The sequence below is a fragment of the Tenrec ecaudatus genome, chromosome 15 (genome assembly GCF_050624435.1).
Source record: "Tenrec ecaudatus isolate mTenEca1 chromosome 15, mTenEca1.hap1, whole genome shotgun sequence".
In the NCBI taxonomy this organism is placed as follows: Eukaryota; Metazoa; Chordata; class Mammalia; order Afrosoricida; family Tenrecidae; genus Tenrec; species Tenrec ecaudatus.
Window position 1 is genome coordinate 54995457 of NC_134544.1, and position 72089 is coordinate 55067545.

The following is a 72089-nucleotide window of genomic DNA, read 5'->3' on the forward strand; positions in this document are numbered from 1 at the left end:
TGGTCTGTACCCTAGTCTGGTGACTAGTATCTGGGGTCTCAAAAAAAAACCTTCAAGCAACCATCTAAGAATGAACCCTTGGTCCTTCCCTACCTGGAGCAAAAGAGACCGAAGAAAACAGACTATTCAAGGAAGCAATTAGTCCCAAAACTGACAGACTACAGGAACCACCGCCTACTCTAACCTGAGAACAGAAGGATTAGATGATGTCCAGCTGCCGCTCCTAACCGCTCTAGTCAGGACCTCAGTACATCTGTTAGAGTGGGTCATAAGGTAGAACGAGCACCCCCCAATCTCTTTAATGGGGTGGGGGAGTACCATCAGACCCACTGGTCTGATCTTGAGGAACTAAAGAACCCCCTGAGACTACCACCATAAAACAACCTCCTAACTTCAACTACCGACACCCCCAGGCAAGTAGTTGCTGGGACAATAAAAGAAACAATTACACCGTGGGGGAAAAATGGACTCCTTACAACAGTCAATCACAAGGGAAACATTTGCCCCAAACCAAAGATAAGAAGGCTGGAAAGGACATGGAGACCAGAGGAATGGAAACGGGGACCCCCCCCCCCCGCAGGGAAAGGGAAGAGTGTGGACGACACAGTGCAGGGTTGCAGTTAATGTCACAGATCAATCTGGGAGTGCATTATCGATTATAAAACTATTTGCTATGTAAGATTTCAGTGAAAACTCAATCAGAAATTTTGTTTTAAAGATATGACTATTTTAGGGAAAGTAAGTTGGACAGCTACAGTAAATGCTTAACATAAATAATCCCGCAGCAGCAGTAATAACAAACAATAATTTGAGAGAAAATAGATAAATAAATGTACTGATTATATGTAGCGTTGCAAAAATTATTTCTTAAGGCAGCAAACTGTAAAGAATGTGTATGGCCAACAAGGGTTAAATATGAATCATCCATACAGTGTAACCCACACATCGCACGATGATGTTTCTATTAAACAGATGCCTTTGAAGAATATTTACTAAGTGGGAAAATCCTCATCTCTATGGCTGACCATCTCTGGCTGGTACAATATTGTGAGCTTGATTTTTGCAAGTTGTCGCTGACCTTCCCTATTTTACATTTCTATCACGAGCATGCATTGTTATTGAAATTAAAAATTTCCCCCAGGATTTCAGGAAGGCCTAGACTAGCCCTTGCCCTGGGTGTGCAGCCGGCTGGCTGCTGAAGGGTCAGTGGGTCAATCAGGAAATATTTATCCAGGCCTATCATGTGCCAGGCATGAGGAGAAACAACAGGAACACAAACGACTGTAAAATAAGGCAAAACAATGACACCCAGGAGTGGTTTCTGCATGGATGCATTCAGAGTTAATGAGTTTTTAAATCTACCTTTTGGGGGGACTTTCTTTTCATTGAATTATATATATTTAAAATTTCATTAAAATGATCACAATTATTTTCCATTTTAGTTATTATAAGTGCAATCCATTGGCATTAGTTACGTTCCCCACACGGTAGAACCCTAGCTCTTTCCAAAATATTTATACGTCCACCAGAATCTGAGTCTCCCTGAGCAGAAACTTCCACTCCTCTTCCCTCTCCTTGCCCCAGGTAAGAATGACTAATTATCCTAATTATCGTCTGCCGCTATGACTTTGTGTCTTCTGCATCAGGGTCGGCAAACTGCGGCTCGAGAACCATATGTGCCTTTTCCCATGCATGCATGTGGCTCTGCTGTAAGATTTTCAGTGGTTCTGAGAAATGTTAAAGGATATTATTCAGGTAATGGTGATTTCACTTGTTTGTAAATATAAATATTTATGGCTCTCGAATAATTTTTAAATGGTTGTGAGGGACAGAATTGACTCTTCCACCTCAAAAGTTTGCCGGCTGATCCCTGTTCTAGATAGTTCATATAAGTAAGCTCATACAACATTTGGTCTTTTGAGCCCAGATTTTTTTTCACATAGCAATGTTTTCAAGGTTCATCCACGTCATGGCATCTATCGGGGCTTCACTTCTCCTTTGTTGTTCTTGTTAGGTGCCCTCCAGTTGGTTCTCATTTATAGTGACCCTCTGCACGACACAGCCTAACACTGCCCGGCTGGCGTTCTTCTCACAATTGTTCTCATGTTTGAGTCCATTGTCGCCGCCATGGTGTTAATCCATCTCATTGAGGTTCTTCCCCTGTTTCTCTGCCCCTCTACTTTACTAAGGATAATGGCCTCGTGATAGTTACGTAATCTGGTGTCAATTTGAGGATTGAGAGTGTAGGGGTGGAGTCTAGGCTGTCAATCAGGTCATAGCCAATGAGGCCTCTGTGTGAGTATGGCCTTCTCCTGGGGATTCTAGGAATTCCTGTACTCTTCCTTGGAGGTGAGAGATGCTCTTTCTTGACTTGCTCCATGAGAGACTCTCTACTGACAAGACATATGGTGCTTCGCTGATAGAACCCTTGCCCTACGAGCTAGAGAAGCCACATGGAGACCCCTGCCAGCGCTACGATGCTTACACCACTGGATCTACAAGACTTCCCACCCACTGGTCTGTGATCTGCCTGTATTCGGTATCATTATATGTGTTTCATGAGCCAGAAGAGGACTTTATGGATTGATATCAGCCATATGGGCTAATATCAGACTTATGGACTTGATTTGGACTGGGCTGGGATGTTTTCTCAATTTTCAACTGCTCTTGTATATAAAGGTTTTTCTTGTACACATATGGGTGTCCATGAATTTGCTTCTCTAGTCTACCCAGACTAACACAGTCCTTTTCAAGGGACTGGTCTCTCTTGATAACACGTTCAAATTTGGTGAGATGAAGTTTCACCATCCTTGCCTTTAAGGAGCACTGTGGCTGTACTTCTAAGACAGATCTGTTTGGTTCGTTGGGAAGTCCACAGTACTTTTCTTCTTCTTTTTTTACAGTACTTCCAGTATTCCTCACCAATTCCTTACAATGTCCACCTTTTGCATGCATATGAGGCCATTGAAAATACTGTGGCTTGGGTCAGGCACACCATGGTTCTCATAGTAATAACCTTGGTTTTCAACACTTTAAAGAGGTCTTATTCAACAGATACACCCAATGCAACGCTTTTTAATCTCTTGACTCTTGCTTCCATGATCATTGTGGATCCAAGCAAGACAAGCTTCTTGATGATTTCACTATTTTCTTCGTTAATCATGGTGTTACCTATTGGTCCATTTGTGAAGATTTGGGTTGGTTTTTTTACATTGAGTTGTCATCCATACTGAAGACTGCAATCCTTGACCTTCATCAGCAAGTGCTTCAAGTCCTCCTCACTTTCATCAAGCAAGGTTGCATCATATGCATATTGCAGGCTGGTCAGAAGTTTTCTCCAGTCCTGATATCACATTCTTCTTCATATAATTCAGCTTCTCTGATTCTCTCCTCGGGGTACAGATTGGATAAATTTGGTGAATGGATGCATGAGGCACACCTTTCCAGATTTTAGACCATTCAATATGCCCTTCTTCTGTTCGCACAAGTGCCTCTTGATCCGTATGGTTCAGTATGAGCACAATGTAGTGTTCCTGGATTCCTATTCTCTCAAGACAAACTGTAGTTTGTTATGGTCCACAAATTGAATGCCTTAGCATGGTCAATAAAATACAAGTAAACATCTTTCTGGTATTCTCTGCTTTCAGCCAAGATCCATCTGACATTAGCAATGATACCCCTTAATCCACGTCCTCTTCTGAATCCAACCTGAACCTCTGGCAGCTCCCTGTCAATATGCTGCTGCAACCACTGTTGAATGATCTTCGGGAAAATTTTACTTGCATGTGACATCAATGATATTGTTCTATAATTTCCACATTCTTGATTACATGCTACCTCTCGAAATGGTTAAATATTGACTAGCTCTGTACATTTTCCCCCATATCCCTTTGATACTTTGAGCAGGCAGCTCTTCCTCAGCCGTTTGCTGAGTGCTTTGGCACCATCACTGGCAATGTTCTGTTGCTTCTCTTCATGAGGGTCCAGTAACTGACAAGGTTTCCATGCCACCCATCGGTTTCAGTGACCAATGCCTCTGAAGAGGACAGCCTGTTCCTTCTTTGTAGTCGGATCTGTTCTGCTGAAACTGTTCACTTCGGGTGACCCTGCCGGCATTTGACACACCAGCGACACAACTTTCAGCATCACAGCAACACACAAGCCACCACAGTACAACAAACTGGTGGGCAGACAAATGGTGGAACATCCTCCGTACAACAGAACGTTTCTCTTTGTGGTTGAATATTATCCCACAGAATCACATATTTTGGGGGGGAGGGGGTTATTCATTCATTGGTAGATGGATGCTTTGGGTTGTTTCCACCTTTGGGTTATTGTCAATATTGGTGCAGTGTCCTCTGCTGCATGCCCACTTGTGTTCGTCCATGATTTCAAGTCTGAGTGTGTATCGATGTGTGGTTTCTTTCCATCCTCATTAGTAGATTCTAATTACTGCTATCCTAGGGGGGAAAAGCTGTTTTAACAACAGATATATTAATAACGTTTCAAAATACAAAGGTAACACTCACCAGAAACTTCAAAGCATCTAAAAAAAATGTCATGCATACTATTTGTAAGGGGGTGAATAAAAGCAAACTGGATAAATGGAAGATACTATATTTAGAATTTAAGAGTAATAGGAATAACAATGCAAGAAGAATCAGTGAGCAGAGGAACCAGGTGATCCACATGAGAAAAGAGTGGGAAGAAAGCCAGGAACAATATTTAGGACCTTGGGTGTCCACGTACAAACACATAGGGCATGTGTAACATAAAGGTAAAGTTGGGATCATACACCAGATGGTGAACATGACTGCATTGAAACTTTGTTGGATGGGACGGAAGACTGGCGTCCTTAATGAGCTGGAATCTATCAACCCAGAAGCAAAGACAGGGAAGCAGATTGGTCAGTGTGGCAGAGCCAACTGAAGAGTGTAAAGATTAACAATCAGAGCATGAAAGCAATTACTACCCTTTGGCTAAAAGCAATAGGGAGAAATATGAAAAACTGAGTTTATCTAAAACACCCAAATAAAATCCTTTGAGAAATTTGAATGAGAAACATGAACTTGAATTCACAAATATAATTCATGAATATTGTTACATTTGTTTTTATGTTTGAAATTGACTACATGAGATTCCAGACCAAGTCTTTTAAGGATATTGTCTTAAAATTACCATTCATCGCCATCAATAAAAAATATCTTGGTCTAAATGAGTGATTTTTAAAAATTAGAAGTTTTTTATAACTATCAAAATATGAATAGTTGAGACTGCATTTGAAGTACCAAATGCTTCTTTTTCTTTCATTGACAAATGTTATCTTGAGACTCGTGTGATAGGCCTTCACACTATTACCAATGTTACTGCCCATTACTTCATAGAATGGTCTATAGCTCTCATTACTTCACCCCAAAATGTAACACCTTTGATACTATGGCCCCATCCTTCTCTGTGCTAATCGCGGGCAAAGCAAGCAACTTGTAATTTCCTGAAGATATTTTCCAAGGCCATGTCTTGGTTCTTCATTGTCTAGCTATTATCCCATTTTTCAAAACATCTTCAATGTTGCTTTCTCTGACTCTCCTCCTCCCGCATACCTTGTCAAAGTTAACCGCTCTCTCCACTGTTCACCCAGGATATAGTTCTTTGAGCTCTCTCACTATATTTTTGTTGCCTGCTACACAAAGGCTATTCCATATTCTCTTCTCTCACTTCTTCAGTACTTGACTCATAATACACTGTTAAAGTTTCAAGAATTTGTCAACTAGTTGCCCTTACACTCATTGCTTAAAATCGGTCAGAGTAGGACTAGTTACACCATGGAGGTATACAAATGCTGTAATTTGCTGCTTTGGGGTGGGGGTGGGGGGATGGAGGGTCCATTTGCTGTACAATAATGCATCACCACCACCAGAACCATCTGTCCTTCCTAACAGCCCCACTCCCAATCCCAGCCTCCTCTCCAGAACTGGCCTGTTTGGTGTGTATCTGCTTCCAGATACATTTTCAAACATTGTATGTATCTCAATATTTGCTGGATTCAATGCCTTCTAGTTCCTTGTTTCTCCCCCATGAAGGCTTCAGAGGCTTGCTCTGCTACCCTGCTTACAACTTTCCTCTGACTTGCTTCAGCATCAGCTATATAAACTATTTGTGTCTTGGCTTGAGAATATTTTAAGTTTTTTGGAGAAAAGTATCATTCATAACTTAACTGCTTGTATCACTTCTTGATCTATGGCTAAGATCAAGTGTAGTAACTTAACTATTTTTATTCCCAATGAATAGACTCTGGAACATTCGGATTTCTTAATGATTTTATCCAAGCATCTCTAGGAACCACCCATCCCATCTGAATATACAATTAGATACAAAAACAAGAAACCAAACTCTCTGTAATTGAGTTGATCTTGACTCAGAGAGGCCCCCAAAGGGCAGGGTAGGACTGCCCCTGTGTGTTTCTGAGATTATAACTCTTCACGAGAGTAGGCCAAGCAGCAGTTGGTGGTTTCTGACTGCTGACCACCTTAAGTTAGCAGCGCAATGTGTACCCACTGCCTCACCAGGGCTTCTAGTAGATCCAAGGGCACACAAATCATAGGCCACATTTTTTCTTTTTGGTATATAGGAAAACTTTTATTTTCTCAAGGTATTACTGTATCACGAATAAAAGACAAGGGAGCAAGCCTATATTTAACAATGTGTACATATATCATGGGGTTGGAATTAGTATAATTCAGACTGTAGGAACTCTTTTAGGCCTAGCAACATGATCAACAGTGAATCAAGGGAAGAAAGGTAGTAACTAAACACTTTTTAAAACATTGAAGAAAAAAATAGAAACGTTGAAGAACTAACAAAATGAGAGACTTGAGGAAAACTAAAAAAGAGACAATCGCAATGTATGGATTTTAGATCTTTATGTAAAGAGCAAACAGTAATAGGTATCTATGCATATGCATGTATATAAGACAAGTGGGGAAATGTGAATGCCAGCTGGGTATTTAGTGAAATCAAGTATCTTTAGATATGATCATAATATTACAGTCACAGTTTTTAAAAAGTTATTGCATTTCAGACATACACATTGAAACACTGACAATTCTGGTCTATGTACAACTAGAATGAAAGGGTTTGAGATGACTCTTCCAATGTTGACTCAACTTAGCATTTTTATTATTTTTTTAAATAAATCATTTTATTGGGGTTCATACAACTCTTATCACAATCCATACATACATCAATTGAGTAAAGCACCCTGATACATTCGTTTCCCTCATCATTCTCAAAATTCACCTTCCACTTGGGTTCCTGGAATCAGTTCATTTGCCTTGTTTCCCTCCCCCTCCCTCCCGCTCCCTCTCCCTCATGAACCCTTAATAGTTTATAAATTATTATTTTAACTTATCTTACACTGCCCGGCGTCTCCCTTCACCCACTTTCCTGTTGCCCATACCCCAGAGAGGAGGTTACATGTAGATCCCCGAGATCAGTTCCCCCTTTCTACACCCCCTTCCCTCCCGGTGTCGCCACTCTCACCGCTAATCCTGAGGGGTTCATCTGTCCTAGAATTCCTGTGTTTCCAGATCCCGACTGCACCACTGTGCATCCTCTGGTCTAACCAGGTCGGCAAGGTAGAATTGGGGTCATGATAATTGGGGGGGAGGAAGCGTTCAAGAACTAGAGGAAGGTTTTGAGTTTCATTGTTGCTACCCTGAACCCTGAGTGACTCATCTATTTGGGTAAAAAGGAATTCTTGTGAGGTTAGTCAGCTTGTTCTATATTATATATATGCAAGGGGGCTACATTCAGCATCTGCGGTGCTTGGGAGCGAGTGTTGTGCTGCATAATGAGGCACTCTTTTCCACCAACAAAACTCACCAAGTTCAAAGAAACAGGATGAACAGTGCAGTGAGCTGTCAGTGAACTAGACAAGCCGACATCGCAGGTCGGAGTAGACGTGGGAACAGAAGAAGCGGATGATGTGTATAAAGAGGAGGGGCGGGAGAAGAGGAAGGCCCTCAACGAGGTGGACTGGCACAGTGGCTGCAACAGTGGGCTCAGGCGCAGGAACAGTTGCGAGGCTGGCGCACGTTGGCAGTGTCTCCTTCTGTTGAGCATGGGGCCGCTTTGGGGCGGAAAGCAACTCCACGGCACCTGACAACAACAACATCAAGCAGCTTAGAAGTGTTTATCCATCAAGATGTTCATTATGGCCTTTCCATATTTTGATTACCCAGGACAGAGGGAGGAGGATTAAAAATGATGATCCTACATTGGATCAGAAATCATGTTTATGGAGGATTTTTAATAGTGTAAGAGGTGCTTTTTATTATAGGCAAATTGAGGTGGATGTGTCTTTTTACAATGCGTACAATGGCGGTTTTTAGAGTACAATACTCAATCTTTTCTTTCACATACTATGTAAAATATGTGCAGAATCATGTATTGTTTTCGATATGTGTGATGATTTAGAAGTGCAATTGTTCTCTCTCACTCACTTATGCAACAAGAACTTAAAGTCTTTACAAGCATCTTACCAAAATGACATTTCCAAAAGTAGACTTTTATTTGCATTTAACCTATGAAAGAATAAAATCGTGGGTGCGTCATTCAATAAAATATCACCAAGTGAACATTTATGCCCGACCCAAAACAAGGAATCAAGCCCCCTTACGCACCTTTTCACCACTCTCCACAAAAGCAAACATTATTCTAACTTTCATCACCAAAATAACTACTGCCTAATTTGGAAATATAAAACTGCCACACGATCGTATACACTCCTCTGTGTCAAGTGTCTTTTGCTTACTGTTGTGTTTGTGAGATCCGTCCACAGTATTGCACTTAGCAGCAGTTCTTTCTAATTGCTGTAGAACATTCCATTGTGTGACCATGCCACACTTACCCATCCTAGCATGGAAGGACATTTTGCTTTTTCTGTTTTTTTCAATAGGTATATAGGCGGTTCTGTTGGGTATATATCCAGAAGAATTGGTGGTGGTAGGATATATGTGTGTTCATTTTCAGTAAAACTTATTCAAAGTTTTCCCGAGTTGTACCAACTTGTCTCATGCGCAGGATGAATCCATAGGGGGGTTCCAGCGGCCCTACATCTATGTCAAACGTGGTCTTGTCTGTCACTTGAACTGTCGCCAGTCTGGGCGGTAGGTAATGGACTGGCATTGTGGCTTTAATTTCCATGTCCCTGATACTTAATGAGACTGAGGAATGTTCATGCTTGTCGGTCATTTGAATAGGTTTTAAGTGATGTGTCATTTAAACCTTCATCACATGTTCTTGTCCTTCTTCTCGAGTTGCAGGAGGCTATGATTCCCTTGGCCAATGCTGTTATGGTGAATATCTTTTCCCAAGAATGCTTGCGCTTTGACATGTTTCTCTGTATGTTAGGTCGACATGGTTTGTTTTGTTGTTGTTGTTAAAAGCATTATATGGAATACATCACCTCGAGGGATGATTTTTCAGGCTCACACGGGTAAAAAGACGCGCGCCGTCTCCTTTTCCTTTTCTCATGTGTCCTAAAAATAGCTCATTATCTAAGAATGACATTCATAGTTGAAGTAATTATAGTCCACCTTAATGATTACATTATTCGTGTGAATGATGATAAATTGGAAGAAAAACCATTGCGTCATTTGAAAAGGCATTTTTTCATTCTTGTTATTAGCATGGTAGTAGGGCAGGAGGAAAGTCAAGGGAGATGGAGGAAAGAGCTAGGAGTCAAAGGGCATTTATGGAGGTCTAGACAAAGACATGTACATGCAAATATATATAGGAGGATGGGGAAATAGATCTATATGTCTATATTTATAGGTTAAGTATTAAGGTGGCGGAAGGACCTTGGGCCTCTACTCAAACACTCCCTCAATGCATGAATACTTTCTTTTATTAAATTGGAACTCTATGATGCTCACTCTCCCGACACAACTGCTGGAGCCAAAGTGGGTGAACAAGTAAATGTGGTGAAGAAAGCTGATGGTGCCTGGCTATCAAAAGAGATAGTGACTGGGGTCTTAAAGGCTTGAAGATAAACAAGCAGCCATCTAGCGGAGAAGCAACAAAGTCCACATGGAAGAACACACCAGCCTGTGTGATCAGGAGGTGCCGAAGGGATCAGGTATCAGGCATCAAATAACAAAAAAATCATATCATTGTGTGCTCACCTCCCTGCTATGATGGCTGAAGACAAATGGGTGTATAAGCAAATATGGTGAAGAAAGCTGATGGTGCCCGGCTATCAAAAGAGATAGTGTCTGGGGTCTTAAAGGCTTGAAGGTGAACAAGCGGCCATCTAGCTCAGAAGCAAATAAGCCCACATGGAAGAAGCACACCGGCCAGTGCGATCACGAGGTGCCAAAGGGACCAGGTATAAAGGCATCATGCAAAAAAAAAAAAAAAAAAGATATATGTGTGTATATGTATATATATATATGTGCGTGTGTGTATATATGTATGTGTGTGTATATATGTATGTGTATATATATATATATATACCATATTGAATGAAGGGGGAAGTGCAGAGTGGAGACCCAAGGCCCAAGTGTCGGCCAATGGAGATCCCCTCACAGAGGAGTTCAGGAGAGGAGATGGGTCAATGAGGGTGCGAGGTAGTACCGACGAAGAACACAGCTTTCCCCCAGATCCTGGATGCTTCCTCCCCCCAACTACCATGATCCGAATTCTACCTTGCTGGGCTGGATAGGGCAGAGGTTGTACACTGGTACATATGGGGGCTGGAGGCACAGGGAATCCAGGGTGGATGATACCTTCAGGACCAAGGGTGTGAGGGGCGATGCTGGGAGGGTGGAGGGCGAGTGGGTTGGAAAGGGGGAACTGATTACAAGGGTCCACATGTGACCTCCTCACTGGGAGAGGGACGGCAGAGAAGGGGGGAGGGGAGGGAGACTCCGGATAGGGCAAGATATGACAAAATAACGATGTATAAATTACCAAGGGCACATTAGGGAGGGGGGAGCGGGGAGGGAGAGGGATAAAAAAGAGGACCTTATGCAAAGGGCTTAAGTGGAGAGCAAATGCTTTGAGAATGATTGGGGCAGGGAATGTATGGATGTGATTTATACAATTGATGTATGTATATGTATATGTATGGATTGTGATAAGAGTTGTATGAGTCCCTAATAAAATGTAAAAAAAGAAAAGAGGAGAAAAAAAGAAAATGATTAGGGCAAAGAATGTACAGATGTGCTTTATACAATTGATGTATGTATATGTATGGACAGTGATAAGAGCTGTATGAGCCCCTAATAAATTGTTTAGATAAATAAATAAAATTAATAGATTTTTCCTAACATTTCACTAGGAAGCCTTCAGGAAGTAACACTGGGGCCTAGAACAGGAAGTAGCCAAGGCAAAGTGATGCGTGTCAAGCAGATGGTGCGTGCCGGTTTCCCCATGTTCCTATGAGGAGGGCCACACGCTGCCTGGTCACTCATCTGGCAGCACGTCTGTGACTTTCCACTCCCTACCTGGGACAAAAGGACCTAACTCCAGTGGCAGAGAACAGGGCGAGCACCCCGTGAAGGCCACGCAGCAAGCTCTGGCTTGTCTTCAGCAGCCTCCCAAAGCTCTGAATGGAGCATTGGGGGTCGGAGTTGTAAAGAATTTAGATGAATGTCTACTTTCCATTTTCTCTCCCAAAGTGAGTCAAAAGGTCTGTTCGTGGGGAGGAAACCCGTGGAAATGGAAACTATTTGAATGTGTGGTGCCCTGTTCCTTTCATCCAGGGGGATTTTTAATAATGCCAATCCCCACCTTTTGTGCTTGGACAGAAGTCACAGCTTCCTTCCCTTACCAGGCTGAAAGGGGATTGCCATGTCTTCTCTTACGGGAGCCTTATCTTTTCTAAATTACTCTGTATTCCTGGGGGTACATCCTTGCCCTGGAAACATTAAATAATAATAATACTGGATACAAGATGTTAATAGAAAAATCAATGTGTAGGAGGGAGGGGGGCCTATTTTCATCTCTGTACTTCTCATAATTTTTCTGTAAAATTAAAAGTGCTCTAAAAATTAAGGTCTATCTGTATTTTGGTTTTTGTTTTTCATATGACTTTCGGGTATTTTGGAAGCTATGGTACTGACTACTAGAGAAATATAGTATTTCTGTTTTGTTCCTTTCCCCACCTTCAGCACACAGTGAGACTCACAGGTGTTTTTATTTAATATTCCTGGGCAGCTGAATGTACAGAGCTTCCAGCTGCGGCGCAGGGAGCAAGAGGAAACTGTGGACAATGCCTGGATTTTAAAGCTGACTTCCATCTGCATCCATGATCACGGGATTGCATGACCTATAGGTTCCCTGTTTAAAGGACTAAAACTAGGTTTAATTGTGTTCCCCACGTGTATAAACCCACCTTCTGTTAAAGCACGACTTGTCGAAGTTGGATGGTGAGAAAGACCCAGGTGTGTGACCAGCTTGAAAGAACCCAGTCTCACCCAGCTCCTGGCACACTGTACAAACCCCCCTGACAGCTTGCTAGCAGGACAAACACCCCATGGAGGCGTGCCATCCGGGGCTTTCAGGGACATAAGACTGGCACTTGCTCCTGGGTTTGGTCTCTGCTGGCCTCCGATCTCCAACCTCCACCCCCACTCCCACGCCCCATGCCCCACTGGTCTCAGAGGTGCTAGCCACACCCCCTCTCATGGTCCTCGGGCTCCCTGGAGAAGAAGCACCCTCCCCTCCGCTTTTCGTGTATTCCCCCCTCCCGCCTGGCCAAACCCTTCCTTCCTACCTAAACCATCACAAAGCCCCAGCACAGACTTTGGAAGCAGGCAAGTCACGTGACCCGGGGGGACTTAGCAGCCCTTTCCTATCCCTTACAGAGGCCACCCTGGGGTGGTTGTGTTTTTGTTCCTTGTGTGCCTTCGTTTAGCTGTGTGCTTGTTTTGTTTTGTTTTGCACGGTGTCTCGGTAAGTGGCTGGACTTTTTGCTGGGTCAAATCCAGTTGAGTCAGCAGGGGAGTTCAGTGCGTGAGACTGTCCCCTTGGTGATTCAAACCAAGATTTACCAAATGTCCCGCCTGTCAAAGCAATGGGGATGGTAGCAGCCATCAAGCCAAGGAGTCTGCTCCTCCAGGGTTTTCTGTTACAACGTGACCACGGAAACATGTCAGACCACAGTTACTAAGAAGGGTAACAAGATGTTGGAAGTGAAAACCCAAGCCAAATAGTGTATCTGGACCCTGCTTTTCCAGAGCCCTTTCAAATGAAGCTCCTCTGAAAGCCAGAGGCATAAAGCTTTAAACTCTGCTGTCTTTTGTGAACCAACGGTCAAAGAAACAAGCCTGCAATATCAACAATGAAAAAGCAATTGCTTGAGTCTCATGTTCTCTCAAAAAAAAGTCTCTGCCTTTTTCTTACCTCTTACTCCACAAAAACTCAAGCCAAACACATTTCAAAATTAATCCTCAAGAAGATGTAAGTCCCCGGCTCTCTATATTTCTAATTCTCCAGCCATCTATCCCTAGAGAGTCCTTCTCTGCTAGGCTACTGGAATCCTCAGCGCTGAGAGAAGTTTCTGGAACAATCCTGGTCTGGAAGATGGTGTTCTTGGTTTCCCACTACAGAATGGCATGTTGGCAGGCCCACTTCAGCCACAAAGGTGAACTGTACAAGAGCAAAGGACTATTTTTCAACTCTGACCTTCCCTACCATTGACGTGGCAGGGAGCAGAGATGTCAATTATGGGTTAGAGAGCTAGGACTGGGGACCCAGTACTGCTCTTGACTTCTCAGAGCACTTCCAGTTGACTTGGGTGTCACCAGGCAGGTGGGATGGTAAGTCCTACTTTATGACTCTTTCATCTCCCTTGCTAAGCAGATAATAGAATGGGGAGCTGGGTGAGATGCGATGCGTTTTTATTTGGATCAACCCAACCCCATTAACTAAAGGCAAACCATTGTGTTTATCAGCCAGACTTTTAAAGCTACAGTAACATCTGTGAAAGCCAGACCTGTGAGTGGGAACTCTGACAGATATGGAAAACTTTCTCATAATATATATTATATATAACATAATATATAACATAGTATTTAACATATATTTTATTCTACCTGTAATGTACATATACATTTTCCCCTCACTTAGGAGGGGTAGAAAGTAGGAAGACTGTACTATCAAAGGTAGAAAACTCGTGGGATGAGACAAATCAGGTGAGTTTGGCAGTACTTGATGAAAGAACAGTAAAGAGATCCATATGGTTTCATTGCAGCCAAGGAGGTGCTGTCGGACATTTGAGGACTCTGGGGTCAGCGTGCTGACCAAGCCGCTGTCTGTGGTGAGGTTCCAGCACCCATCTCCCTCCTCATACACGCAGGCTCTGGCTAAAGTGAACCTTGGGGCCAAGAGGCGGGAAGCGTTATGAGGAAAACCCCACAAAGAAGGGGGCACGTGAGGGAATGCAGGACGCTCTCCTCTCATCCACGGACCCCTGGGCCTGGTGGCCGTCGCTTCCTGTGGGTACAGGTTGCAGCCTTTGGACAGAGAGCCGATTCGTTGAGCCACATACTTTTCCTTTCTGGGCTGCTGATTGGGTGGGAAGTCAGATGATAGAGAACCTTAGGATGTTGCTGCTGCCTTCTTTGGTATCCCAAGTGCCTTTTCCCCTCCTCCTAAACCGAATGACAAATATCCAGCTAACGCTTAGATCTTCTTCGACCCCACAGAAAGCCAGGTACCACGGGCTTCTGTAGTGAGAGTGAGCCCGTGGGCACAACACCCGCAGCCACGTGCCCTCTCAGAGCCTCCCCCAGGGTGGAGGTCTACTCCCCGTGGGCCTGCGGCAGCCCATGAAGGGCGCTCTGACCCAGGAGCCAGGGAGCAGGGCAGGCCAGCACACGTCCCAGCGCGGTCTCAGGGGAGCAGTCTGCCTCCCCAGCTCCTCGCTCTCCTATCACACCTGCTATCTTTTTATTGTTTAGATATATTAATAGTTTTCTTTCATTCACTCACATAAATCAAGGAGGCCAGATAACACTAGATAAAATACGTGTGGCCGCCATTCATAAAAAAGGCTAGGAAAGTCTTCAGACAGGGCGGCCATGTGGCTCAGACTCAAGGGGAAAGTCCCAGGTGTAAAGCTGCGCACGCACGTAACGTTAAACAGCAGGTTTAGCATCAGCCTCACACACTAACTCACTGCCAAGGCCAACTCAGCAAACCTACGGGACGGGGCACAACAGTGGCTGTGGGTTCCAAGGTTAACTCTTTTTTTTCTTAACCATTTTATTGGGGGCTGGTACAATTCTTATCACAATCCATACATCCATCCATTGTGTCAAGACCATATGTACATTTGTTGCCATCCTCATTCTCAAAACATTTGCCTTCTACTTGAGCCCTTAATATCTGCTGCTCATTTTCCCCCTCCCCACTCCCCTCTACCTCCTGAACCCTTCATCATTCATATATTATTATTTTGTCATATGTTACACTGTCCGATGTCTCCCCCAGCCTTCTTCTCTGCTGTCCCTCCCACCGGGGGGGGGGGTTATACCTAGATTCTTGTAATCAGTTCCCCCTTCCTACCCCACATTCTCTCCACTCTCCAGGCATCGCCACTCTCACCACTGGTCCTGAAGGAGTCATCTGTCCTGGATTCCCTGTGTTTCCAGTTGCTATCTGTGCCTATGTACATCCTCTGATCTAGTCAGATTTGTAAGGTAGAATTGGGATCATGATAGTGAGGGGGGGGAGGAAGTATTTAAGAACTAGAGGGAAGTTATATGTTTCATCGTTGCTACCTTGCACCCTTCCTGGTTCATATCCCCAAGATTAACTCTTGATGGAAGTAGAAAGCCCCATTATCCCAGTCTAGAGATCTTTGAAGGTGCCACTGGAAATTTAAGGGAAGTAGAAACAGTTTTAAGTGTACTCATATGGAGAAATCCATTTGATCTATAATGTCAGTCCCAGATATGAATTCAAAAGTATATCAACCATATCCCTTTTGGGGTTTTGTTTTTATTTATTTATTTGCTTATTTTTTCAACCATATCCTTTTATAGAAAAATATGCCAAATATCTGCTCTAGTTTGAGATGACTAAGTATGAATCAAAACTGACAACCAAATACACCTGACAACAAAATAAATCTAAATAAAAGGGGGGGAAAGTCTGACAACTAATTTATGGCTAAGAGCCATAAGAATGGGTATTTTAATAACCAGTCATTGTAGTCACAGTATCATATTTTTCTTACTCCATCTGAGGCGTCCTAGTGACACAGTGGCTAAGCACTCAGCTGCTGCCCACAAGGTCCACAGTTCAAACCCACCAGAGGCTCTGAGGGAGGATAGGACAGTCCACTTCTGTAAAGATTTACAGCCTTGGAAAGTCTCTGAGCTGTTCTACTTTGTGCTACAGAATTTCTATGAGTCAAAAATGACTCAAGACACTGGCTTGTGTTTGGTGGCTCACTCTGCCTGGGCCACGCCTATCACAGCTAATGGCTATTGCATAGTTTTGGAAGCATACAATGTGGGTCAGTCAATATTTATTGAGGGCCTACATAGGCAACACTCTTCCGTCTTAAGAACAGTGTAAGGAATGAACAATAAAATAAATCAATCCGATACCTTTTGAGAACATTGAGGGCCAGAGAAATGCCTATGTCCCCACATAACGCCTTACCTGGCCTGTGCCTCTGGTCTGAGTTCTACCTGCTTATCACTCTAGGCATTAGAATTCAAATCCTGTTCTGCAACTCACCCTCTTTGTGCAAAACCCTCTGGGCCTTGGGCTCCTCTGCAAAGTGAAGATGAGAAACCCTACTTTCAGAGCTGTTATGAAGCTTCAATAAGACCTTACAGTGCTTGACACACAAAACCCAGTTGCTGTTGTGTGAAACTCATCCCAACACTGTGTGCTTCCAGAGTCCAGCTGCGCCCCCTGCTAGGATTTTCAATGACTGAATTCTCAACAGTGAAACCTCACCCCTTTCTTCTGAGGCATGTCTGCTTGGACACGAACCCCCTAACTTTTGGTTGCACCCCTACAAGTCACACCCCCCGGGACTTCCCCTTGACACCGTCTGCGCTGGTCATACCTGCTCAAGAACTAGGAGTGCCTTGCTCTCCTCCTCTAGTGTATTCTTGTCTTCTCATTGGCCTTTGGCTTTCTTTACTGCTTTGTTTGTTTGTTTTTGCTTTTTACCACCTGGTACAAAGCTTTTGGATACACTCAGAGTGTCTACTGAGAAGATCTCCATTTCCCTGGAACAACAGGGAAAGGAGCGTCAAGAACAGGAGGGGAAGGAGAGTGTGACAAAGTGCCTCCCAGAACAACTGCTTTCTGTGTCTTGGGATCAGAAGAACTGGGCGGGGCCTGGCTACCACTGCAGAACAGTTTGAACAAAGACACTGTAGAAGAATTGTGTTCAAAGGGGGGAAAATGCAGAAACTAAATTTTCACAGGATCTAGCTTTTCTGGAACCATGGAGACGGGGTGAATCCTTGAAACAACTGCTCTGAAATAAACTTTCATGGTGACCTGAGACAACCATATCTTTACTATTTTAAAGATCTCTGTGTTCTTGTTACATGTGTTAGTCTGATAGCCATGGTTCTGCCTTTGTGGATGAGTGTTATTGAAAGTTTTGCCCTATCACCAATCCTCATTGTTCATGTAAATAGTGTCCAGTCACTTAAGAATTTAATCTATACAAGTCAACAATTCATGTATTGCCATCTGAAGTCAGGCTATACTGTTTAATTGTTTGTGTTCAACAATGTTTTATATTCTATACCATTGACTAAATTAATGGCACTATCAATCAAAATATCTTATGCCCCAGGAGAGATGATTTATAATATTCTCTATCATAAAATGATAAAGATGCATCTAAAGTAGATAAGAGACGACATATGTAAGCCAGATATATAAATGGATTTGGGGCTCACTTAATTCTAGCCCCAATCTAAGAACAAATAGTTCTTATGACATGGCCCTATTTGATACTTGTCTTCATGAAAAGGTCACTGAAGAGATGGGTGCTATAGCAAAGTGTGGTGAAGAAAGAAGATGGTGCCCAGCTATCAGAAATAATAGCATCTGGGACCTTAAAGGCTTGTCTTCAAACAAGCAGTCAACTAAGTCCACATGGAAGAAGCATACCAGTCTGTATTATTCAAGGACTACAAATGATAAAATCCAAATCTTTTTGTTAAAAAGATCATTTTATTGGGGGCTCTTCGAGCACATTTGTACACATGTTGCCATCATCATTTTCTAAACATTTACGGTATTTTCTCTATTGTCCCTCCCTCCCACCCTTGTGTCCCCTTGATAAATTACAAATTATTATTATTTTCATATCTTACACCGACCACTGTTTCCCTTCATCAATATTTCTTTTTTTGTGTTTTTGCTTATTTTCTTAACATTTTATTAGGAGCTCATACAACTCTTATCACAATCCATACATATACATACATCAATTGTATAAAGCACATCTGTACATTCGCTGCCCTAATCATTTTCAAAGCATTTGCTCTCCACTTAAGCCCCTTGCATCAGGTCCTCTTTATTCCCCTCCCTCCCCGCTCCCCATTCCCCATTCCCTCATGAGCCCTTGATAATTTATAAATTATTATTTTGTCATATCTTGTCCTATCCAGCATCTCCCTTCACGCCCTTCTCTGTTGTTGATCTCCCAGGGAGGAGGTTACATGTAGATCCTTGTAATCAGTTCCCCCTTTCCAACCCACTCACCCTCTACCCTCCCAGTATCGCCCCTCACACGCCTGGTCCTGAAGGTATCATCCACCCTAGATTCCCTGTGCCTCCAGCTCCTATATGCACCAGTGTACAACCTCTGCTTTATCCAGACTTGCAAGGTAGAATTCGGATCATGGTAGTGGAGGTGGGGTGGGGAGGAAGCATTTAGGAACTGGGGGAAAGCTGTATTCTTCATCGGTGCTACGTCGCACCCTGACTGACTCATCTCCTCCTCTAGACCCCTCTGCAAGGGGATCTCCAGTGGCCGACAAATGGGCTTTGGGTCTCCACTCTGCACTTCCCCTTCATTCACTGTGATCAGATTTTTTTGATGATGCCTTATCGTCCACCCTATGCATCGATCATTGTGTTCCATTCCCCCTTCTTCCCATCCTTCGCCCACCTTCCCCCTACCCTCCTGGTTTCGCTACAACTTGAGGGCTACCCATTAGTCTCTTATGTTTTCTTGTAGAGTTTAGATTTGGGCTGTCCTGGAAGGTTACCAATATGATGAAGAAAATGGCAGAGACCGACAGATCTCTCACACACATGATTCCAGGATAGTGTTGGGCCTTGTCTGTGGGGCTGGCCTGTGCCACGGTCTCAGGTGCAGGGCAGGATCCGCAGGTCCTGTTTCCTCTCCCAGGCTCCCCTCCCCACTACCCCAGGGCAGGAGTTTCCAGCAGGCAGGACCAGGTGCACGATTGTATCAGGTCCTGACACAACAATGGAGCAGTGCTGCCCTGTGCTGCCCCATGGAGGGCTTCTGATCAGTGTTGGGATCCATGGGCTTCTCACTGGTTGTCAGCAGTAGATGGTTGGACCCTCCTTCTTGGTTTGATTTGGTCTAGAAGCTCTGCTGAAACCTGCTCAGCACTGATAGCAGCCTGTGCTTGAAAGGCAAAGGTCAGCATATGCCTGATGGAGACATGGTCTCAAGGCCCGCTCGTCGATTCAGACTCCTAGCAATGCTGTATAGGGTTTCTGAGGTGGTACTTATATACTGGAGTAGACAGCCTCCTCTGTTGCCCCGGCTTCTGCTGCTGAGTTTGAACTGATGACTTTGTGATTAGCAGCTCAAAGCCTAAGCCACTATGCCCCTCCCCTCGAGCCCCTTTGAAAAAAGCCAAATGTAATGGAAGGAATGATATCAGAGCTTAAATTGTAAACACAGGTTTGCAGATGACAGTGGAAGGTCATGGATGACAGTGGAAGGTCATGGATGACAGTGGAAGGTCGTGGATGACAGTGGAAGGTCATGGATGACAGTGGAAGGTCATGGATGACAGTGGAAGGTCATGGATGACAGTGGAAGGTCATGGATGACAGTGGAAGCCCAACATCCATTTGCAGGGTCCCCATGTGGATTGTCTCAAGTGAGTCCCCTCTGAACATAGTCCAGGCATGTGAACAGCCTTGTTCTCAGACAAGAGCATGGTAAAGTGGATTATGGTAGATGTGGTTAAATTAAAAATGTAATGCCTTATCATTTGATCTCCTTTTGAGCCATTTTAAAGTTGTTTCAGTTTTTAATATTTTCTGCTTTCTTTTTAATTGAGGTTTTTCTATTTTGTTTTGTCATTGTTGGGTTTTTTGTTTGCTTGCTTCTTGTTTGTATTTCTATGATTTTCTATATATGAAATTATGAAATTCACAATAAGTAAATCTATAGCGACAGTAACTGGATTAATGATTACCTAGGGCAGCGGTTCTCAACCTGTGGGTCACGACCCCTTTGGGGGTCGAACGACCCTTTCACAGGGGTCACCTAAGACCATCGGAGAACACATATTTCCTGATGGTCTTAGGAACTGAGACACGCCCCTTCTATCCATCTCCTGGCGGGTTCGTCCACATGCAGATACACCCACATACGAGTACCCGGTGTCAAGACTGTGACCTATGCTACACCATGCTTCCAGACAAAATTTCATTTATTTGTCATTAGAAATAAATATTTCACACTACATAATTACATATTGTTTTGTGAGTCATCACTATAATTATGTTCAAGTTGTAACAATGAAAATACATCCTGCAGATCAGATATTTACATTCTGGTTCATAACAGTAGCAAAATTATAGTTCTGAAGTAGCAACGAAAATAATTTTATGGCTGAGGGTCACCACAGCATAAGGAACTGTAATAAAGGGTCATGGCATTAGGAAAGCTGAGAACCACTGACCTAGGGGCAGCACAGAAAAAATAAATTGTATGATAGGTAATGTATATGCCAATAACCCTTTCTAAAAAGAAAAAGTGACATGGAATTGGGAGGTCTCAGGTATCTATTCTTTCCCCAAACAATGACCACTCTTCCATGAAGAGGTGTGCTGGCTCCAAGTTCAAGGCCAAGGGAATTGACTCTTTCTTACAGGGGGTTTCCCCTTGCACTGGCTTGCCTGTCTTCTCTTCCTGTGGTTTCCTCCTGTCCCTGATTTCGAAGAGGCTCACTTGAGATGCGAGAGGAGGAGATCCATATGCCCTAGGCTCAGCAGACCAGAGGGAAGCGCTGATGCAGGATGGATGGCTCCAAATGTCATCTCTCCAGGCCCGCTCACCTAGGGTCGCCCTAAGGAATTTCAGATTATAACCTCCGATGGCACTTTTCAACAAAAAAAGTAGGAATGGTGAGCTTCCCATGTTTTAGGTGGGAAGGGACAGGGAACAGCAGGGCCAGGGGTGTGGTTACTCTCACCCAGTCCTTTCCTGTGTGGCAAGGGGACTTTGCCCTTGAAGGGAGTAGCCGTGTTTTCCTCTGAATGGGAGCTCAGCTCTTCAGCTTCTGAGACTACCTTACTCTAAAGAGGAACTTCTGATGGGCTGTTGGCAACTGCTGGGCATGAGGTGGCTGCATGAACATGACCCTCCTGGCCTCCTCCCACACTGGATCCACGTTTCAGAGGAGAGGGCTCTTCAAAAAGTTCGTGGAAGATGTGTATGATGAAAAAACAAAACTGTACATTGATTTAAAGAAAGAAGTGGCTTTTGCTCTTTGTTTGGCACCTAAATACTTTATAAATAAAAAAAGTTATAGGTCTATTTTTAAATTCCTTTTCTTTTTTTTGTTATTTAAAAAAAACCCGTTCTATTAGGGGCTCATACAACTCTTATCACAATCCATACATATACATACATCAATTGTGTAAAGCACATCTGTACATTCATTGCCCTCATCATTTCCAAAGCATTTGCTCTCCACTTAAACCCTTGGCATCAGGTCCTCTTTTTTTCCCCTCCCTCCCCATTCCCCCTCCCTCAGGAGCACTTCATAATTTCTACATTATTATTTTGTCACATCCTACCCTGTCCGACGTCTCCCTTCACCCCCTTTTCTGTTGTCTGTCCTAAAAATTCCTTTTCTATGAACTTTTTAAAGCCCCTTATCACAGCACCTGAAGAAAGATGAGGGGTTTTGCTCCTTCAAAGAGTCAGTCTCGAGACCCACACCATCAATTCTACTCTGCTCCATAAGGCTGCTATGAGTCACAGCAATTCAATGGCGGTAGGGTTTGGTTTTGGTTTTTTTTTGGGGGGGGTTGTTTTGTTTTGTTTTGTGTAACACAAAAATAATATGAAAATGGCACAAAGAATGAAATGTGAAAACTGAAACTATAAAATTGTTAGAGCAAAACGCAGAAAGTTAATGGGCCTTGCTCTCAACAGGTGGCAGAAGACTAGAGAAATAATGAGATTTCATAGAAATTTAAAATTTCGAAGTAATGAATTCTGGAGAGGATGTGCAAAGGTTGGCCGACTCATACCTTGCTAGTGTGCTGTAGACTTGTAGAACCACGATGGAAATCGCCGTGGCCCTTCCCTAAACAAATGCAAATACAATGACCTTGTCACCACTCACACAGTGCTGACATCCCAACCAAACAGAACAGGCTAGAACTGCCCCTGTGGGTGTCCAAGACTGTAACTGCTTCGGGAGTAGAAAGCCTCGTCTTTCTCCTGACAATTACCTTCTGATCCTACAAGCCCTCTACTAGGTATATACCCTAAAGAAAGAGAAATCACCACACAAACATAGGCATACCTACACTTACTGTAGCAATTTCCGCAAAGCAAAGAGGTGGAAACCCTCAAATGGATAGAAGAATGGACAAACAACGGTGGCACAGCCACACAGTGGGGTATTACATATCAATAGAAATGATGAGGACTCTCTTAAACACCTGAAGACCTGGACAAAACAGGAGAACATGACTCTCAGCAATGTTAGGTCCTCTTCTCGAGATAAACATTACACAATACCATCATTATAAGGAAAAACAAAGAAAAAGAAAAGTGTGTTTCACACAAAGCCTAAAACTATGAAGACCAAGAGGAGGCCAGGGGTTGGGAGCAGGGAGGTGGGAAGGACAGGAAATTAGGAGGGGCGGGGGAAGGGCTGGAGGGAGGACAGGGCTGGGCTGGGCAACTACACAGAGGAGCTTTTCTTTAAAGACCTAAATCAATTAATCAAGTTAACGTGGCAAAGGGAGAGCGAAGGCTCACTGCCTCAAAACCCATCCAGATAAAAAGGTTTAAAAAAAGACAAAACACCATCCAGTTCTGTCTGAGTGACTTTAAAAGGAGGAACAGTAAAACGGAAGTGGACTTAGATCCTTTAGTGACATATGGGTTCATTTCAAACAACAACAATTTCAATTCTGTTCATCAAGGGACTTTACCATGTACATGGAAGAAGCACGCAACATCGGTGATCCAAGGATTGGAAATTATATCATCCAAATCCGAAGAGGGAATCATTTCAAAGCTTAAATGATGAGACTCTGGTGTGCCAAAGCCAGTGGATGCCTGGAAGCACGAACTCATGATCCAAGAATGACCCTCCTGTGATTTCCTCTGGCCATAGTTGAGAGCTAGGAATAACCTGGTGGTCAGAGTGTAGAATCTGGAAAGAAGAAAAAAAACACTTTGTCCAAAGTGTGAAAGGACAAACTACCGACTAGGAGAACTTCCTTGAAAACCATGCATCCCAGGCTGGCCTCCTGTCTGCCACCACGAACAACTGCCTCTTTCCATGAGCTCAGAACAACGGAATGGTGCTCAGCTACCCTGACTGAACATTTGGATCAAAGCTGCTACAGAAGAATCCTGATGAGAATGGGAGAAAACAAAAGTTCAAATTCTCATGGAGTCCAGATTTTGGGGACCTGGATGAACTCCTCAAATTATCACTCTGAAATAACCTTTAACCCTAAAGCGCCAATATCCCCCTGAAGTCTTAAAACCAAACACTAGTTTAGCTTAACTAGTAAAGACGTCTGTCTTGAGCAAATGCTCTTCCTGGAGCTATCTATACAGGATCAAAGGGACAGCAACTCCAAAGATTAGATAGGAGCCTCAGGAGGCAGGGAGTGGATGTTACTTGAGGAAGAACAAGGACGAGAATTGTTGCATCAACTCTAAGAAAGTAATCGGGGTCAGTGCATTGTGCGGGTAGGACAATAACAACATATTATTAAACAAACAGATGCTGAAGGATGGAGAAGAGTGAATAGAGACTCTCATTCCTCTGAAGGTTAGCCTCGAGAGAATGAAGAGCAGCTAGGCTGCATTTCCCCAAAGAGACGACAGAAGACTTGCTCCGAAGCAGAGATGCTTGGTGGGGGCATCAGAAAGCTCTGACCATGGACAGACGGCTGTCCGGTTACTTCAGCTGTTGGCTCACTAGCCCTTCTGCCTTCCTGGAGGTCTTTGGAATGGACCAAACAGGCGTGGTCTCTCCTGTTGCCTTGAGTGGTGTCCTAAATGCAAACTCCCCAAGTGACCTTGAAGCCCTTTCCGCCTCCACAGGGAGTAAAGCGGGAGGAGCTCTCCCAGCAGACTCCTGCTCCCCAGACATGAGCCAGGCCTGCAGAGGCTCTGGCTACTGACCAAAGGACCGCAGATGGAAGGAATGTACCTGGTCCTTTATATGCATCTTTGCATTTAATCACTACTATCCACCGCCGAAGAAAATATTCTCATTTCACAGTCAACACATCAGAAGCTCAGAAAGCTCCAATGAGCTGGGGAGCCTCAGGGATCATTAGGAGAAAACCCAGGATTTCAACTTCTGTCGGCCTGTGAAATGAGAATATTTCTCTCCTTGCTGCGTTTTCAATGATCGCGTCGTTTATTGCGGTGGCCCCCAAAGCCCAGTGAGTTCATTCTTATCCTTGTCCTGTTCTCTCCCCCTGGGTAATTCTTGATGGCAAGGGTGCTTGATGAGGGGGGAGAGAGCTTAAAAGCACGGGGCAGAACCAAGAAGTGGCCCCAACCTCACTGTCCTGAGTGTGTTAGGAGGTCTCCACAAATAAACGGGCGGATGAGCAGGTCCACAGGGACGTCATTTGCCATATCCGGGTGTGTGCGCCTCCCTCAACTCCTAAACCACTGCCGGGCAACATCTGGCCCAGTGGTCAGTCACCCCCAAAGCCTCCCTCGCAGTGTGCTCACATGAAACCAGCTGACCACCCCACCCCCACCCCCCAAGGGGGCACGTCACAAGCTAGCATTCCTTGACATCAAGTCACAGGGCCCTGGAAGTTGCACAGACTCCGAGCCAAGGTCTGCTGCCCTCAGAAAAACCTCTAGGTCTATTCAGGATCACACGTGGGGTGAGTGGGCTTGGAGGTGTGAGCCACAGAGGATCAGCAAGCTCTCAATGTGACCTTGGGAAACCGCACTCCCAGAAGGCTCCTGCCCTGTGACATACAGGTGCCCTCTTGGTGAGGGGGCTGCAGATGTGACGGGCAAGCATTTGGCCATGGAGGGACTAAAGGAAGAAGGTTTTGTACCTGGCGTGTGCGGGTCTGAGGAGATGGCCTCCAGTCTCCGGGAGAGGAGCCTATCAGGAGGGGCTCCAGTAGCACCCTCTGTTGGTGAGCTCACTTCCCAGAGAGCATTTCGCCCGGAGGGAGTCAGGTGGGGCCTGTTCCTGGGGGAGGAACAAAACAAAACATCATGTGTGGGAAAGGTCAAGGGCAAGAAGAGGAAGACCTCCCACAAGGTGGAGTGACCCAGTGGTTAAACAATGGGCTCAAACATACCAAGGACTGGGCGGAGGGCAGAGGACCAGCCACCTTGTTTCTTTCTTTCTTTTTTAAATCATTTTATTGAGGGCTGGTACAGTTCTTATCACTGTCTATACATACATCTATTGAGTCAAGTGCATATGTACATTTGTTGCCCTCATCAGTCTCAAAACATTTGCCTTCCACTTGAGCCCTTAATATCAGCTGCTCGTTTCCCTTCCTCCCTCCCCACTCCCCACATCATGAACCCTTCATAATTCATAAATTGGTATTATTTTGTCATATGTTACACTGTCTGATGTCTCCCCCTGCCCTCTTCTCTACTGTCCATCCCCCAGGGAGGAGGCCACACCTAGATTCTTGTAATCAGTTCTCCCTTTCTATCCCACGTTCCCTCCACCCTTCAGGCATAGCCACTCTCACCACTGGTCCTGGAGGAGTCATCTGTCCTAGATTCCCGGTGTTTCCAGTTGCTATTTGTACCAGTGTGCATCCTCCGGTCTAGCCAGATTTTTAAGGTAGAATTGGGATCACGATAGTGGGGAGGAGCATTTAAGAACTAGAGGAAAGTTATGTTTCATTGTTGCTACCCTGCACCCTGACTGGCTCATCTCCTCCCCACAACCCTTCAGGAAGGGAGTGTCTGGTTGGCTGCCAATGGACTTTGAGTCTCCACTCTGCACTCACCCATTTACAATGATATGATTTTTTTGTTCCTTGATGCTTGATACCTGGTCCCTTCGACAGCTCGTGGTCACACAGGCTGGTGTGTTTCTTCCATGTGGGCTTTGTTGCTTCTGAACTAGATGGCCACTTGTTTATCTTCAAGCCTCCAAGACCCCAGACACTATATCTTTTGCTAGCCAGGAACCGTCAGCTTTCTTCACCACATTTGCTTATGCACACGTGTTGCCGCAAGTTTGAACCCTCTCAACGGCACAGCAACTACAAGAACAACTGGAGACAGAAAGGGACAGCGAGGAAGCTACTGAAGGACATCTCCACGCAGGACTCGCAGGATGAGGTTGCTCAGGAAGCCCAGGGGGTGGGACCCTGCGAGCTCAGAGTTGAGAAAGACCCAGGAGCTCCTGCACCGAGGGCTTACTTTGATGGGAATTAGGCTGGAAGCACAAGGGAAACCATTCCTTTGATGTGTTGGGCACAAAGTCCCTGAATTATCTCCTGCATCCCCATCCCATTTAACACATTTCCTCCCCCCACCCCGTTTAAAATGCATACAAAAGCGTATGCACAGAGGACTCTTCGTTTGCAGTATGTATTGAATTTGTTTTGGGTGGGAGGAGCTGGACTCCAGCTGGAGGTGACCAGATGCCGAGGCAGTGGGAGACTTGTCCCCAGTGGGAGACTTGTCCCGCAGACACTGGAACCCCCCACAGCTGTAGCTTCACTAACGAGAGAAACACAGTGATTCAAAAGATCAACCATTCCCATAATGGGTCCAAATAATCCACAAAGCAAATGGCTCCAAGAGTCTTGGCAGTGTTTTAGATAAACAGCCTTGAAAAGGACTATGTTTAATTTCATAAAGTCTGGTGATCGCACTAACTCACACCTACTTTCATTAGAAAAAGATTTGACAGGAGGTAAATTTACAGCTAACATGCTCGGAGCATTATTACTGCCTGGGTCCCCACCTCTCTTTCCACTCCAGGGCCACCAAAGGGATCAACTGCGACACCGGAGGAATTCATTTCTATGTAAAGCTTCGCGGCTCCCCACTGCCCACAGGAAAAGGGCAGACTTGTCTACATGGGCCTACAGCTCTACCCCACCCTAAGCTTTGTCTCCGCTTTCCACCACAACATGCCTAGGCCTTGTTCTTCCTCTGGAACCTGGAACACCTTCCTCCCTGTTCCGAGAAATGTCACTTCTCTTTGTCCTCACAACTTTTGTCTGAGGACAGCATTCTGTTCAGTTTATTACCTCTTTTTCTGATACTTTCTCATTCTCAGCATTGATACTGGTTCTCCCCTCTGTGTCCCACTTTACAACTTAGTATATTCACGTAAGTATCTAATGGCCCATTTACCAACGTGTCTCTGCGGTGCAGTGAAATTTCGTCATGTGGTTCTTCTACCCAAGTCTCTGTAACCCCTACCAAATTAGTGGGCGGTCTATGTAAACAGCGCATTTAACACTAATAGAGGGGACTCGTGGGTTTCTGTTACCACGCTCCCCCTCGCCCCAGCTATAGACATGAGCCCTCTTGGAAGAAGCAAGAGTGAAGCAAGAAAGCCAGAGGCCCTCAGACGAGCATGTTCAAGAGCTCAGCGTTCACGGAGACCACCGAGACCAATCCATTGGAAACCTGGGCATGGAGCCTGAGGCGCGCAGCACTGAGGCTGGAGAGTACCTGCTCATCTCGCCTGAGACTACTGAATTGTGGGGCAGAGCTGAGCTGCCTTCCTAGCCCAGGGGGGCAGAGGCCAAGAGACCAGGTAGCTGAGAAGCTGAGAGCCAGAGAGACTTAGCTGCTAGCTTAAGAGGCCAATAATGCTACCCTTACTGCTAAGCTGCCTAATTTGTAGTAACCTACTGACTTCCCTAATAAAGCCCCCTAATTATGAGCATTGTCTCGGAGCTCTGTGTGGCCATAGCAACAAATTAACAAACCCAACATACATGCAGAGCCGCATAGGAGAAATAGTGTCAGAACAGGTAACAAGAGATCAAGCATAGACGCCTGTCTGATTCTTGTAGCAACAGAAGAGTCAAAGGAAGTCAAACCTGTCCGCCTCCTTTGCCGTTTATTCGTCTCTACTACTACATTGCAATCTTAGCAGGCGGGAGCTTGGTGTCGACAAATGGATACGTCTAGAACCTAGTGTAGGATCTCAAAAATACAGTTTAAGCTTCCTTTTGCTGTGAAACAGACAAAGATACTAGGAGCTTTCAGGAGATTTATAAGATCAAATAAGATAATATGAGGAAAGGATAGGCCCCCTAGTACACTGCCTAGAATACAGGCTCGATCCATTAATACTCAAGCCATCTAAGCCCACAGCCATCGAGCCGGTTCTGACTTACAGTGAGACTGTAAACCTTTATGGGTACAGACAGCCTCATCTTTCCCCAACGAAGCCTCTGGTGGGTTTGAACCACTACTGTGATACACTGCCACCAGAACTGCTTTTCCATTAATAAGGTTAATGTGTTTCATGTTCGCCAGATGAATGCTTGAATCTCATCACGTTATACTGCCATGGTCCTGCAGTAGGGTCGCTCAAGTAAATGTGTGCAAAGCTGAGGTAAGAGCAGGCAGCTTGGAAACATATTTAAGGAGTGAGTTCAGCAATGCCCAGGCCTCATTTCTGACTCATGAAGTCACTCAGTGGGTGAGAACTGCACGCTCTACACATCAGCCGGTGAGTATCCATGCTTACTAATCACTAGCCCAGTTCACAGGGTAATCACACCTAGCATTACCAGTTGACAGACCTCACTCTGAGCCAAGAGGGATGGTGGGCACAAAAATGAATCAGGCATTTTCCTGGTTCATGCAGCTCAGAATTTCATAGGGGCAGTAGAGACATGCCCAAGGGACTGTGATACAAGTTTGAAGCTTATGGATGCTCTAAGGGAGGGAGAAGCAAATTATAGTTGCAAAGGAGAGAAGTAAAAGGAGAGAAAGTACAAAGGAGAGAAGTAAAATGTATCTCTGGGGATGCGATTAGGCTCAATGGTATTATTAGTCTATATGGGGGCATGTATGATGGGGCTACAAAAATTCATGGGAAAATTCCAATATCTTTTCTCTCTCTCTTTCCCCCCCCCCTTCCATTATATTTTCATTACATTTCTCCAAGAGCTTTTTGAAGCCCCTTGGTACATGTTGCCAATGCTATCCCATTTACTTCGCATGAAGTTAAGAAGTACAGGGTTTTAGCCCATCTTAGAGATGAACACTTGAAGGCTCCGGCTAAGTCACTTGCCTAAGATCACACTGATACTCTGTGTCCCCCAAAATAAGACAGTGTTTTATATATTAATTTTTGCTCCCAAGGATGCACTAGGTCTTATTTTCAGGGTATATCTTAATTTTCCATGAAGAAGAATATGGCACACATTTATTGTTTATTATTTTATTAAAAGAGACCTCGCATTTCCTGTCTGCTCTGGCTGCGCTGTGGCCAACAGTGAGATGTACGCAGGGCGGTGCATGCTGCTATGGTCCAGAGTCCAGAGTTACGGGAGCTTCGGGGGGGCTTATTTTTGGGGAGGTCTTATTTTCGGGGGATGCCTTATATTTCAGCGAGAGGCAAAGTGTTAAGTAGGTCTTATTTTCAGGGGATGTCTTACTTTTGGGGAAACATGGTATTATACTAGGAGGGAATGCACATCTATGTTATCAGCCCGATTCCCAAGGGGTGCCCATCAGCCTCATAAAAGGAGAAGGATCCTACAGAGTAGGTAAGACTGAGTATCTCAAGCAGAAGAACCCACTGGGGTAAAGAGCCAGAGGGCAAAGGACATAAGAAGAGAGTGTGTGGCTTTGGGGGAAGGATGGAGCTGTGGGAGAAGGGAAACCGTGGTTAGAAATATGGCTAGTAGACCAGGGCCAAATCAGGGGTACAGTGTTTATTTAAGCAATGATAATTGTTGACTCCGACATGTCATGACCCTCCGTATAACAGACTCAATCCCTGTCCAGATGTGCGCCCCCCCCCCACTGAGTAGAATCTCAGATGTTGAGATAATGTTGGAGCTAGGGGATTATCCCTCTCCCCAAGTCTCCTCTTTTCCACTGACTCGCTGGATACTGTGTCCAAAGGAAATAAGACACAATCTCACCAGCCTTGCTTCTAAAGAGCATTCTGGCTGCACAAGGGATGCTTTGGAAAAGTTCAATGATCTCTTAATTCATTCCATTCTTCCGAAACATTGCGTAAAGCCCCTTTCTACGTTCTCGAAGGCAGATTTGTTCCACAGGATACTCTAGCAATATTATTGCTTTGTACAGTGATTTTTTAATAGCCAAGTTAAGGACCATTTATATTTGTAATGTCAGATTCCTACAGCCACAATAGGATATCATGCACCAAAAAGAGAAATGAGGAGGGGAGGGGGGAATTGGGGAGCCCTCAGAGGATGCGGGAGGTGGGAGGGAGATTAGAACTGATTGTGATGATGCGTATACAACTCTTTTTAGAAATGGTGCAACTACGGAAGGAAGTATATGACATCTGAATATTATATTAAGAAAACTACTAAAAGGAAAAGAAGTAACCAAACCTGACCATGGATGAAGGAGGAAGCGTTTTGCGCAGGGGCACTGAGTTCCTTTTGGTGGTGGTGGAACAATTTGGAGAGAGGGATCAGTAATGGTTGGAGAGGGGTAGCAATCATGGTTGTACCAAAAAAAATGGCACTGAATTATGCATGTAGAAGTTGCTGAATTGGGGGATGTTTTGCTGTGTATATTTTTGCAAAAATTGAAAAAAAAATTACATTAATAACGAGTGTGGGGAAATGTTCTAAAATTGATAGTAGTAAAGATAGTACAATTCTTCTTGATAGGGTTGAGCTATTGAATTGTATGATAAGTGGATGAAGTGTCAATAAAACTAAACCAAAAAACAAAATGAGGGGGAGCGAGGAGGGAGGGGAAAATAAAAAGAGGACCTGATGCAAAGGGCTTAAGTGGAGAGCAAATGCTTTGAGAATGATTGGGGCAGGGAATGTGCAGATGTGCTTTATTCAGTTGATGTGTGTATAAGTATGGATTGTGATAAGAGTTGTATGAGCCCCTAATAAAATGTAAAAAAAAGAATAAAAACAAAATGAAGTGCTAGTACATGTTCCATGACACGGATGAATTTCGAAAACATTAGGCTGAGTGAAATATGTCAGACACAAAAGAAGAAATATCCGATCTGACTTAGATGAAATATCTAGAACAGTTAAATGCATACAAACAAAAGTTTAGTGGTCAACGGGATAGGAGGAGGGGAGATGGGAAGTTATTGTTTAAGAATACTGAATTCCTATTTAAGGTGATAGGACATGCTTGTCACTGAATTGTACATTTACACATGGGTAATATGGCAAATTATATATGTGTGTGTATATGTCTCATATTTTTCAATGTGAAAAAACATTCTGCTGACATTTAGGCGCATTTACCCCATTTTATGGACAGGAAAACAAGGGAGCATTTTGGTAACATATGCAAAGTCCTGAAAGAGACAGACAAGATTCTTTATCACTTAGTTAACCTCCAGTATCTCAATGGATGTAAATGCAAGCCCCCAGCCTCAGTTTCCTGGTCTGTAAAATGGAGATACTAACTTCTACAGGTTTTCTTGAATAGCTGTACAAGATAATATAAAGTAGGGTTGTAAGACTGATAGGGAGATAAGCAAATATTTCTGATAACCCAGGAAATGTCATTCAGTCCGGTCCTTTGGAAGAGGGTTCTAAAATTCACAGAGACTTTATCTGAAGGAAGAAATCTGCATCTCAAAGAGGACCCTGGTGATGTGGAAGCCACCACCTTTGCCCATGGGAATTGCCAACAATTGCTTTTGATGTTGACCGTGCTACTTTGCTTCTTCTAGTAAAGTCTTGTCAAACAGGAAACAGGTTTTTGAAGCAACGAGGTCCCAGTGAGCTCAAACTTCTGCTTTCAAATGTTCTTCCAAGATGCACAATTGGCACAGACTTACAGGAAATATTTAATTGGAATCGGAAGGAGCTGGCTCCGTGGGCCTCAGTTTAGATGGTCTGCAGACCCCTGCTGCAATGATTTTGGTGTGTCAGCACCGGGCACTCATTCGATGCCCTTTGCCAATGGGCAATGAACCCCGAACACAGTCAGAGCGTACTTCTGGGGCACAAATACAGTCTCCGTGGGGTTAGGGGGAGGAAGGGGAGAGACAATGTCACACCAGAAAGATTCATCTGAAGGAGAGGGCTGAGCCTGAATTTGGAGTGACATATTTATGAGCTCAGTATCAGTTGCTTGTGCTGATAAGGGCTGGTCATTAGAGGAAGGAAAAGTCACCTTTGTGTATATAAAATATACAAGATTCATAGTCTGAAAAGACTGAACAGGAAAGCATTAGGTAAATAGAGGATATCCCTTAACCTATAATGTGAAAATTAAAAGCCTTTGAAGAGGATGAAGGTAGGTGTTTCTCTGAGTCAAATGTGGAGAAAACCAACAACTCTTTTAAAATCTGAAACCAAGGTAATTGGCTCACAGCCCTGTGTGACATAACGTTTGAGAACACAAAGCAAAGAATTTATTTCCCCCAAGGAAATCCCTTCGGTTCCCTGTTTTTGTTTGTCCCCGTGACCCACAGAATGGGCGAAAGAAGAGATTTCATAGCTGCTTAGAGAACCGAGAGGCACTGGGTCTGAAGTGATTTAATGGCAGTGGGTTTGGTTTTTTGAGTTTAGGGGACCAAGTTTGGGGTCTCAGGCTTGTAGGAAGAGTGTGTGTGTGTGTGTGTGTGTGTGTGTGTGTGTGTGTGTGTGTGTGTGATGACGAGGCTATCTATTCCCATAAAGAGTTAGTCTTGGACACCCACAGGGTCAGTTCTCTTCTGTCCTTTAGGGGCTTTGTGATCTAATTGTTAAGTCTACATTTCTTTTTTTGAAAAATATGGGTAAGAATAGTGCTTGGGTCCTAAGCTTGTATGATGATTTCATGAGAAAATGTGCTTTAGTTGCCTGGAAGAAAATTCGGCATCTAGTAAGCATGCCATAAAGGTAAACTTTGAGTTATCACTGTACCACTGACTACTGGTCTTCCCCCATGAGTTTTCCAGCCTTGAGACTCCTCTGCAGTTTGTCTTTATCCCAAGAAATTCTTGCATGACCATGAAAGAAGTAAGTTTATGAATGTGATTACACAACTCATTTTAAAAAAATCATTTTATCGGGGGCTCTTACTACTCTTATCACAATCCATCTATCCATCCATTGTGTCAAGCACATTTGTACATTTGTTGCCATCATTCTCAAAACATTTGCTCTCCATGTAAGCCCCTGGCATCAGCTCTTCGTTTTCCCCTCCCTCCCTGCTCCCCCCTCCCCCATGAACCCTTGATAATTTATAAATTATTATTATTTTGTCATATCTTACACTGTTCAACGTCTCCCTTCACCCACTTTTCTGCTGTCCATCCCCTGGGGAGAAGGTTATATGTAGATCCTTGTAGTCAGTTCCCTCTTTCCACCCCCCTCTCCCTCCACCCTCCCGGGCACAACTCGTATTTAAAGACAATTTAATCCGGGGAGGGAAAAAGAAGCTGTCCTATAATTGATTGTGATAATGGTTGTGCAACTCTTGATATGCTTGAACGACTGAGTTATATGATATGTGAATGATGTACCAAGAAAACTGTCTAAAAATTAAAAATTAGTTCAAATAAAAAATTTTAAAAAGAATTAAGTTTACGGTAATTTTACAATCAATATTGCATTCTAGAGACTTTGGGACAAAAAAGGAGAGGAGTGGAGAGAGAAGGAACTTGCCCAGACACTGAGGGAATTGTCAAGGTGTCCCACTCCTTCCCAACCCCAGGCCTTGATTTTCAGCTTCTTTCTATTTGCTCTCACCAAGGGCCTCTGAACTCAGCCTTGTTCCGTAGGCAAAAGCCCTCTGCTTTGGCTCCACTCCAGCTCTCTGCCCCACCCGCCCTTACTCCCTGTTTCCTCCTGGAACTGGGGAGAGTCTAGTCTGATAAGCATATCTCTGCTAACATCAAGCTTTGCATATCTCAGGATCCACCCTCATCCTCAGAATATTCACATCCATAATCCACTAACTGATCTGTCCCCATTCAGCCACAACTGGAGATTCCTGTGTCATAGAGGCTTGTGACAAATGTTCTCTCCTCAAGCCGGCTTACACAAACTTTGTTTCAGAAGTTTAAAACAACCGAGTGAAAGTCATTATCTTGGTAGCATTTTACCTGCTGTCAGTTTGCGTTTACCACGTGCACTCTTAGAAGCTCTGGCTCAGTCTCCAATGGGAGAAGGTGCCCACAGAAGGCGGGCTTTTCTAAAAAACTACACCCACCTCTAGGGCAGGGGTCGCGATCTACTAGTCCATCGCTAATGTAATGTGAGTAGATCACATGGCAATAAAAAAAATAGAAGTAAGGCTATCAGCAATCCTGTCACTTAATTGCTACATGGCAGGGCCAGTCAGATGCAATTAGGTGTCAGACACATGAGCAAACAACTGTGCTAAGTGCAGTAAAACTGCTAAATTATCGCCAATTTTTAGACCTTGGTTTTTCTTCCCTCTTAAACATAGGAAAGGGTATTAAAATGAGTGGGGGAGCTGGACCAAGTAAGAAGACACAAACGTATCACTTTCATACGGAATGGGGATTTTGACCCTACAAGCCGGCATTCAGCTGAAGTCCAGAGCGCAGGAACAGTTCTGGAACTTACTCGCAGAGGGAAAGCACCCAAACCTGAGAAAATACACTACCTCCTTGACTGCATGACTCGGCTCTACTTATTGATGTGAGTCGGCCTTTCCCACATAAAGATCATGAAGTCTAAGCATCATTCCACCATGACCGATGATCATTTGGAAGTATGCTTGAGGCTGGCTGTCAGCAGCTACTGTCCGGACTGTGCATCCCTGGCTCATTCCATTCAGTGCAAGTCATCAGAGTAAATTCAGGTCATGACAAAGACTCTACACCGTTAATGGTGTTGTGTTGTGCAATATGGACTCATGCGGTTATACAAGGTACATAAACATACATGGTATATATAAAGAATTCTCAATGCATTGATGAATAAATGTAATAAATAAGTAAAAATTCATATGTTTGCATTTTTGTAGTGGGTGGATCATGTCAACTTGATTATTTAATAAGTAGCTCGCATGCTGAAAAAGTGTGAGCACTCCTGTTCTAGGGTTTCTGAAAGGAGCCCTGGGTGTAGTGGTTACGAGTTAGGCTGCAATCTGCATGGTGGGCAGTTCAAAACCACCAGCAGCACCTCAGGAGAAAGACTGGGCTCTCCACTCTAGAAAATCGTTACAGACTCAGATACCCACGGAGGAGTCTCCATGACTCAGCCTTGTCTTGCTCCAGTAGAGGACCTGGTGGGTTTGAATTTGGACGTTGTGGGTTCGCCACCTATGTCCACCCAGGGCAGCACATGCTTCCAGCTTCAAAACCCATCCACGCCTCAGTAGCCATCACTGCAATCCTGGTCCCTCCGCTTCACCCCATCTCCTACAATAGGCCGCTAGCAACTCTCCCTGCTTCTGCCCTGTCCCTCTCCATCTTTGCAACACAGCATCCAGAGGGCACCTTTTGAAACTTGAATCAGTCCGTGTCACTTGGCTCTCGTCATATTCCAAGTGGCTCTCCACCTCATTCTGAGCCAAAGATGAAGTCCTTATGTGAAGGGGTTTAAAAAGTTCATGGATAAATGACATTAAAAGACAACGACATCTTCCCAAGAACCGTATGAAGCACCCTCGTATGTTCCACAAGGCTCTACACCATGTTCGTCACCAACCTTATCTACGATCCCCCCTGCTCAGAACTTCTGTAGAAACACGAGCATCCTTACCATCCTCTATTATGTCAAGCACAGAGCTACTCCATGGCCTTTGCCTCGACTGCCCCTTCTTGCCTGGATGGCATTTTCCTCAAATAGTCACGTGGCTCACCTCTTCACCTCCTTTAGTTCTTTATTGGAATCTCACCTTCACTAACCGCATTATTTAAAAATTAAAATCCTAGGTCTCATATTCTTTATGTGAATCTCCTGCTGGATTTTCCTCCATATCATATGTTACCATTTAATCATCGATCTTGTTAATGTTATATCTCATCTCATCAGAATGAAAGCTCCCCATGGACGGGGATGTTTGTCTGTTTGGGTCCTGCGACTCAGAACCTAAAATGATGCTATTCATATTTGAGCTCAATAAGTGAACAAGATGAGCATCTTCCATTCAGTGACACAGTCTTGTGCAGGGTGGACATATTCATTTAAGTGAAAGTAAAAGACATACTCATTTAAGAAGTCAGACAGAGTCTCCTCAAAGCCCATCAGCAGTCAACCGGACACTCCTTACTGAAGGGTTGTGGGGAGGAGATGAGCCAGTCAGGGTGCAGGGTAGCAACGAACAAACATATAACTTTCCTCTAGTTCTTAAATACTTCCTCCCCGCCACTATCATGATCCCAATTCTACCTCACAAATCTGGCTAGACTAGAGGATGTACACTGGTACAGATAGGAACTGGAAACACAGGGAATCCATGACGGATGATCCCTTCAGGACCAGTGGTGAAAGTGGCTATACCAAGAGGGTGGAAGAAAGGTGGTGTAGAGAGGGGGAACCGATTACAAAGATCTACATATAACCTCCTCCCTGGGGGATGGACAACAGAAAAGTGGGTGAAGGGAGACATCAGGTAGTATAAGATATGATAAAATAATTGATAAATTATCAAGGGTTCATAAGGGAGTGAGGAATGGGGAGGGAGGGGAAAATGAGGAGCTGATGCCAGGGGCTTAAGTGGAGAGCAAATGTTTTGAGAATGATGAAGGTAATGAATGTACAAATGTGCTTGACACAATTGTTGTATTATGGATTGTGATAAGAGTTGTGTGAGCCCCTAATAAAAAATTTTTTTTTAAAGAAGTCAGGCAGAACTCATCTAGGATTCCATCTTCATTATTAACTCAGCTCCTGGCCTTAGGTCAATGATCATGGAAGCAACAGTCAAGAAATCAAATGACTTATTACACTGGCCAAATTAGCTCCACAAGACCTCTTCAACGTGTAAAAAAAGCAAAGTTGTCATTCTGAAGGTGAAGATGGTCTAGCCCAAGCCAGGGTATTTTCAATCTCCGTGTATTCATGTAAAGGCAGACAATGGATCAGGAAGACTGTAGAAAAATTGATGCATTTGAATTATGCATCTTTATATATGATTCCATATGAATTATGATGCTGGTATAGAATATTGAATATACCATGGACTAGCAGAAGAGTAAACAAATTTGTCTTAGAATGCAGTCATCCTGCTCTTTAGAGGCAAGGGTAGTGAGACTTTGTCTCCCTTACTTTGGACATATTATGAAGAAAGGCTGGTCCCTGAAAAAGGACATCATGTTTGAGCCAACAAAGGGTCAATGAAAAAGACCTTCAGCAAAGTGTATTGGCAAAGTGGCTGCACAAGGGCTTAAAATTAAACCAGTGGTTCTCAACCTTCCTCATGCCACGCCCCTTTAATACAGTTCCTCATGTGTGGTGACCCCACAACCTTAAAATTATTTTCGTTGCTACTTCATCTCTGTCATTTTGCTACTGTTATGAATCGGGTGACCCCTGTGAAAGGGTCATTTGACCCCCAAAGGGATTGCCACCCACAGGTTGAGAACCCCTGGTGAGGTAGATAGTTTATTGTGCCAACCTGGCTAATAAACACATGTGGGGTTAATTGAAGGGCGGAGGGATAAATGGCTCATTGAGCTTCGCCTTTCTAGTTCTCAGGTCTCTTGCTTTTTGATGGTTAGACCAGGGTGAGCTGCCTTAGCCAATTCCCTGCTTTAGCTGGCAAGGCTCACTTACTGTAAGACAGCCCTGAGGAGAAGCCACATGGACCTACCCTGATGCTTTACACAATTGATGTATGTGTGGATTGTGACAAGAGTCGTATGAGCTCCCAATAAAATGTTTAAATAAATAAATTTTTAAAATTGTAAAATGCTGATCTCTCACCTCCAGAAATGCTTTCTATCCCCAACCAGTGTTGTGTTGGGGTGTTGAAACCGTCTTTCCTAATTGTTTAAGGCAACCTAAAATTCAGTAACTTTTAGCAAATGGGAGTTGTCGATCAGCCTGGAGAAGCTATCAACTCTGGTTAGGCTATTCAGTGCTTTTCTTAGACCTCTGATGAATAGTAACAGTATTATTCAAAGTTCAGAGCAGTTGAGGACTGTTCCTACTGTCTGTACCAGGAGTGGCTAATAACCCCTAAGAGCTCTTTCTTCCTACCACCCCACCCCTATATCAGTTGGCTGTAATGCCGTGGCTTGCTAAAAACCCTTCCACTAAGCTTTCAAATACCAGCAGGGTCACCAGGGGTGGGTTCAGTGGGACTTCCAGACCGAGGCAGACTACAAAGGACTTTAGAAATTTCAACTCAACTCACTGCCACTGAGTCGATGCTGTCTCCAAGCAGACTATTTTCCAATACAGCAGAGGATGAGTGCCATGGTGTGGAAGGCACGCAAAATACACAGCGGTTGCAACTATGGGCTCAAGCCTACCAACCACAGTGAAGATGGTCCCGGACCTGCACCATCCTGTTCTGTTGCATGTAGACTGGCCGCGAGGGGAGCCACCTGAAAACACCCACCGGGATCTCCCTCTAGCCATAATAGAGGGAGGGGAGGGAAGTGGTTACTCAGCACAGTGCATTGGAGGGATGAGTATAGAAGATCAAAGGGATAAATCTGACTTGAACAGTTAAAACTTTGTCTGTTGATCCCCCTCTGATGCACGCTGGACCTGATCTGGTTTTCGACATTTTCTGTATTTTTTGTTTTGTTTGTTTGTTCATATTAGGGTTTAACTCAGAGATGTTACATCATTGGGGGTCACCCTCTTGAAGTTGAGTTACATGCTTTTCTGGGTTTTGGTATATGAAACGCTGGATTGATGATCTATAGGCACAACAAGTAGACTAAGGGTTTCCGGGGGTGGGGTATAGTGGTCATGGGAGTGGGGTGGGTACAAGGGGGAAGAAAAGAATATTTGGAAACTGATTGTGATAGCAATTCTACAATGCTGCTTGGCGTGATTGAACTATGGAATAATATGATATATGTATTAACTCCCAATTAACAATACATTTCTTTTTAAACCCACCAAACAATCCCCGCTCCAGCTGTTCTGAAAGAAATGAATGAGTGCAAGAGGAGGTCATGGCTTGGCCAAGGGAAAGACATGCGTCTCATTTGTCATTCAATCGACCCAACCTCAGGATTCTCATCTGTAACATGGGGAGGTTACATTCTATGAGCTTTAAAATTCCTTCTAATTTCGAGGTTTTGTGATTTTTGTGGAAGCAACATGCTTCCCCTATTAGACTTCCTGTTATCGATTGAGGTCATCAGAGTAGTAACTGGTTACCTCTAAACATTAAAAACTCTTCTCCAGAGTTGTAAGTCCACCCACAGCCCGCGTGGGTGTCAGGCAAGAGTCCGCTCGCGCTGAATCAGGGCCCACCCAGGAATTCCCCATAAAAGGTGAGTGTGCGGGGGGGGGGGGGGGGAGTGTGTGAGGGGTGGACGGGGGGGGGGGGGGGGAGCTCTCAGGGAAGAAGAGTCCAGAATAAGGCCACCGTATTATTAGTTCCGGCTTATTGGTCCCTTTCCCTCACCCCCCTCATTTGTCATTTCATCACACTCTTTTTTTTTAACTACCACATTCTCCCCGCCCCCGCCCCCCACCTGAAATTACACATAGGGAGTAGTTGTGGGTCAGAGGCACAAGAACAAAGGACACTCTCCCCCAAAGAGGAAATACAGAAAGGATTATCCTTTTTCAAAGGTAGAAGAAAGAAATGCTTTCCTTCCCCTGGACAGGCAATTTTATCAAGGTTCACTGCAGGGGGAACAAGATGCTATTGTCTTGACTTCATTGGCATAATATCCCCCGCCCTCCAAATGATCACTCAGACATCTGCTGAATGCTTTCTGCCTAAAGATGAAATCTGTTTACATATCACACCTTTCATCTTTCCAATGCCCTGGCCCTTCACATGTCACCAAAGGAAATGCTTTTTGTATTACTATTATTAATTTTTTTGCTTTTGCCAGGCCACCACCTCCTCACCAAGCTGAAGCACCAGCGGGAGACTGACTCTCTCTCTCTCTCTCTCTCTCTCTCTCTCTCTCTCTCTCTCTCTCTCTCTCTCTCTCTCTCTCTTATCTCTTCTCCTCACCTGCACACAGCATGGGTACTAGACTAGCCAACAGGCTGGCCTGACTATTCTTAGGAGAATCACCAATTTTGTAAACTAAAGGGTGTGCGGTCCTTTCTGGATCTACTGCGAGGGGGCCTGAGGGTGGGGTCCTGGAGGAGACTTTGGTAATGACAAGCATCACCTTTTTGTCCTCTGGAAGGGAAGAAAGGGGAGAGTTGAGCAATTGGCCAGGAATCCTGCTGGCCAGAGCTTGCATGACCTGATTGATCTACCTCTGCCACCCCTTTTCCTTATTGTTCTTGCCAGACAAGGGCAGGCGGCCCCTTAGCACACAAAGCCAGGGCGGCTCCACCAGGATCAGGCTGGGCGGGCAGCCCCCCACTGTTATCTCCACCACTTTCTGACTAAGAGAAAGGAGGTGGGAGCCAGCTGACCAGACATCACCACCACTGCTGGCCTGTCCTGCTGGGAGACTGGCTTCCAGAGGAATTTTTAAACGGAGAAACTTAAAGGATGATCAGGAGGTGGGGTCATTGGTATAACCCAGCAGGGAGAACAATGGGAAGTTGGGATATCAGACAGATAGCAGAAGGCACTTCCACACAGAGCCACACTGTATTCTCTGTCTAATTCTGAGCTTTCCTGATAACCAAGGGGGATGACTAATGAATGTGAATCCCAGGCCCTGCCCCACCTCCCAAATCATGCATATTAGCAAAGAAGACTTTAGATCTTGAGTTAGAACGTCAATACAATAAAAAGTTAATAAATTCCTCAGGGTCAAATCAAACTTGCTCATTCACCATCATTGCACACCCGCACCCCTCCCATTCAACAAAGAAAAAGAAGATTGGAAATCTCTAGGTTTGGTTTGGTTTTTTTAAACCAGGACATTTGGCTTGAGGACGTCTCCAGCCCAATTTGACTGTAACTGGACTTCAGCAGACCCTGTACCTGAAGCACCAGGAAATCTAGAGGGAGATGAGTCTCTGACTCTGACTGTTGAAGTCCTGAGAGGACCGACTTCGAGGAGACAGCAGGCTTAAATGTCAAGAAGCAGAGAGCTCGTGGGTGTTTTCCTCTTGTGGCGTTTGGTGGTTTGGAAATCAGGGAACTTAGAAAGGCTTGGTCAAAAATCACTTAATTGAAGAGGGGAATTCTGGCTTAATTGTCTTCTTTTTAAATTGGAGAGCACCTTTCATCAGCTCTGAACTTCATTTAGGATACTTCACGGATCCAGACCGCACTAACATTTAAAAGCACACAATAGATGACACTTGAGCGTTCGGTTTATAGTACACAAGGAACTTCAGAAAGTTTTGGGGAAAATTCAAAGATCATTTAATCCCATTTTCCCACTAATATTTTGAAGGCCTTCATATGGTGAACCTTCACATGTGCATTTTTATTACAGACATTCAATGCTAGACATTCCGTCTTGAACTGCCCAGGAAAAATCAGTAACACACACACGTATGAATCAGTTTACCTTGTTGGGGACAGTTTCATCGACAGGGTCTTTTACAAGAGCTCAGCAAGCCAAGGAAAAGGTATAGAGGGCTAACACTACCCAAAACGCTTCACCTTCTGCTTGGAAAGGAAGCCCTGTCCTTTCAATCTTACTCTATTCCATTTGATAATCTTAAAAAGTAGAGTCTTGGTCACTTCAAGACATGAAATCTCCTGAGTCAAGAAAGAGCCAAGTTTAAGTAGACTGCCACCAGAGTGACTGCTTGCACCACTTACGTTTCAACACACGGCAGACGGAGAGGCTCCTCCACTTCCCGTGTGTCAGAGTGAGATGGCGTTCCACGGGGATTTCTGTGGCTGACTTTTCCGAAACAGACAGCCAGGCCTTTCTTCCGAGACCCTTTTGGGGAGACTGAAACCTCTAACCTTTCCAGTAGTGGTGAGTGTGTTTGCTGTTTGTACCCCTCCCTGAGGGACCCCCCATCCTCTCCCAGCAGTGTTTAGGGCCTCTCTGAAAGGATGTAGAGCTAGAATGGAAGTCTCAGCTATAAAATACGAACTTGAAGCTGAATTTTATGCTGCCAGAAGCATGGTTCCCGGCAAGCTTTTCTCGGCTGCAAACCAACGGGAACAGGCTAACCTCCTCCCGGCCCGGCTCCAATGGGGGAGGGTACCCACACAGATACTGCACCAAGCTGCAAGGAGACAGGCCAGGTTCGGGGTCCTCCAACGTAGTCCAGGGGGGACTTTACTTCACAGTATTACTAGGATTTTCTCTTAGCCTAACACATGCCATTGAATCCATTCATAGAGACCCCAGAGGACAAAGCAGAATTGCTCCATAGACTCTCCGAGACTGTCGATCTTTGTGGTAGCAGGCGGCCTCATTTTTCGCCCACAGGACAACTAGATGGGTTTGGATCCCCAATCTTGTAGTTGGCAGCCCATGCTTCTGACGAAGGTTCTTCTCAAGCAACAGATTTCCCAAGTTAAAAAAAAAAAAAAAAAGAACCGACTAGGCTCACAATGAAAGGCCACAACAGAAAGTTTACAGGCCTTTCTGCTACTTTTTTCCCAGCTGAAATCGTATTTCTCAACTGTGCTTGTAAATATAAATCTGCTCATTAATTTCCCTTTAATGATAACAAAGCAGTGAAGCTATTAGATCTAGGCGGCAGTGGTGGTTCAGGCGTAGAATTCTCCCATGTGGGAGCCCTGGATTCAAACTCTGGCCAGTCGCCTCAGACATAGCGCCGTTTATCTGTCTCTGGAGACTTGCACGTTTCTGTGATGCTCTGCAGGTTTCAGGAAGAAAAGCCTGGCGATCTACTTCCAAAATATCAACCCCTGGATCACGATGGTCTGATCCCTGTTGCATATGGAACTCCCAGTCAAAAGGTGACTAGCAACAATAACATCATTAGATCTGAGAGCCGGTCGCTAATGTATCGTGAGGACCGTCGTGTTCTCTGATACGAAGACGGTAAGCAGTGGTCAAGTCCCACTGTGGCATCCTTACTGGTTCTTCCCTACGTCGTGCGGTCTAGTCCTGGGTCCTCTCCTGGAGCACTGGCTAGCCATCACCAGAAAGATGAGACCTCTTAATTATTTTCTTAGATTATGTATCATTTTCTTATTTCCAATTACCAATGACCACCCGATTAATAATAAGAGTAACACTTTCCCATGTGTGGGGGCACGTCAAAATGTATCACTACTGGGGTTGCAGTTCAAACAGGTACGGATTTATCTGGAAAGCAACAGGTACTTAAACACATGTCTGTGATCAGTGGATGGCTACAGAGAAGTTCTCTCAGTAATACATTTGTCCTAATCGTGTTAAGTTTCCTTAATAAAAAAAAAAGATACTTTTGGTGCCCTGAGAATAATTTTGAGAATAATGATTTTGTGGTCATGGTTAATGTCAAATTTTAACCAACACAAGTTTCCTAATCATTGAAGATTCAAAATAATTTTATGGGCATGCGATCTCACCTAAGAGAACAGTTGTGAGCGGGATCAAACATTTTAAGAAAAGCTAAGACTAGTCAAGAGAGGAACCAAACCAGACTCAGTGCCCTTGAGTCAATAGTGACTCATAGTGACTCCCTGTGGGTTTCCAAGGCTGTAACTCTTTATGGGAATAGAAAGCCCGCCTTTCTCCCTCAGAACTGCCGGTGGTTTTGAACTGTCCACCCAACACACACATCACAGGGCTCCAAAACAGGGATGACTGTCAAATCTGAAGAGTGAAGAGGCTGTGGCTGAAGTCCAGAAACTGGTACAAGAAGACCTCAGCTATAGAAGCTGGGAATCTTGGCTTCAGCAAACTTGGCTTAATACGCGTCCAAAGTGTGACAGGGAGATCAGCTAGCTCAAAGAGTTGATCATGCCATAAATATTTTAAAACTCAGTTAATGAAGATGATTTTATGCAACAAATCAAAACCAGGGTCAAGTGTTGAATTTACTTATAGGATCCAGAGAGCAAGGTCTGATCAAAAGGGTGGCTTCCGAGGGGACATGCTGAACCAGTTAGATTCAAGGCAGCCAGAGGGTCAACTCAGAGAGGTATGGAGACCGTTTGGGGGATCCCAAAGGGGAATCTTGATACATTTTCTCAAAGATCACAGGACCATCATAGTATGAAGAAGGGTTAAAAAAAATTAAAACTTCACTGGGAGAAAAAGCCCAGGAAAGATGGACTGAAGAAAAGGTTTTTTCTTCTTCCCATCACAATGCACTTGCTCATTTTTGAGAACAGCAAGAGCCGCCCTATGAAAATCCCCTTGGAAACCTTACCCCATCTACTCTACAGCCCACCTGGCCTTTCAGACTTCTCTTTGTTCCCTAAGTTCGCAGAATATTGAACAGGAACGTGATTTGAGTCCCCTGAGAATGCCCAGACGACTCCTTTGGTGAAGGGACCTGCGAAGAGCAGGGCCCTCGTCAAGGAAGAGCGAAGGGATAAGGGACGCTCCCTTTGGAAGTGCACAGACCTAGATGGAGGAGCTACCAAGAAACGATCGATCGCTTCACCCTGTGCTGCTTTGGGTCAACAGAGGTCACTAGAACTTTATAGCCATGCTTACCATCCTATCTCAGCAACATTCCTTGCAAATTTCCTTTCAACGACTTGCTTTAAGCTTCAGCATGTCCTTCTTTTCCCGAGGGTCTTCCCGCCCCCTTCCCCAAAGCCACAGGCTTTCCCATCCCAGCTGGCGGCTTCCTTAGCTTTTCCTGTTTATGAACTAATGAACCGTGGCCTCTCGGCTGCCCTCCAGAGTGCAGTCACAGCTCGGTTCTCCTTTCGCTTGCCCGTGTAACCAAGTTGTATGAGTTCCCCTTTTGTAGACACCTAGAACTTCTCCTGACCTCGTTCGTCATCAGGTTAGCACTTTTATTTCCTCAAACTACCCTCCAGATTCTTGTCTCCAAAGCACTTCTTTTGAAATATTGGAAACTGGAGTCACGATCCCAGGCACCTTCATAAAAAATGACACCTGAACAAGGGCAGGCACCGAGAAAAGTGCGAGGATCTAAGCAGAGGCTGTCTTCCCCATGTGTGTTCTTCTCTATCTCCTTGAAGGCATTCACATCTTGTTTCAAAAACTGTGTCCCCAGAGAGGTTGACAGGAACGTGTGAAATACTTTTGATGCTACTCTTAGTTAGCAAGTTCCATAATTAACCAGAAGAGTTTATAGCCAACATTTGTTGCTTCAACTGCTTGATTATTTAACCAGAGACAAAGGCTCTTTCTGTAGGTGAGAGCAGTGGAGGAGAAGGGAGAGGCTGAGTCTGCAGCTCTGGCCGTCTCTCCTCCCTCCCAATCTGCTGTGTCACTTTGGGCCAGCATCTACCAAGTGTCTCCCTGCAAACGGAGCTTTCTTTCTGCCTCCTAACAGCTGAGGGCCATGGCAAGGTTCACAGAAGACAGCTTGCCAGGAAACAACATGTTACATTATTTGTTTGGTTGGCATTTCCAGTGGGCCTATCAAGTCTGCCAGAGGTGGAACCTGGAGCCTGGAGTCATAGGTAGTCTTACTGTGCTACTGCCATCAAATGGGCCCTCAACCTGGTGAGAAAAATGCACAGAGCCACGACAGACAGCGCAGAATGCCAGCTCTGACAGCGGGAGCAATGCTCCATGCGGCAATGGGTGGGGTTTGAAACACTCCGCACTCTTGTCGCCAGGAGTGTGTTTATCATGGTCAAATGTTCACCAAATCAGCCATCATTGGCTCCTGGGGAAAGGTAAGCGCAACTAAATGAGACGTGGCTCTGCTGACCTGTTGTGGCGTTAGGCCCCTTTGTAAGTGGACTGAGTCTAGAACAATTGAAGTGGACTTTCCACCAACCAATTACTCACTCAGTCATCACTTTGATTCCAGCTTGGATTAGCTCTGTAGTCAATTGGCCATAAAAATCAACAAAAGCACCTGTGAGGAATGCACGTCTTTAAATATCCACTATGGGAGGCGGAGGACCAACATTTACACAGAGCCGAGATGAGGAGGCTAGGAGGGGCAGGACAACTGAAAGTGCTGGCAGACTGCAAGGGTGGGTGGGTGCAGGGAACCTGGACTATAACCAGTGTCACCAACCATGTGTATGAATTGTCCAATGACTTTCTCATTTGTTGTGTAAACTTTCACCTAAAACCCAAGATAACATTTCTTAAAATTGAGGTGCAGAAGACCCAAAACAAAGAGGGTGGAGCAGTGTAGAGACCCAAAGTCCATCTGTACACAGTTGGACATCCCCTCACAGAAGGGTCACAAGGAAGGGATGAGCCAGCCAGGGCACAGTATAACACCAATGAAATACACAACATTCCTCTAGTTGGTGCTTCCTCTCCACCCCCGCCGGCCTCCCCCCACTCCATTAGCATGACTCCCATTTAACTTTACCAATCTGGCTAGACTGGAGCATGTACACTGGTACAGATAAGAGCTCTGGACACATGGAATTCAGGAAAGATAAGCCCCTCAGGCATAGTAATGGGAGTAGCGATATCAGGAGGGTAGGGGGAAGGTGGGGAAGAAGAGGGAGAAGGGAGTAACTGATCACAATGATCAACGAGGAGAGCAAACAACAGAAACATAAGTGAAGGCAGACAGTGGAAGGTGTAAGATATAAAAATAACAATAATTTATAATTTATCAAGGGTTCATGAGGGTGGGGAGGGTGGTGGGAGGAGGGAAAAAAGAGGAGCTGATACCAAGGGCTCAAGTAGAAAGAAAATGCTTTGAAAGTGATGATGTCAACATATGTGTACAAATGTGCTTGACACCATGGATGTATGGATTGTTATAAGAGCTGTTAGAGGCCCCAGTGAAACAATTTATAAAAAAGAAAATTGAGGTGAAATCATCTATGAACTCTACGTCCTGGCTTCAGAGAAGTATCGGATTTTGAGAACACACTGCAGACGTTCATTTAAAGTTGTAAGACGGACCCATGGAAGATACTGCTGCTATTACCATGGGATTTGCTCTGGAGGAGCACAGCGGCCTTAGTGTCCAGTCACCCTTCCCCGGTCCCTCTCCTTCCCTGCCAGTGTTGTGAAGAAGGTGCTGTCACTTGCTGCCTCATCCCTGAACAGCCTTTCTAATCAATCACGGAACTGCTGGACGAAGGGCACTCTTGGGTCTACTAACTCTGCTAGCCTTGTTCTCAGAATGAACCTAAACCCCTTTCTGCATCAGAAAACCCAAAACAAACATACAAAAACATATTGTTGAGAAGCAGGGGTTTGGAGCAGAGACCCCAAACCCATCTATAGACAATGGGACATCCCCTCATAAAAGAGTCAAAGGAAGGGACGGGCCAACCAGGGTGCATGATAGCACCGATGAAACACAATAGTCCTCTGGTTCCTTGAGGCTTTCTCTCCCCCCACTATCATGACCCCAGTCCTGCCTTTCACTGCGCGCTAGACCAGAGCACGTACACAGGTACAGATAAGGGCACACACAATCCAGGTCAGATAAACCCCTCAGGAACAGAAATGAGAATAACAATGCCAGGAAAGGAGGGGTCAGGGGAGGACAGGAGAGGGAGGGAGGGGAGGAGGAACCGATCAACACATAACCACCCCACCCCTGAGGGGGACAAACAACAGAAACCATGGGGAATGGGAGACAGCATTCGTGGTGAGATATGAAAATAATAATAATTTATCAAAGGGTCATGAGGGTGGGAGGAGGGGAAGGAGGAAAAAAAGAGGAGTTGATACCAAAGGTGCAAACTGAAAGTAAATGTCTAGAAAATAATGATGGCAACATATGTACAAATATGCTTGATATAATTGATGTCTGGATTGTTATAACAGCTTTAAGAGGCCCCAAGAAGATGATCTTCTAATATAAATAAATGAATAAAATCCTTTCTGCTCTTGTCTTCTAGAGTGAAGTTAAAGGGGTGCACTGAGAGTGCCCCCCACAACCCAAGGTCCCCTAGGGAGAGCAACTGTCTTCACATAGGACCCGGCACTCAGAAGGACACTGGCTTAATGCTCTGCTCTCTTAAATGTCTGAATAAGTTTTTAACAAGGGCCTTCACATTTTCACTTTGTACTGGGTTCTTGCAAACTATGCAGCCGGCCTGCCTCTCAAGCACAGAAAGAAAAAGAAGGGCCAAATCAAAGTGTGCTGATCAAATAAAATCTTTGAAAGTAGAAAGACCCTGCGTTAACTTTAATCATTGGCCACTTGGTAAACAGGAAATACCTGTGAATGTAAATTGCGTAAAAGTAAAAGGAGTCTTTTCTTCTTGGCAGAAGAAGGGGAGCATAGACACCTAGGAGCTGACACAGAGGGTCACAGGGAGGAAGCTGAAGGAACTGAAAAGCTGGCGAGGTAGTTTCCCTGAAGTTCGCTTTTGAACCCTACCATCAACTTCATGGTAAATTATAGAGTGGAGGAATCAGAGCATCCAAGGAGAACATGAATGAAGTGGGACATAAAAGGCCCTCTGGAGCTAACCCGAGCCTGGGTCATATTTTTCCCTCCTATTCCCAAAAGAAAAGATGATCCCAGAGGAAAATTTGGCAGATAGCATCTGGAAGGGTCAAAAGGAAATTAAATGAAGTCTGGAAGGATTTTCTAAAGGGATATTGTGTGTGTGTGTGTGTGTGTGTGTGTGTGTGTTTTCAGGTGAATTTTCTAGGCTATGGGTATGGGGGAAACTCAGCTTTCAATGACCAATAAAGGGTTGGGAGTGGTAATATTGGGTGGCCAGGTATAGAAATTCTGTCCAGTCAGCTCATTCCTTACACTTGTACTCTCCGTCAAAGTTACTACAGGATTTGTCATCCCTTCTACAGTAAGTTGGAGTCCTTGTGGCAGAGTGGTTATGCATCGGGCTGTTAACTACTGGAAGGTCAACGGTTCGAAACCACCAGTGGATCCAAGGGAGAACTATAAGAATGAGAAAGACTGTCCCTTTTGTGGACAGTACAGTCTGGGAACCCACAGGAGGAGCTCTCTTTGACTTGGTCCTATGGGGTTGCCATGAGTTGGAATAGACCCCACACAGTGTATTTTTTGTTTTGTTTTCTGTAATAAGCTATATAGCATTGATTCATACTTTTAAAATGGAACTTTTTATTTTAGTATAGTTTTAGACTTACAAAAAGGTTGCAAAGATTGTAGAGAGTTTCTTATGACCGTCCTCCAGTTTCTCCTGTTGTTAACATCCTGTGTTGTCTGTCAAGGGACTTTGTCACAACTAATAAACAGCGTTTGCTACTCTTTACTAAAATCAATGCTTTATTCTGATCCCACTAGCTTTTCCATTAATATCCTGTTTCCGCTCCAGGATGCCAAGCAATATTCACCAGTGCATTTGTTATCAAGTCTCTAAAGTCTCCTCCGGGCTATGGCGATGGCTCACATTTTCTGTCTTTTTTAAATGATCCTGACTATTTTAAAGGGCACTGGTCGGGTATTTTAGGGAGCCTGGTGGTGTACTGGTTATGCTAAATGCAAGGTCAGCAGTTCAAAACCACGCCTTGGGAGAGAGACACATAATATCTCTTTCTAATTCTGTCGAGAGTTACAGTCTTGAGACCCCCACGTAGGCAGTTCTACCCTGACCTACGGGGTCTCTATGAGCCGGAATCAACTCTGTAACAATGAGTTTGGTTTGAGAGAGTTTGGAGTCAGGCATTTATAGACCTCAATTTGGGGGTATACTTTTTTATGATGGTTACATTGTAGACGCTACTAACCTGCTGATGTTAATCTTGAGCATCAGATGAAGGTAATGCTTACCAGGTTTTTGTTGTTTTTTTTCACTGCAAGTTACTTTTCCCCCATCCCAGTCCATATTTTTTTTAATTAAGTCACTAAGTTCAACCCACATTGAAGGCAGGGAAGGGTGAAGAGGGGAACTAAGTTCCACATTCTGGATAGAGGAATAGCTATGTAAATTATTTGGAATTTTTTTATAAGAAAGATTTGCCTCTTTTCCCCCATTTATTTTTATAATCATTTATTTATACCAGTATTGTGTTAGACAGGGATGACTAGAGAAACAATCCCAGAAACACTCAATGTATAAGAAAGAGCTTTATATCAAAGAGTAACTGTATATTGAGGAAACATCCCAGCTCAGTCCAAATCAAGTCCGTAAGTCCACTATGCAGTACCTATCATGAAGCAAAACGCACGACGACCACAGGTCAGTTGGTGCAACATCTTGGGAACCAGGGCCAGAGGCAGCATCTCAGCACTGGTCCCAAGGTGCCTCCTCCAGCTTTCTGAGTGTGGCTTCTCCACAGCAAGGTGGAGAGAGAGAGAGATTGAGAGAGAGAGAGAGGAGAACGTTGCCAGAATCCTCTAAGAAGGTCATGCCCACAAGGAGGCATCATCAGGCTGTGACCTGAATGACAGCCTAGACTCCACTCTCTCACTCCTCATACCGTCAAGTTGACACAGATTGTGTAACTACCACCGAGTATGGACTTGTGGAATTTGTTTCATTCTTCAGGTTATAATCCAATACTACCATAGATACTTGTGTATAAGCTGAGTTTTTTAGGACATTTTAATGCAGTTTTTCTGGTAAAATTAGGTGCCTCGGCTGATATTCGGGTCGGCTTATACTCAAGTATATATGGTACATTGTGTATTTTGTTGATTTAATTGTTCCCGTTTGGTGCATCAGGAACTGGTTTTATTTTCCTAACAGTTGTATTGCCATATAATTCACGTCTCAAACAATTCAACAGTTCGGTCACATCAGGAAGCGTTGTCCAATCATCATCGGGAACTCTCTCTGTTTTGTCCTTGTGTCCTTTTGACATGCCCCAGGATTTGGGTTCTTATAGTATTTCCTTAGGAAGCCCTACAAGATGCTTCCGGCTTACTTTTCATTGCCCTGTCTCGCCCTCATTAACGACTCAGACATTACTTCACGGAGCTCTCGTTCTTTTCACTGGAGAACAGGATCCCAAACCAAGCTCCAGCAGGCACTAAGTCCATCCATCATTTTGTTCCCTTATCCCTTATCTCCCCAACATTGAGCATCCATTTCAGGCCACTTGTTCAAACCCAACAGCTGCTCTGTGAAGGAAAGATGAGGCTGTCTGCTTCCACGAAGATTTACGCTCTTAGGAACCCTATATAGGGCCGCTGTGGGTTGGAATCAACCGAGGCAATGTTTGTTTTTGTTGGGCTTGGTTTGGTTTGGTTTTAGATTTTGAGCAGGCCTGGAGATACCTCGGGTTGCTAACCTCAACCTCAAAGTCAACAGTTCAAATCCACCAGCAGTTTCAAGGGAGGAAAATGAGACTTTTTACTTTTGTAAAGATTTTCACCCTTAGAAACCCCATGGAGCGCTGATCTTCAGGGCAATCAATTTGATAGCAGTGGTTGTCAGAGAAAGAACAGTGGTGGAACAATCTAAGGTAGATCTCCCCCTTACACAGGGGAGGAATCAGAGGAACCGAAGGAACAACAGGCACTTGGAAAGTCTAAAATCTAGCATAACAATTTTCATTCACTTTTAAGTCTTGAAAAGAACCCTCTGCTCCTTAGCATCATCCGGGCAGTGGCTCTATCATCCAGAGTATGGGTGTTGACCAGGCCCTCTGAACTCTGGGTGGAAACTTCTCATCCCTCTCCAGGCCCAAATGGGATGGCAGCAGGTCCTACTTCCTTTGCCCGCCCCCACCCCCAGCCCCCTGGCATGCCAGCTCCTTCCCCTCAGCTTGTTACTCCATCCCTGCGCACACCTTGCTTGACAGCAATCCTGGACTGGAACAGAGCTGTTGAAGATCCAGCTCTGGAAGCTGGAGAGCCTCATCCTTCATCCATATTCTAGGACACATGTGACCATGGCCCCACTCTTTGAAACTGAGAAGGCCCTGCTCCCGCTCTCTCTTCTCTTAGAGCTACTGATGGCCGCGCCTTGGAGCCCTGGATGCCCCTTTCCTTTTGTTGGAGAAAACCAGATGTAGCTACTTTTCCTGCCTACAGAATTTCAAGGCATCATTTCTTTCTCTTCCTTCCTTCCTTCCTTTCTTTCTGTCCTTCAGTTTAAATTGGTGGATTTTTTGCCATGGTAATTGGTTAGATCCATGATACATGGGCTTAATCTCGTTGACAAATAGTTGTATAGCCTCATCCTTCATCAATATTCTAGGACGCATGTCTTTAGTGCATATAACAGGCTTTTCCATAGCTTTGTTTTGTTTTAATTTTGCACAGTTCATGTTTAAGTTCAACTCGTTCTCACATTTTACTATAAGTGACAAGGAGAAATCACAATCCCTGTAAGATATTCCTTAGACATTTCCTCGGCTAGACACCCCAGTTCATCATTTACAAGTTCTACCTTCCACCAAACATTTGTACATAATTCAGGTAAATCCCATGACAGTGCGTAAAAAGCATCTCCGTTGTCCAATCACACGTTTATTATTTGCTTTGACTGTCCCCACAGCACATGTAATGTCCATATTTCTAGCAACAGTCTGCTGCTATAGTAGTCTCATGCCATACTATTCCCTAAGAGAACAGAGACTTTGTCTATATTTCCTCACTTCCTTTGGAGTCTTCACTCTGCATTTGGACTAACAGCCTCCTAAACGGACTTCGTTCATATTTCTATTATATCCATGATTATATACATCATTCCATATCCATAACACTATCAACATATCCTTAATTCTATCAACAGCCACATCAAGGCAAACTTGACTTTTACCATTAGCCACCTTAAGAAATTTCCAGCCTCGACCCATTACTCAACTCCAAAACCACTTCTATATTTTAGGTATTTATTAGAACAGCAGCCCCATTCTGTCTAAATGGACGCAGAAGCCTTCCACTGAAAACCTGTTTCACAACTGTCCACAGCTTCTTCATAATTAAACCATTAAAATCTGGCCAGAAGGGGAGACCTACTACAAGCAAGCAAGAGAAGCTGGGATTAGAGAGTGCCTTTGGGTCCTGAGTTCCTGATCTTGGACCCTCACACCCTCACAGATTCAGGGGTAGATCAATGTGAGGACACGCGGAGAGCTCCAAGAAACACCGACACCCCCCCAACCCCCCAAAAAAGAACACAGGGCCCACAGATATTGAAAGGAGATAAGGACTCTCCTCCAAAGCCAATCAAACAAAGAAAGAAAGCAGTCCCTTAGGGCCAAACACTGGATTTGAACTAAGGGTCTCCTAAACGGTCAGAAAATACATTTCTGTTTGTTAACACCAGCCATCTGTACAGTAGCACTACACCGATTTTGGCCTCAGAAGAGGCCTGTGCCACTCTAACACACCTCAAATAAAGAAGTGGTTTTGGAATTGAGTCACAGGTAGCGTCTGGAAGAATCTTAAAAGTCAAGACTGCCTTAAAGAGACCACAGGTGGAATTATGAATGTCATAGGCAATTCTGATACGGTCTCAGAAAGAAGTACGGAGAGCTGTAACCTCAGAGATGGTGCAAACAGTAAACAGCAGCATCAGAACCACGAGACCAACACAAGATGGCAGAGACGCCAACCCATCAAGTGAGGGAGCTGGGTGACTTCAGGCAGGAGGCATCTTGGAAGAGCAGGGGACCGACAGACAGTTGTTAGTGGAGTGAAGCTGGTTGACCCAGAAAGTGAGAGAGTTGCCTACCTTAGGGCCAAGACTTACTGGCAGAGAGGGGTACTTCTGGGTACTTATTAGTAGATCTAATGAGCTTTGTCACACCTGTCCAAGAGGGCAAAGGCCAGGTTGGCCCAAGAGGCAGAAAATCCAAAAGACCAAGGAACCAGGAAGCAGTGGAGGAGACAAGGAGCCAGGGAGGCAGAGCTGTCTCAATTTCAAGGGGCAGGACCATGGCTTCTAGGGTTCCACCCACCATCATTTAGGTTTGAAAGAGTCAGATATTGACTGACTGTGTTCCAGTGTGGGGTTGCATTCATGAGTGCCAGAGAGCTAGGTCAGGATTCATTGCTCAAAGCTGAGGGACTTTCATGCCCAAGGGGCAAAAGAACATGGCCTGCTAGGGCCAACAGGGTGAGCTTGGACTAAGAATGAGGAAACAAGAATGCTATTCCCAAGGGAGAAGAGTTACCATCTCAGTGGGCCTAGAATGTGGAGTTGAGTGGTCTCCATCAGGAATCCAGAAAGCATGGCCAACATCAAAATCCAAGAGCAAGACCAATGCATGGAACCAACCATCAGAGAGTAGAGAATTATTGTTGAGTCTTGAGAGCAAATGTAAATGGTTTTTTGACTTGCTTGGTGCCTGCTATCCCTTCTTTCTGGCCAACTTGTCCCATTGGTAATGAAAATGTCTACCTTGTGCTTGTTCCACCATTGTGCTTTGGAAGCAGACAACTTGTATTGTAGAGTCACCAAATGAAGAAGAATTTTGCCCCAGGACAGAGTTTAAGGTTAGAGTTGATTTAAAACTTTTGGAATGACATAATGGGGTGAAAATGCATGTGGCAAGGACATGCATTTGGGGGGTGCACCAAAGAGTAGAATGTCATGGATTGAATTATGTCCCCCCAAAATATGTCAGCTTGGCTGAGTCATGATTTGCAAGGTTTGGCAGCAATGTAATGATATAATGCGGCAGTTGTATAGTGATAGAATCACATCCCATGACGTGATGCGGTCGGATGTGGTCAGTCCTGATTCTACATAAGGGGATTAAAGTGCACTGAAACCTTTTAGTAGGTCACAGTCCTGAGTAAGGGGAGTTTCTCTGTGGTGGAGCCCACATTGTCTTTGATCTGACAAGACATACAGAGAGAGAGAAGGGATCTTACTACCACCAGGAAAGAAGATCTTAGAGTAGAACATTTTATTTGGACCTGGATGCCTGCTCAGGGAAGAGGAATATTGATGCCAAGACACATGGCGATGGCCAAAGAAGACCAGGTCCACAGTTGTGGAACGAAGACAAGGACCTCCTTCCAGAGTTGACAGAGAAAGAAAGCCTTCTCTCAGAGCTGGTGTACTGAACTTGGGCTTTTGTTCTTCTAAACTGTGAGGCTGAATAAATTCATTCATTAAAGCAAAAAACAAAACACCCACAAACAAACAAAATTGGTACCAGCTAAGGAGCTCCCATTACAGGGCCAAGTCACCTCCTCCATGAAGTTATTTGACAACTTACCTGCAAGAGTCAGGTAAGACATGGTGACTAATGTTTTTTTAAGTCTGTAGAGATCCCAACCCCATCCCCGCCCTCCCCCAAGAAGTGTAAGAACCCCCAGAAAATGTAGTTCTGCAGCTGGCTGCATGCAGACTTCCTTAGCAATTCAATGTCATACAGCCCCATTAACGAATGTCCCATTCTGAGAAAATAACCTGGCACCTTCCCAAGTAGCTAGACCAGAGGTTGTTCAGAAACGGTCATGGAACCTCCTGGGGGTAGAAGGAAGCCAAGAGTACCAGGGACCACCCACGGAGGCCATCTGGAGCTGCTAGAGCAGCAGTTCTCAACTTGTGGGTCGCGACCCCTTGGGGGGGTGTCGAATGACCCTTTCACTGGGGTCATCCGATTCATAACAGTAGTGAAATGAAAGTGATAAAGTAGCAATGAAAATAATTTTAGGGTTGGGGGTCACTACAACATGAGAAACTATTAAAAAGGGTCACGGCATGAAGAAGGTTGGGAACCAGTGCTCTAGAGCAAGCAAGCCGAACAGGCTGCACAGGCCTTTGGCATTGACACAGGTCCCAGAACTCTGCAGTCAGAGTTCAGAGAAGCAGACAGCCCAAAGACTAGCCTGGCCTGGCCATGCCAGCTTCAGACAGACTCTGGGGAAACGAGAGGAGCCCGGTCTGGGAACTGTGCATCTCCTGGAGGACCAACAAGCAGAGATCAAATGAGTTTCCCGTCCAGTGAAGTGCTCCGCTGAATGAAGAGGCTTGAAGCCAAGGCCCACAGGGCACATTTGTCAAGCTCTCAAAAAAGAAGAGACAGGGGGGATCAAAGCAGAAGCACTTTCCAAATATCAGCATTTGTCACCTACTTTTACTTTTGATGTGTCCTATTTTGAATACATTTCCCCTTTGAAAAAGTAAAGTTAAATCTTTCCATGAACACACTAGAGTCCTTCAAAAGGAGGCCTGGGGCAGTTCGGGAGTCCGCAGGCTGGGCAGAGAGGGAGAGGGGTGGAAGTCTCAGTGAGGCAAAATGAAAATGGAGGGGAGCCCTCTAGAAGGGTAGAACCGGAAAGGGAAAAAGGAAATAAACATTAATAGAGCCTGAGGCATTAGATAGATCACCTCATCCTTCCCCTGAGATTAACTCTGGAAAGCGGGCATCACCATTCCCATGTGTGAAAAAGATTGAAGTCACATACCCAAACAGCTCAAGCTTCTGTGAACAGGGTCAGGTTTGCATCCTAAGTGTGTGTGACTCAGCCCACACTGCCTTGTAGTAAGCAGCCTTGTCGGGAAGAAAGAAGGTACATTTGATGTCCGGCCATTCATGTCCACTTACGGCATTATACCACCTAGACTGGAAAGCACCGCTACTGACCCAACCCAGAAAGAACATCTCCGAATTCCGCTGCCCGATTCCACAAGTGTCAGGCTTTGGGGGCCACCTTTGAGAAGGTCCACCTCCATCATATTTCTTCAAGATGGCATGACGAAAACGGAGACTATAGCTCCATCTCCCAATGGTAGGACCTTTCCTTCATCCCAAACACCCTCTCCTTTTTTTTTTTAAACAATTTATTAGGGGCTCATACAACTCTTACAACAGTCCATACATATACATACATCAATTGTATAAAACACATCTGTACAATCTTTTCCCTAATCATTTTCTCTTTTTTCTCCTCTTTTCTTTTTTTACATTTTATTAGGGACTCATACAACTCTTATCATAATCCATACATATACATACATCAGTTGTATAAAGCACATCCATACATTCCCTGCCCCAATCATTCTCAAAGCATTTGCTCTCCACCTAAGCCCTTTGCATCAGGTCCTCTTTTTTTCTCCCCTCCCTCCCCGCTCCCCCCTCCCTCATGTGCCCTTGGTAATTTATACATCGTTATTTTGTCATATCTTGTCCTATCCGGAGTCTCCCTTCCCCCCCTTCTCTGCCGTCCCTCTCCCAGGGAGGAGGTCACATGTGGATCCGTGTAATCAGTTCTCCCTTTCCAACCCACTCACCCTCCACTCTCCCAGCATCGCCCCTCACACCCTTGGTCCTGAAGGTATCATCCACCCTGGATTCCCTGTACCTCCAACCCTCATATGTACCAGTGTACAACCTCTGTCCCATCCAGCCCTGCAAGGTAGAATTCGGATCATGGTAGTTGGGGGGAGGAAGCATCCAGGATCCGGGGAAAGCTGTGTTCTTCATTGGTACTACCTTGCACCCTAATTAACCCATCTCCTCTCCTAAACCCCTCTATGCACCCTCTCCTTCTCTGTAAAAATCCCTCTCACTCTGGGATGCTCTGGCCCAGGACACCGCAGATCCAGCGGGCAACTTCGCCTTTCCTGTGGCATCACGTTGCCTTACATTTGTTTTTGGGTGGTTTTCATGAGCTAGCCTCCATTCTTTAACTAGGGCTGTAAGTGTCCTGAGGGAACACAATAAAGTGAGCACATTGCGGCAGGGAATGTGGGTTCGTTCCTCCGGGAGCTCTGTGGCTGCGGAATCAGAGGCCTGGGAGTGGTTGTTGCTAGAAGACAGAACCGATGCAAAAGAGAAAGAGAAACCAAGTCGAATCTACTGTGATGAGTTGATTCCAGTAAAACTCCTCCGGAGGGGTTTTGAGTTCAGAACATCTTCACAGGAGCAGGCAGTCTTCCCGTTCTCCTGTGGAGTGGCAGGTGGGTCTGAATGGTCCGCATAGGAGTTAGCAACCCTGTGCCAGCAGAGGAGGATGTGCCACCGGAAAGGAGGCCTCCTAAGGGCTCTGGTTCGGGGCCCACTCTCCTCCCCAGGAGCTAAATAAGGCCACTACTCACAGAATCTCTGGGCGAAGACAACAAAAACACTGAGTTCTTCTGTTTTGTTTTTAATGATAAATTATGACCTTTGAGAGCCCCACGTCACAAAAGAGAGAGAGACAAGGAGTTAGGACCCAAAAGGAGGATGATTCGGGGCAAGGCTCTTCTAGTTCGTCTTTCAGGATGGCACCGAATCAAGTTCTGCTTTCCCAACCTTTGCTTCCCTCACACTGGGACCTAACCTTCTGAGCCACCTGCAAGGCCAACCTAGAGAGACTGAAGCATCGCGAGCCGACATCTTCCTCTGGATGAAACGCAAGATCTATAATTATAACAAGACACTAGGTTTAATTTAGGAAGTGTGGTCATTGTTGAGAGGGTGGTAAATCAACTTTAAAGCAAACACACCTCCAGCCTTTAAGATTAAGTTCATTCCCCTGTGATGAGGTCGTTTCACGGAATGCTGTGAGGGTCTGGGCAGGATTTCAAAGCCAATGAGTCCCACGAGGTGAGATAGAGCTGCTTCTAGCTGCCTGGCGGGATTTATGGGAATGTTGGCACCCAGGTGACAAGCAGGGTAATCTTTAACAGAGGAGGGCTGTCTGGTGCCTGCTCTTTGTTCCAGCTCCACTTTCATATTTGAGAACCCTTGTGATACACTTGCTATTCACAGCCGTGTATCGGGCTAGCACAAGCACAGCCTAGAGTTCAATGTTGAGCAAATAAAGCCACTACCACCACCAGGTTCTCCCTCCTGGAGCCTGAGAAGGTAGATGTGAGACTCTGCTCTTCCTTCAGAAGTGGATTGCAATTTCCAGACACATATTTTATGTAAGTTATCCGTTTTCTTACAGAGAGCGTCATACATTTTGGGCTTAAAACCTGTTTTACAAGTTTAGTTGCCCATGTCACACAATGCGTCTCTTGTAAAGGACACTCTCTCCAAGGTGACATATGCTCACCTGCCCCCACGGCGTCACCTTGTGACCTAGGGGACTCAGCTTCTGACAGATCATTCCTGCCTTAATTTCTTGCTCATCATTAATAAACAAGGACCCAGCTGCTCTCTCTACAGGCTCTAAAACAGTGATCCTCAACCTTCCTCATGCCGTGACCCTTTCATACAGTTCCTCATGTGTGGTGACCCCCCAACCATAAAATTATTTTCATTGCTACTTCATCACTGCAATTTTGCTACTGTCATGAATCATAATGTAAATATCTGATATGCAGGATGTGCTTTCATTGTTACAAATTGAACATAATTAAACATAATGAAAGCTTAGTGATGAATCACAAAACAATATGTAATTATATATGGTGAAATATTTATGTTTTCCAATATCTTAGGTGGCTCCTGTGAAAGGGTCACTCGACCCCCAAAGGGGTCATGACCCACAGGTTGAGAACCGCTGCACTAAAGGAATGCGGTCGTATACAAACAAAGGCAAATGTGGAAGCTTTGAGCTTGTTTTTTTCCTGCAGTAAAAATGGAGAGACAGGGCATATGTACATGATTGGGTGGTTAAACCAAAAATGAGTAGGCCAGCCCTCACTGCTCCACTGAATGTTAGCTGTCACCTCAGGGCCTCTCATGGCCACCCCACGCCCAGTGGGAGGAAACATTGCTGGCGGTCAGCTGTCAATCAGACCACTGCCATCCTTTTTTTGTTTGTTTTTTAATCATTTTATTGGGTGGCTCATACAACTCATCACAACCCATAGATCCATCCATTGTGTCAAGCACATTTGTACATTTGTTGCCATCATCATTTTCAAAATATTTTCTTTCTACTTGAGCCCTTGGTATCAGCTCCTCATTTTTTCCCCTCCCTTCCCATTCCCTCCTTCCCTCATGAACCCTTGATAATTGATAAAGTATTATTATTTTTTCAGGTCTTACACTGACCAATGTCTTCCTTCACCACATTTCTGTTGTCTGTCCCTGTGAACCTTCTGGCTTTCACTGGCTCATTTTCAGAGGTAGGTGGCCAGGCTGCTCTTAGTTTGTCTTAGAATGCATGCTTCTATTGAAAGCTGTTCTCCATCATAGCGCCATGCAGACCTTCACAGACGAATGGTGATTGCACATGGGGGCCACCGCGTAGGTCTCAAACCTGGGTCTCTAGCACGGAAGGTGAGAACTCTACCACGGAACCAACACTGCCCCCATTTCTCATCTAAGCTTTACATGGATGTCAATTTTATCAATGGCAACATCAGTACCCAAAATTATTTTAATGCCATTGGCTCCTCTCATCACGCCTCTGAAGAAGATGAGGCTCCGGTCCTCGTTGTGAGGCCTCTGATGAGCGATCCGATTCCTTCTGTCAGATTGGAAAGCCTTAGACAGCAGGGATGGTATTCCCAGACCTATTCTTCTTCCTGTCATGTACAGTGGATTCAGTAACTGTTTGACTAATAGGTGAATGAAAGAAAAGGTGTCCTTCCCACCCCAGCCCGCCCCACCCATGGGCACAAAAGGTCATCTAGTGTCATGTCATCCCATGAACATTAGCCTATCCCAGGTTGAATGCAAGGCTGCAGAGGTCCAAGAGACACAAACACTGTCCTCATACAGCTTACACTCTCTAGGGGACACAGTTGGGTCTGCAGAGGGTTTTTCCTTCTCCCTGAGACTGAGCACAAGGGGTCCGGCCGACCACTGAGTTCAGTGGACCGTGCGGAATGGATGCACCGGGTGCATGTCAGTAGCTACAGAACCAAGTGTTGCTGGGAGAAATCTGAGCATCATCTTGACCCCAGCCACCTATACACCTGTGCTCTGAGCACCAAGAAAGCAGCAATGTCAACAGTCCTCTGGGCCCCTGCTGTATCAGTGACCTCCCCTTGGTAAACCGGTTGCCATTGACCCAATTCTAACTCATGGTGACCTCAAATACGAGGGGGTAATGACCTCCCCCACCCCCACAAAAAAAAACAGAAAAAAAGCTCTGCTGGGCAGAACTTTCATAGTACACATTTTTCCCACTAGGGAAGCATGGAGCAACTCACTCCTAGTTAGTGCACCCAGTGGCATCCCCTGGGAAAGATTCTCTCTGGTCACAATGAATTTTTTCATAAAAGCAGTTTCACTCAAACCTCATTTTTTGTGATGGCTAATTTAAGAGAAAAGCGTGCAGCTCTGAAGTTTTGTTTCCTGCTCAGGAAAAATGCCACAGAAGCTGTTATAACGTTGAACAGCGCTAACAAGGACAGCGCTGTGGGGGAAAACGCAAGTGTATGAATGGTTTTCTCATTTCAAAAAGGGTGAAATGTTGATTGATGGCAAACTTCATTCTGGATATCTGGTCACTTCCTGAGCAGAAAAATCTGGGCACTTGCGCTGGAAGACTGACAACAGACCATTGAAGAGATGGAGAGGTTCTCTGCACTCTCTCAGAGCTCATTTAATTTGGGAATGAGAAGGGTCGCCGCGATATTTGTGCCTCAGGTTCTGACTGGCCAGGGAAAAGGGTGTGTGTGTGTGTGGGGAAACACACCGCGCTTTGAAAGAACAGCTCTAAAGTGACCCAGGCATGTGTCCCAAGGTCATTACTGGTGAAAACACATGGTTCTATCTTAGGACCCGAAAGCAAACATCAATCAAGTCAGTGGAAGATGACATCATCACCTTGCCTCCCAAAAGCCCCTCAAGTGAAATCAATACTCAAGACGATGCTCACTTGTTCTTGTTTTGTGATGTGAGGGGATAGTGCATTTGGAGGTTGTTCCACCAGGTCAGACTATTCATCAAGCTTTCTATTGAGAGCTTTTCGATCTATTCTGAAGAGATAGTGTAGCAGTATGTGACAACAACAACAAAAAGACCAGATTTGTGGCGGACAGGGGACTGGTTTCACCACCACCGCAATGCATCTGCTCACGCAGCCATCTCAGTGCACCAGTTTGGGGCAAAAACCCAGCACGCCTCTCTTGTCCCACGCATCTTATTCAGCTGGCCTGGCTCCTTCCGACTTCTGTTTGTTTCCAAGAAAGAAGAGGGACATGAAATAAATGATAGCGATTTGACGACTAGACGAGGCGAAGGAAAAAAACCCGAGGGAGGTGCTGTCAGCTATCCAAACAGATGAGTCTGAAAAATGTTTCCAAGAATGGAATTGCAGATTTGACAAATGTATTCATTGTAATGGAGAGTACTTTGAGGGTCGTTTTGTAAAAAATACATATTAAACACATAGCTTTGAAAAAAACAAATTCTGGTTTTTGGGGGGTGGGGTGGGTGGGGGGTTGGGAAGGTATCCCCTCCTATGTGAGGAGGGAACTCTGCTCCCTAGGGTTTTCAATGGCTGATGTTTCCGTTGTAGATCACCAGGACTTTCCCCGAAGCCATCCTTGGGGGTGGAATTGAATTTCCAACCTTTCTGTTAGCAGTCAACCTATGAATCGTTTACACCACCCCTGGTTCCCACACTCTCCAACATTTACCCAAGGCTGTTCAAGAATGATGAGACAGTGGAGCCCTTTAGCCAGCAGGAAGCCAAACCTAAAGGTGTGGAAACTTCTGGGGCACCAACCACAGTGAGACCCAATACAGGGGAAATTCACTAAGTAATCAATTAGATGCCGGGGTGGGGGGGGGGTGGGGGGGGAGGGGGGACACACACTGACTGTCCTGAGTGACTTTCCCATTAAGCATAGTAGAGGTCATTGTGGATGGAATTAACTGTTTCTTTAGGTCACTTCCTTGGCTTTAAAAAGAAGAAATAGGTTGCCAATGATGTCAGCTAGCCTGATACTTCCTGAGATGAGGTTTTGAACTTGCTCAGATTCACGTGCCGGGCCTTGGGACCCTCCCAAGCAAATTAAGGACCAGCCGTGCAATCTCGGAGGTCGGTTAGTTTCTCTGCCCGAACAGACCGTTTCCCCCAAACCCTCTATCAGCAAAGCCCAACCTTAGCTTTTCTTCCACACCTATTTGTCTTCATCACGAAAGGCCTTTCTGGAAGACAAAGCAAACTTACAGAAAAGAAAAAGGCAGGAAAAAAGGGGGGGGGAGGCCTAATAATCTCCTACCCGAGATATTTATCCCCCACTGTGCTTTATGCAGAGAGAGATTTCCCTGTTATATTTAGATTACAATCAAACTGTAAAGGAACTGTTATCTCCCTTGTTCCTGCTTTTTTCACATTCAGCTCTGAGACCTTTGTCCTTCGCTATTAGAGGAGCTGTAAATACTACAGAATGTTTACATTCTAAAAATCCATTTTCCTTGATCATTTGTGGAAGGAAGGGGGAAAGTCTTTGTACTAACACACCAATTCATCTCTGTGGAAACTGTTTCCCACAGAAACTCTGGTTTGCACGAAGCCCTCACTGTGAACGCTGCCCTTCCGGCCAGCAGCCTTTCGGTCCTCCCCGAGGCTGCCCTTCCAGGGAGCCTTCGTTTTCCGCAGCATCCCACCTCCTCGCCCTGCCCACGCTGCCAGCTCCCCTCACGTGGCAGAGGAGGGAAACGCTGAGCACCTGAGCTTGTAAACTTGAGGCAGACCTTGGCAGCTGGTTATGTTTTAATTTTGTAATTGGTGTTAGCATAGAGTTGATTCCTAGTCTTTGAGGGGCTGTGTCTAGTCCTCAGCTCTGAGAATTAGAAGCAACTCAATCTAGCCTTCAAGAAGCCAACTAGCACCTGTGTCAGTTGGTCGCTGGGAAAGCAAGCACCATGCCAGAGATGCCTTTGGATAGGCAGTAAGAAGTTAAGGGACAGAAGCAGAGGAAGCCTAAGGGAGCAGAGCTCAAGTGAATTGCAGTTGCCCCGGAAGGTCTACAGTTAAGCTGCCTACTGTCAAGTCAGCAGTTCAAGACCACCATCCTCTCCTCGGGAGAACAGTGGGGCTTTCTACTCCCATAAAGAGTGGCACTCTCAGAAACTCACCGGAGCAGTTCGGCAACATCCCATAAGGTCACGAGGAGTTGACATTGGCTCTGCGGCGGTGGTGAGTTTGGTCTGGTTTATCCACAGGCACATATGCAACCCGAAACACTCCCGACAGCTTCGATGAGAACACGAGTCACCATGTGTTCCCACAGAACTCCGACCCTGCAAGAAACAGTCACGGCTAAGACAGGCGAGGGAGTGCAAGCGTGGAAACAGGATGGCCCTGCGGCCATTCTAGCTGCGCGCCAAGCCACTCTCTCCTAACTGCTGAGGCATTTTTCTTTTCTTTTTTTAATAATCATTTCATGGGGTCTCATACAACTCTTATCACAATCCATACATGCAACAATTGTATAAAGCACATTTGTGCATTGGTTACCCTCCTCGTTCTCAAAACGTTTGCTCTCCACATAAACCCCTGGCATCAGCTCCTCGTTTCCCCCCTCCCTCGCTGAGGTATTTCTTCTTCTCCATCTCAAGTATAGGCTCACAGTATGTGATGAGCCCTTGCTTGGAAGTGTCTTCTTAGTCTAAAGTCACTTCCCAAACTTCTATTGGTATATCTGCCTTACAGAGCCTTGATCCGTCAAAATAAATACCTTAACCTGCCCACTCATTGCCAGCTCCCATCTGGAAGAAAAAACAACTCTCAGTCCTCACTAACAGGGATGTTAATTGCAAGACTGGCTCAGGCAGCACCATTGGAGCACCTGACCGTGTGAAACACTGGGCAGGAGGAAGGGCCGAAATCCAGTCCCTGGCCTCCAGAGGGGAAGCCACCAATCACGGTAATAGAGCGTTGACTAAAACAATAGATGGATGATCTGACACATAGTTGTTGCTCAATAAACGTTCACTGGGGGAATGATTCCATGGCAAGACAATACGGACTTTAACACCAAGGAGATGAAGATTATTTCTGGTTGGGGACACCTAGAAGTTGACATTCAGATTAGACCTCTAATGATGAGGGGTGAGATTTTCTAGAGGGAGAAATCCATTTCGGGGAAGGAAAGAGTGTCAGAAAAGATAAGGGACGAAGGCGTGTGCAAGTTGATGGTAAAGCAGTGCGTTGTCTGATCCAAGTGGGATATTTCAGAGGAGCGGTGGGGAGTGCCTGGTCTTAGTGGTCTACACTTGGGTCTGAGAGAGGGAGCTTCCCCTGCTGAGGAAGTTGACACTATGGGGACTTTTTCCTCCTAAGCTAAAATCTCTAACAGCAATTAATGGTTCAATCTGTTTGCAGAGCGTTATTCAGTTTACTGCCCTTGGTAGCCTCATCTCTGGCGGTCCGAAGAACCCCTCCAAATCCGCTTCCAATCCTCAATATGATGTGTGTTTAAACCAATGTGACTCACACCCAGGTGTGGATTGTCAGGGCAAGATATAAAAGGCTTTGGCTTCCTGGCCCAATGTGGTTGAGGAAAGGAAAGATACCCCATAGGAATCCCCAAATCCCATCTGGCTGAGGAGACTGACAGGCCCTCAGGTTCTCATGTGACAAGGACTATGACTAGGGTGGCACAGGAAGCTCCCAGAGGAAGCACCAGTCTAGGGTGACTGAGTAGACAGACAAACAGTGGGGTGGCAGACTGGACAGCCCATTACAGGAAGGAGAAGCCACAAGCATGAGGCGGGAAGAAGCAGAGGAAAACCTAAACTCTATTCCTAGACCGGGAGGGCTGCCAACACAGCCAACCAGAAAATGGCCGAGCCCAAGCTAACTCAATGTTGTTGGGGATGGAAGAAAGGGGTCAAGACCAGAGGTAGGAGAACCACAGCCCAACAGGGAGGAGATGCACCTCACTAAGAATGTCCCTTCATGTCCCCACCCAGGTCTTTAGCCCCACAGGCCTGCAGGAGCATTCCAATGCAAAGTGAAGTGAGACCTGGTGGGGAAAGGGTCTACTGAGCTTTGACCCAGCAGGCTACAGGTGACCTTGGCTAAAGTCATTCCAGTGGTGTGGGGGAGGCCAGATTCCAGCGGTATGAGGTATAAACCAGCAAGGAGGAAGCAGAGACCTGTGTGTAAACAACCCTTGCCTGCAGCAGGGCGGTTAGAGGGCGCAGAGAGAGGTTGGTGGCGACTGTGAGGGTCAAATGATACAAGCGCTATGAAGGGATTGTGGGGAAACCGAAACAGCCCTGGCCATCGAATCGGGTCTGACTCAAAGCCACCCTAGAGCTGAGCCCTAGAGTTTTCATGACTGCACCTCTTCACAGAAGGAGATTGCCCCGTTTTCCTCCTGCAGGGAGACTGGTCGATTCAAACCACCATGTAGCTAGAGCGCCTTGTGGTCACCATGGTGCTTCACTAGCCATGCTCATTGTCACTCAAGCATCACGCTGTCACCCAACCACACGACAAACGGTCTGTGCCAACGGGGGCTCTGGGCTTCCCACGCACCACCCCCTTTTTTCTTCACAATGGCCCTGGGTGATGGGGATTATTATTTTTTATTCTGACCAGTCTCAGAAGAAACACAACCACGTTGTTTTTGTTTTCAGAAACAAGGATGATGAGGCTGGCCCCCGTGCTTTGGGCAGGTCTTCAGGAAAAAGTAGTCAGGAGGAAAAGACCGTGTGTAGGCAAGTAGAGGGTCGGTGGAAATGGGTGGCATGCCCCGTGAGGTACATTGCCCCACAAGCTGCAACAATAGACTCAAGCCTCCTCGAGGATCGTGAAGCCAGACACAAGATCGGGCTACATGAATCTTTCTACGGAAGGGTAAAGTGAGTTAGGGTCAACCAGAGGGCAGCTTAACAACAACTAGAAGGTACAACTGAGAGCAAAGAGGCAACATGGCCGGGCAGAGCCAGGACTCCGCCCAGGTCTACTGGCCGGTGAGAATGTCGTCTTTCCATCAGACACACAACCATTGATGGAGTTGTAGTCAACAAACGCTTCCCCCTAATGCCTGCATTCCAGGGGGCTGAGGGTAAGGAGCCCAGGGGTGTCGTGGTTAACAAGTGGCGCCGAGATCCGCATGGTGGGCAGTTTGAAACCACCGGCCCCTTCGAGGGAGAACGACTGGGCTTTCTACTCCCCTGCAGTCACTGTGGATGCGAAGTCCACGTGCTGTCCCTCACTGTTGACCTCCTTAGCTTCGCGGACAGTAAATGGGCACTCATGGTGAATCCAACCAGATCTGGGTTTCAAACCGGCCCTTGTGATGCGCCATGGCGTCGTCAGAGTAGAGCTGTTCCATCGGGTTTTCTTTTTATGGAAGCAAATTGCTAGGGCTTTCTCCCTCTGAGCTGCTTCTCTTCCTTACGCACTGCCAACCGGGAAGTCCGGGCTCCCCTCCGACTCAGCAACGCCCTAGGATAGATCGGACCCCACGTTTGGGGGACTAACCCTTTACAGGAGTGGAAAGCCTCGTCTTTCTCTCGTGGCACAGAAGCTGGGACGGTTCAAACTGACACATTTTTGTTAGCAGTCAAGTGCTTAACTGTTTGCGCCAACGGGACTCTTTTCACAGATGGTCTATGTAGTCCCTAATAAAATGTAAAAGAAGAAAAGAGAAAAAAATGATTAGGGCAAAGACTGTACAGATGTGCTTTATACAATTGATGTATGTATATGTATGAACTGTGAAAAGAATTGTATGAGCCCCAATAAATTGTTAAAATAAAAAAATCTTTAAAAAAATGATTTGTATGAAAATAAGTAAACCATGAAGTTAAATGAGAGAATGTTTATAAAGATTTTTGCCCAATGCTGGCACCATTACGGGGAGGGAGGAAGAGGAAGCTATTTGAGTCAAGATTTATATTGACTGCAGGGGAAAATGAGGAGCTGATACCAAGGGCTCAAGTAGAAAGAAAATGTTTTGAGAATGAGGATGGCATCATATGTACAAATGTGCTTGACACATGGATGGATGTAGGAATTGTGATAAGAGTTGTATGAGCCCCTCAAAAAATGATTTTAAAAAGAAAAAGAAAAAGAAAAAAATTTTATATTCTTGGGAACCCAAAGAGGCAGTTCTCTCCTATAGGATCACCAGGAGTCAGAATTCACCTGGAGGCAGTGGGCTTGGTTGGGTTGGGCTGTCACATAAAAATACTTGGTAAAGTGTTGTTATTGTAATCAGTGGCCATGGACTTTGCCCCAGGCCTTTGCAACCTTGGTGACAATGAGTGAGGTATGTCAGCCAGGGAATCAAACCTGGCTCTCCTGCACCGAAGGCAAAAGTGGTTCTACAGAATCACCAATGGTTCCATCAGGAAATGCTACCTGTTAGTATTGTCTCCTTTGTCCGCCTCCTCCCTAGGACGAGTCTGCAGGTGAACCCAGCCCTGCAGTTTACCTTCAACAACCTAGCTGCCAAGGTCAAGCCTAGTACTGCTCCAGGGCTCACCTCACCCCCCCCCCCCCCCCCCCCCCGACATCAATTGTCTGAACTGTGGTCCAGTTACAGAATAATGTTAACGATGTTCCCAAAGTGTCTCTTTTGAGAAGAGCTTCCCAACCCACCGAGCCCGAGGCAGGAACAACTAGCTGAGTCAGTACTAATAACACAAGGGCTTTCAGGTCCTCTACTTTAACTCCAACACACCCCATGAGATCATTCAAACCATTCCAAAAATCTAAAGAAAAAAACGAACAATTCTTTCAGCGCTTTAAATCTCTCTCCCAGGAATGAACAACTGCAAATTTTGGGTGCGCATCTCTCTCTGTTCACAAATAATTACACGCTGATGTTTCAGGACAGTACCGTTCAAATGACACTCCAACATCCTTTCCTCCCCCACTACCACTGGCATGCCCTCCTGCCCCAAAGACAGATAGAAGGGTGGCTTACTAATCGTCGTCGTTTTCTAAGGTATAGATTCCCCTGGGTCTTTTAACCATCCGCGCCCATATTTTTATGTTCGGAAACTGCCCTGGTGTGAGAGTCCTAGAAGTAGAATTGCGTGATGGAGCTCACCTGTGAAGAAGCCTTGCTTCCCTTCCCAACGCAGGAGCACCTGGCCGTCAGGCCCCGCACCCTCTCCTTGATACCAGGACACAACTGTGAAACTGTGAGGCAGTGCCGTCCGCACAGAAGGACAACCCCGTCCACCCAAAGGGGTTGCACTTTACCAAGAATTCTTTAAGAAGGCGTTTAACACGGACTGAAAAGATTTCTATTTTCTAGGCGGAACAATTATTGAGCTCCTGTGTTTTAAGGCCGCTCTACCAGGGCTGGGGGAACAAGCTGGCATCCCAGTAGGACAGCCGGAGAATAGAGTGACATGGAGCCGGACTGACTTGAAAAACCGTGGCATGGGAGTAGTGAGAGGCAAGCAAAGAGAGAGAAGTGAGTGCCAGATCCTGCCGGAGGCACATTACCCACTGGTACCTTCCCAGGGCAGATTACCCAAGAAGCAAAGTAAGCGCCAGTGCCCTTATGCTGACTGACTATGATTACTTACTTTGTGAACGGTTTCACGTATTTTCCACCATGTTTGCTACTTATTAGCCAGGAAGCACTTGCTTACCACGAAGACTACAGGGATTGTAAATTGGAAGAGACTTTGATTCTTTAGGAAGGCGCTGTGGGGTGGAGAGAAAGACATGCCAGCCAGATTTAGCTGCAGAATATTTGACGTGGTAAAAAAAATGTGGACAGTATTCATTTTAGATGAAAAAACTAGCACAAGTAAAGCCATGCTGACCTTGTTACTGAATAACTGGACACTGGATTCTTCCACGACTAGCATTTGCCATCAAGACCCCTGAGACTCATGGCCACGCATGTATGTCACAGGAGAGCTAAGGTCCATAAGGGTTCTCAGTGACTTTTTTTTCCTGGCAGTAGATCACCAGGCCTTTCTTCTGTGGAACCTCTGCATGGGCTTGAACCTTCAACCTGTAGGTTAGCAGCCAAGCACAATAACCACTGACACTGCCCTGGGGCCTCCTAAATGTCCTTAAAGACCTCAACTGTTAGAACTTTTGGAGCCGAGACATGACTTACACGATTTATGTTTTAGAAAGCTCACTCTGGCTAAAGGGTGCCGAATGAACGAAAGGGAGGCCAGAGAAGGAACCAGAGCAGGCGGTCACAGGGGTCCCTCTGTTGCAGTCAAGGGCATACAAGGGGTAACCACGTGCCCCTCCTCCAAACCGGATTATTTTTCAAAGCTGTGTATTTAAATTTTTTTTTATAAAACCACCTTAGCACCTTCAACGTACTCTCCATTACATTTAAGACATTTGTCAAATCGGTGATTCCATTCTTGGAAACATTTTTCAAACTTGTCTGTTTGGATACCTGATAGCACCTCCTGAGTTTTTTTCTTCACCTCTTCTAGGTTGTCAAATGTACGTCCTTTCTTGTCCCTCTTCATTCTGAGAAACAAAAAGAAGTCGCACGGAGTGAAGTCAGGTGAGTGAAGTGTGTGGGGCAAGAGGGCATGCTGTTTTATTTTCCAAAAAAACCGGTGCATTGAGATGGCTGTGTGAGCGGGTGCATTGTCCTGGTGGAAAAACAGTCCCCCATCTGCCACGGATCAGGCCTTTTTTTTTTATCACACACTGTTACGTTGTCTTTTCAGAACCTCAATAGAAAGCTTGATTAACAGTCTGACCTGGTGGAATGAAATCCAAATGCACTCTTCCCCTCACATCAAAAAGACAAAGGGGGATCATCTTGATCTTTGATTTCACTTGATGAACTTTTCGGGTGCAAGGTGATGATGGCATCTTCCTCTGACTTGATTGATGTTTGCTTTCGGGCTCGGTAAGAATAGCATCATGTTTTGTCACCAGTAATGACCTTGGGGGGGAAAAATGTCTGGGAAATGGCCTTTGAGAGAAAAAAAACAGTCCCTTTGGAGCTGTTCTTTCAAAGCATAGCATGGTTTCCCCGACACCCAGTCCGAACCTGAGGCACAAATTTTGCAGCAAACCTTTTCATTCCCCCCATCTGCCATTAAAATTCACGGAACCAAGCTCCAATATAGTCCAGATAAGTTTCCCATCTCTTCAATGGTCCATAGTCGATCTTCAAGTACAAGGGCACAAGTTTTGTTGCCATTTTCATTCATTCGGGAAGTTGCAGAATGAGGTTTGTCATCAACTGATATTTCACCTTTTTTGAAACAGGAAAATCATTCATACAGTTGAGTTTTTCCCAAAGCGCTGCCCTAGTAAGCTGTGTTCAACATCACAACAATTCCTGTGGCATTTTTCCTGAGTAGGAAACAAAATTTCATCATCGTACACTATTATCTTAAACCAGCCATCACAAGCGAACAAACAAACAATGTTTGAGCAAAACTGCTTTTACGAAAAAATTCGCTGTGACCAGAGAGAGCCTTCCCAGGCGACACCACTGGGTGCACTAACTAGGAGCGAGTTGCTCCATACTCCCTTAGCAGGAAAGATGAGTACTATCAAGCTCCGCCCAGCGGAGCATTTTCTTAGGTTTTCTTTGGGGGGTTGGTTTTTATTTAGGGTGGCTACCCCCTTGTACATTTGAGAGCTTTCAAAGAAGACTGGCATAGATCTTGTATCTTATTCAATTGGGAAGTCGGGGTGGGAGACAG